Source organism: Mustela lutreola, chromosome 13 (assembly GCF_030435805.1).
Source record: "Mustela lutreola isolate mMusLut2 chromosome 13, mMusLut2.pri, whole genome shotgun sequence".
NCBI lineage: Eukaryota > Metazoa > Chordata > Mammalia > Carnivora > Mustelidae > Mustela > Mustela lutreola.
Window position 1 is genome coordinate 43,694,060 of NC_081302.1, and position 72,089 is coordinate 43,766,148.

The following is a 72,089-nucleotide window of genomic DNA, read 5'->3' on the forward strand; positions in this document are numbered from 1 at the left end:
CTCCAATGGCCAATAGTTCAGTAAATTGTGACCTAATGAAGCATCTATAAACACTGAAGAGGACAGGGTTTGTTTTTTGTTTGTTTGTTTGTTTTGTTTTTTGTTTTTTGTCCCTTTTCAGAGAGCTTTCAGAATGCACCAGGTCCCACAGAGCCAGGCCCAAGCTCCAGGAAGATAGACACCCCTTTATTCAGGACCTACCCCATCTATTTCTTCACCTGCATGTTGGTTCATGTCCTTTAATAAACTGGTAAGCATTAGTGTTTTCCTGAGTTCTAAGAGAAGCTCCAGAAAATCTACCCAGTCTCCAAACTGTAACATCTTGTTCAAAAGCACAGGTAACAGCCTATGTCTTGGGACTCGCATCTAAAGTGGGGGGCTGGGAGCAGACTTTGCAGGACTGAACTCAACTTGTGGAATCTGACACTACTGCCTGGTAGCTAGTGTCAGAAATGAGTTGAACACAGCAGGGTATCTGAGAATTGCTTCAGGTTGTATGTAGGGGATCCCACAATTCATGTTGAAATGGGGTCCAGGAAACCTAAAAAAGTACCCACCTACCAAAGGTAGGGATTCCCATAGTACTTTATTGTTGGTTCAGAACAGATTAGACATCCATCCCTCAAGTCACAAAGAGGTCTGGTGCCTCAAACTATAGGTATCACATTTGTGATTTGTTCTTTTATCCATGAAAACCTCTGTAGTTTCACCTCCTGTCTGCCAGATACTATTCCCTGTTACTGTGAAGTTTCATCTGCCCACTCTTCTCTCAATAGGACAAGGCTTTTATATCAGAACTTCTGAGTGAAGACTCCATTCTGTCTATGGTAAGATTAACCCTGGTTTTCTCTTTGGGTCACACCCAAGGGTCTTTGTTCAGTGTAACCAGCCCAACTAGCATCAGCCAGTATTTATCCATTCATTTTCAATATCCTTCTACCTAAGAGTAACTGTGACCCATTTCCTCCTTGTCTTTGTTCAGAGACTAGGCATTCTTTCTTTTTTTATTTATTTTTATTTTTTTTATTTTTTTAAAAGATTTTATTTATTTATTTAGCAGAGAGAGATCACAAGTAGTCAGAGAGGCAGGCAGAGAGAGAGGAGGAAGCAGGCTCCCTGCTGAGCAGAGAGCCCTATGCGGGGCTCCATCCCAAGGACCCTGGGATTCTGACCTGAGCCGAAGGCAGAGGCTTTAACCCACTGAGCCACCCAGGCGCCCCTCTCTTTTTAACACCAACATTTTTTGGTCCATCAAGAAGTGCTTACACTTTGGAATCTACAAAGCACCTGTTGATATTTCTCAGAAAGTTGGAGGAATCAAAACTTCAGGCACACAAAACTCTGTCTACCTTCCAGAAAGAGGAAAAAGTATGTCTCATTTTAATACAAGTATGATTGATAAAACACGTATGATTTAGAAAGTATAGCATACTATATTATCAGCTATCAGTGCTAAAAATGAATAAAATAAGCTCCTATAGTAACAAAGCCAAAACAAAATAAACTAGAATACAAATTGAGTCTCTAGTAAGTCACCCTGCTAGCCCAGATGTTGGCTCGATATTCTACTGCATACAGATAATAGGGCATATTTCATTTATTTGTTTGAAAAGTCAGTGAAAGGATGTAATTTATTAATTGGATAACATAGTTAAAGCACTTCATGTCACATGATGGTAAATGGTAGCTATCACTGCTACACAAACATAGTTTTGGCAAAAGGTTAAAGAGGCTAGAGATTAATTCTTGAGGAAAGAAGGTAAGTGATAAATTTGCAATTAAGGAACTATTTTACGAGAATAATATTTTTAAAATAATCTTTTTTGTTGTGCTAAACAATGTGGCCAATCTATTGTTACACTTATACTATATCAAAATGCATTTCAAAATTGGTATCTGAATTTAGGTATTCATGACATTTTATTATTATTTTTTAAGATTTTTATTTATTTATTTGAGAAAGAGAGAGAGAGAGAGCGAGAGCAAGAGTGGGGAGGGCAGCAGAGGGAGAAGCAGATTCCCTGCTGACTAGGGAGCCCAGTGTGGGGCTCAATCCCAGGACCTTGAGTTCATGACCTGAGCCAAAGACAAACACTTCACCAAATGAGCTACCCAGGTGCCCGTATTAGTGATTCTTTAATTCATGCTCTGTGACTTATTAATTATATACTTTTGGCAAAAATTTTTAAGCTTTTCTTAATTGTAAAATAATAATGAAAGCATATATCACAGATAGATATGATAGATAGATACACACACACACATACAGGTAGTAGTTTTTATTAGGATCTAGTTGGTTAACATATGCCAAAATGCCTTATACTATTCTTACACTGTTCCTGGGATTCAGTGAATGCTCAGAAACCATCAGCCATTTTCTGTTCCTCCATCCCCTCCTCTTCCTGCTTTTCCACCTGCCCCTTCTTTTCTTCATTAGTACTGATTCTCTCACTCTTATAGAGACTGAGTAAAATTACTGCTAGTATTATGATTACTATATTTGAAGAGGAAAAGAATGTTACCTTGTTGAATGACATTTGTTCCATGATATCAATGTATTTAATGTCAATAATAGGAACATGATTTTTATTTTGCATGTTGTGAGGTTTTCCTGTAATTTAATCAACTTCAAAAATGAAAGCCTTCCTGTACTATCATTAGAATAATAATGTTTAATATGAAGAGAGATATTTGTTGGTAATGATAGTGGTGTTAATGTTGATGGTGATGTGGTCTCTGATCATGGTGTTGATGGTGTAGTAGCTATGGGATTCAAAGGTATGGTAATGATTTTTTTGACTAAATCCCAGATTTGATTTGTAAAATGTTGATTCAGATAGAATTTTTTCATTATGCCCAATATATATATTTTTTAATTTTTAAAGTTTTTAATTCCAGTTAGTTAACACACAGCATAGTATTAGTTTCAGGTATACAATATAGTGATTTGAAGTTTCCATACATCCATCTGTGCTCATTACAGCAAGTGTACTCCTTAATCCCCATAATCTATTTTACCCACCCCCCAACCCACCTCCCTCTGGGGGCCATCCGTTTGTTTGTTCTCTATAGTTGAGAGTCTGTTTCTTGATTTGCCTCTCTCTCTTTCTTTTTTCCCTTTTGCCCATTTTCCCCCTTAAATTCAAATAGTTTTCTTCATTGCTTTAGAATTATTATATCGGTAAGAATGTTTACCATTACAATGATACTGTTCCTCATTTAACAAGTTGATGCTCCTTTCTAGACCTTGTGAATAATTAATTACAGAAAACTGAAAGACTGCACAAAATTACATAGATTTACAGCAACTGCAAATATATCATACTTTCATTTTATGTAATCTGTGAAAACTACAGCATGATGACACTAGGGGCATAGTAAGAAATTTTATCCTGAGTCCAAATGTTTTATTATGTACTAAAGGCAGTTCCTATGAGCTTATAATGTAAATAATAAGTGATGGGGTTAGAAATAGATCAGGGGGATACTGTCCCTCCAATTGGAGTATGTTTACTATAAGAAATCAGGGAGATTACAGAAATCAGCATCTCCCAGCCAGATGCACCCTGATATTTGTATCCTTTCTTCTCAGTGTAATAAACTATCATTTTTATATATTTTATATTGTAGAATCCTCAACTATCCAAGCTTTCAACCAATTCCTCTGGTTTTATTATGTGACTATTTCTTGGTTACTTTTTTTCAGGTCTCTTTACTGTTCTGCTGACACACCTTACCTGACCCTATCTTCTTGGTTCTTAAAGCAACTTTCACTAGATTCAGAACCTGGTACACACTTCAAAATCCACCTGCCTTTGTTTTTGAGACATCCTATTTGTGTGACATTTCTTTGTATCTCCAACCCACAGGTCAAATTTGCTTACTAAGTGACTTCATCTACAGGTTCTCAAAGAAATCTTGAGTTTGAGGGACCTGGCATCTTCCAGCATGGGGTACATGCTAATCCTCTCGCTTACCTTCACTGTGCTGTGAGCAGTATTGTATACAGAGTTAGACTATCATCCTTTCCACTGGGCCATATGACTCAGTAATATTCTTTCCCATGCATGAAAAAAAAATCAGCTTTCTTTAAATAGAATACATATTTCTATTCACATTTCATTGATTTCATTCTTTAATATCTCCTTTAGGAAATTCATTTTGGAACTTATCTAAGTAAACTAAAACCAATAAAATAAATCAAGGCTTTCTAGATATAACATCTACTTTCATATGATAGGCTGAAGCATATTTCTCTACATCACATTATTATCTGGGTAAGAGACATCCTGAGCATTACTACTATTCCTAATGGAAACCTTGGCATGATTATATTAAAAATTTAGAAGCAGAGGGGAAGAGTTGCTTGGTTTCATTTAGCTATACACTTTGATTAGGGGTTAGTCAAAACCCAAACCACAGTGGATCATGTCCTCTTAACCATACATATGATCTTTGTAAATTACTAAAAAGAATTTTTTTCTTAAAAGTTCTTAAATATTCCATTGGTCTAGGGAACACTATAAGTTTACAGTACTTTTAAAATGAGAGGTATAGGCCTATCTCCAGGGTCAACCAAGGATAGATATTTAGAAGTCATTCCTCTCAGTGGGTTTTGCTGTATGCTTCCTTCAAGTTTCATTTGTGATTTTTTTTTTTTTTTTTAGATTTTATTTATTTATTTGACAGAGATTACAAGTAGGCAGAGAGAGAGAGGAGGAAGCAGGCTCCCCGATGGGCAGAGAGCCCGATGCGGGACTCGATCCCAGGACCCTGAGATCATGACCTGAGCCGAAGGCAGCGGCTTAACCCACTGAGCCACCCAGGCGCCCACATTTGTGATATTTTGAATGCATTTGACAACCCAACCAACCAGATTCCTGGCTCTGTTATTTTGCCTCAGCCAGGAGAAACTCTCAGATGTTATGCTAATCTGGAGAAGACTTTAGTTCCTCTAGGCTTCTCAAAGGTAGAATTTTTCTAGAAATAGAAAACTTTCTGTTGTTAATATAACTTTCCAAACAAAAATCTTAAAATCTGGTTTTCCCAACAGAATCTCTGGGCCAAACACACCATTTTCATGCTTATATTGGCTGTTTTTTAATAGGATAATACTAAAATGTTTTTATGCAAATGACACCTCAGTCAAAAACAAACTTTTCCTTGTTAACAGCTATAAGTCCCTACAGCAAAGTTTTGGTGAACAGCTATACTAACAGAACTCTGTCATTTTTCTCTATCTTCACCAACATTAATCCCCAGCATAGTAAAAAGAAGAAAAAGAAAGAAAAGAAGTTGTGTAAAAGCTGAATTTGTTAGCAGGAACAAAACAAACAAAAACTACAAACAAGACAAAATAATTCATGTTAGCGGACATTACAGCTTAAGCCCCTTACATGTTTTATGGTGACATTTTTGCATATATATATATATATATATATATATATATATATATCTTTCAGCTTTGCTTATAGTATTGTGTTTTCAGGTTAATAACATAGACGAGTCAAAGAACACCATTAATATTCCTGAGACAATTCATCCACCAGTCTTTCAACTTCTTGCTTGTGTTACAAGCAGAGACACAAACTTTCTTTCTTCTGAACTGTCATTAGAAGGATGTTAGTAGAGAGAGTATCTGAAAGAAAGAGATTGTACTTCCTTCTGGAATAAGAGGTAGACACGCTTACTCCCAAATGTAACAGATTTGGTTTCCCTAATCTTGGCATTCTTCTACTGTAATACATGCCACTGCATGTATATGTATAAGCTGGACCATTTCAAGTCATGCTGTGGGAATTCTCACTTTGGAAACCACATCAAATGTTAATATTCTGGTCAATATTACAGGCATGTATAATGTCTCTGACCCAGCTATCTCATGTCTTCTGCCAGCATGGGGGAAACCAAGGCAAGCTAATTTGTGAGACTCTTCACTCTTCTTGACAAATATCTGAGATTTAATTTTTCTATAATTATAATGACTTACCAGGAAACAGAAATGGGCTATTGTTGACAGAAAATGGTTAGCATTTATTTTCTCTCTGTTTATTTGTGGAGCAGTTGATTTTAAACCATTTCTTAGCAGCTTTTAGTAAGCATTTTATTCTATTTTTTAAAGGATTTTGTTTGTTTGTTTGTTTGTTTATTTGACAGAGAGAGAGAGACAGTGAAAGAGGGAACAGAAGCAAGGGGACTGGGAGAGGGAGAAGCAGGCTTCCCGCTGAGCAAGAAGCCTTAAGCAGGGCTTGATCCCAGGACCCTAGGATCATGACCTGAGCCAAAGGCAGACACTTCATGACTGAGCCACCCAGGTGCCCCTTAATAAGCATTTCAAAATTGTAATAAGACTCCTACTTTTTTTTACTGCAAAAAGACTCAATCACAGATACTTGATAAGGAAGGGAAATGGAATCTATGCTTTCTTTTTACACTCTCTTTTAGTATATTTGATAGATATTATCAGTGTTAGCATCACTAATATCCACATTTCCTAACTTGTAAAAGCATGGAAGATAGGAAAAAAAACAAAGAGAGAGAGAGAGAAAGAATGATCTGGCCAAACTCCTTTTAAACATATTCACCAAATTTCTTGATGGTATTTATTAATACAAAATACAAAAATTATGGTATTTATGAATACATAAATACAAAATTTATGAATACAAAATACAAAATTACAATTTATGGATTTATGGAGCAGAGACTTATAGAAAATGTTAGTGTTAGCTGAGTAATTATCAGAGTATAATATGGATATGTTTTATGACTTAATTAGTTTTTTGTGTACATGATGTATTGTGTGCATTATTTAAAGATTTCATCTGTTATATCTGAAGCAAGACACTACTTATGTGAGGGGAAAAAGAACTACAGAGTGCAGTGGTAAAGTTTTCAATTTTTCAGTATAGAAGACGATGTTAACTATAGATTTGTCATAGATGGTTTTTATTATATTGAGGTATATCATTTAATTACTTTTAGAAGGTTAGCAAAAATTTCAGTATTTCTAAACTCCACAATTACAAGTTATCTGTGTTCTATTACTTAACCTATAAATAGAATTTACTCAAATTGACATCTCCATTCTATTTGAAACTCCTTTTTCAATGAACTTTAAGAATATCACAGTTTGGGGGCACCTATGGGTTAAGCCTCTGCCTTTGGCTCAGGTCATGATCTCAGGGTCCTGGGATAGAGCCCCACATCAGGCTCTCTGCTCCGTGAGGAGCCCTCTCTCTCTGCCTACCTCTCTGTCTACTTGTGATCTCTCTCTTTGTATCCAATAATTAAATAATTTTTTAAAAAATAATATCTTAGTTTGGGTCACCTGGGTGGATCAGTCAGTTAAATGGCTGTCTTTGGCTTATGTCATCATCTCCAGGTCCTTTTGGTCCAGCCCCACACTGAGACCTGCATCAGGCTCCCTGCTCCATGGGAAGTCTGCTCCTCCCTCTTCTGCTGCTCCCCCTGCTTGTGCTCTCTCATTCACATTCTCCCTCTCAAATAAATAAGTAAAATCTAAAAACAAAAACAAAAACAAAACAAAACCATATCACACTTTATGAATTGGCCTGCTTCCCTGGAAGTAACTTCCTCACTTACTTTTCTAATTTTTTTATTCCTTTTCCTAGAGAAAATACAGACAAAAACAATAATATAGCCATTGGAGTGGCAAAGTAATATTTACTCAATTTGAATAAAGCTGGAGTGATATGATTTTACTTTGATAAAGTGAGATATCATTAAAATTTTCCCACCTTACATAAGAATTATATTGTTTTGCTCTCCAAAGAAAACATATTCTACAGGAACTTATTTCTTTCTATTTGAAGGCCATTATCTGTTTCTCTTAGTTGATGTGAACTACTTATAAAATAGATAATGAGGAAAAGTAGGTGGCTCTGATAAGACACATGCATTTCAAACAGTAAAATACAAATCCAATGCATAAACTGGAAGCACCTTACTTAAATTTCTGGGCATGGTAAAACATTCTTTTAAAAACTGAATGACAAATCACTGAAGCTTGCAAATTCTACACTTAGAAACTGGCTATTTTTGATCTGGAATTAACATGCTTTATTTATGTGTCCTATGACCAATTCACTTAAATGGCTACCCACTTTGAATAGATCAAGAAGTGAAAGTAGTTTCTTTAACACACTCACACTGTAATACTCACACTGTAATACAAGTAGCTTTGCCACTTGGTGTTTATGAAAAAACGTGTAGGTTATTATCAAAGAGCTGTGTCTGATTTTGAAGCTTCTTGACCCACTGACAAATTTCTATGGGAAATCACAATGGATTATTTTGAACTTCTAAATAAAGCTACAAATTCTTGGGATAATATCATTTTCCCTTAAAAAAAAAAAAAGCTATTAGACAGCTACAGGACCTTTAATAATATTTAAAGCCTAGTTATAAAATATCAGGTAAGCAGCTGACTTTCAGAGATTGGATATTTATAAACAACAAGCTGTGAATTAAGAAATGCCTGGAGCCTTCATCTTGCAAAAGTCAGTGTACATGTTCACTTACAGAAAACGGTGGAGCAGATATTTATGTAAATGTGCCTATTATACCTTAAATTTTGGCTAAAATATATATTTAAAACCCCCAGAAGTTTGTTTGTAAGTTAATTGTTGAGACTTCTGAAAAGCAAATCTTTATCTGTGGTGATCAGAAATAAGCCAGCCCTGGATCTGTATAAGTAGTGGTTCATGACAAGAAACTTTATGGAAGAGGCATATCAGTAGAACCTTCAGGATAGCCCAGAATATTAGAAAAAGTTTTATTCCATATGACTATAATTCTCAAGGCCCCTTCTGTGCAGAAAATTTTCAATACTGAAGATAAATAAAATGATCCAGTCTTTGGACTTATTTAGCCTCTCCAGAGTCTATTTAATGAACTCAGCCTATGATAATACTCATGAGGTCTATTTATGAATTCAAATATAAACTACTTTGCACCAAATCTGACCATACGATCCACATTTACATCTAATAAAATAAACTTCTCTAGTAACATTAAAAAATAAAATAATTATTTTATTAAATGAGACATAATTAAATTATTAATTCATTATTAATTTATTATTTATTTATTTTATTTTAATTTTTTGTTATTATTATTTATTATCATTTAATATTTTATTAAATAAGATATAATTAAAATTCAGTAAATATTAGAGGGAAAAAGAAAATAGTATGCAAAATTTTGTGCCAAAACTAAGTGTAAAGTACAATGATATAAAAAATATAAATTGGCACAGCTAACTCAGAAAGAGTAAAACTGAATGAATCCATAACAATTAAATGAATGAACTCAATAGTTGAAACTTTCCTCTCAAAGAAACAGTCAACTTAGAGAGTTTTAAGGCAAGTTCTAACAAATACTCAAAAAAAAGATCAATGCAATTTTACCCAGTTCTCTCAGAAGTTAGAGAAGAAAGTATTCTCCAACTGATTTTATTAGGTTATGAAAACCCTGATACCAAATCCATGCAAAGATTTCTTTTTTGAAGTAGCTTTGGATTCGAGGATAAAGATTTACCATAGGAGTTGGAACAGAGTTTAGGACTAAAGGGCCAAGATTTTAATGTAGGCTCTTTTATTAACTATGTGACATTGAGCAAGTCATTTCTCTAGGTTTGTTTCCTCATTATATTACTACAAGGATGTTCACACAAATCAATATGTGATAAAGATTTTGCAGTATGCACCATTATGTGAACACAAAGTATGTATTGTAGTCATTGAAAAGAGTAAGAAAAATATGGAAACTTTTTTGACAGAAAGCAAGATGTAAAGAATAGTAAGAACTCCAAAGACCTAAAAGATAAAATTTCTCGAAGATTAAAAGATCTGTGAACTAAAAAACTTGAGATATGCTTTTGCCAAGGATTTTTAGAAGATGTAAAAGCTGTTTAAACATTAGAGACCCATTGTGAATACATTAAAAATATGGTTCCTGATATTAAAGAAAAAAAAACCTGAATAAGATTTGAAGAAGTCTGAGACTATTTCAGAGTTAAAAAAAGAAATTCTTTTAGATAAGCCAATGACAAGAAATCATTGCTCTGACTCCAGTTAGGGCACAGTTAGTCACAATTCAGTTAATTCATGGTTCTCTATATTATTCTGTTGGAAATGAAAGCCATCTCAGCAAATAGTTAGCGCTATGATAAAAACACACTGCCTTAATGGGAAAATATAAATATATACAGTTCATTTTAATACAATGCTTTATTAGAACTGGTATCTCTCAAGAAACTTCAGAAGAAAAAAAAAGGAACTTCAGAAAGAAAGTTAAAATACAAGCTGCAAACTGGTATAGAAATTTAACTGACTCTGTATATTGATTTTACCTCCAGCAAACTTTTGTAAGGCCCTTCTTATTTCTAATAATTAGTCAATAAGTTCTTTGGAATTTGCATATAGACAATTACTCCATCTATAAATAATAATAGTTCATTTTTAGATTTCCACAGACATTGTAGTATACGATGAAATGTCATATGTCAAATGCAAAATGCAGTAACTCTTCCTTTCCCTTGGAAGTCATATGTCACTATGTGGGAAAATTAATGAAATTCCTACTATATACAGCTGGTACGGAATTACACATTTCAGTCCTCAAGGGGACCTGGACTCTGCTTTATTTGATAGACTCTGGGACTAAGACTAGGTCAAGTGGGGAAACCAGAGGAGGGATAATGATTTTTCAGTGGCAGATATCATCTAAGAGGATTTAATGTTAATCTTAAACTGTGAGAAACAGTAAGAGTGTTTGATAATTTTACTGAATAAAACACCAAAATCCTAAAACACACACACACACACACAATACTTTATTTATTTTTAGAACTTTGTTTAAAGACTTTATTTATTTGAGAGAGCGATAGAGAGACAGTGAGAGAGAGCGAGCATGAGCGGGGGAGGGCAGAGAGAGAGGGAGAAGCAGACTCCTCACTAAGCAGAGAGCCAGATGTGGGACTTGACCCCAGGACCCTGGGATCATGACCTGAGCCAAAAGCAGCCACAACAGACTGAGCTATCCAGGTGCCCCAATACAAAGCTTTAAGTATGAAGAACTAAGCAAAAATTATGTATAGGGTAGAATAAGAAAAGAAAAGATCGCTGGAGTCTTATTGGCTAAGTGAGGACTAGCTTGCTGCATTCACAAACACACAAAAAGAAATTATCGTTGTTCTGAGTTGCAAACTTAATGATGAAAGTCATTGGGACCAAACTCAAGTCAAATATATTCTTTTGAATAATTAGGTTACAATATAGTATCCATCAAAGAATAATCAGAATAATCCACAGTGATTTTTTTAAATGCTATCTTAAGAACCTAGACAAATTTGGCCTATTGCTTATTTTTATATTTGTAACTAAGGTGTCTATCCATGACACTTAAGGTATAATTAATGTCCCCTAGTTCATTGCAATAGTTTAAATGCTGTGGTTTTGGAACTACTGGGAAGAGTCTATTGAAGTCCAGTTTACCTCGTTCAAGGCTTGTTCAATCCCATTCCATTATGGGAATCCTAAAATTCTAAGAAATTATTGTTGTGGCAATCAGCCTATCTTGATGCATTATCTTTGAAAAATAGTTGTGGGCAAGTGGGAAGAGTTTATCTTAGCTTTCATGTGACTGTGACTGGAATAACTGAGGTGATCTGCTTTCTCAAGGTCACACCCAGTGGAAAATCTCCAAGGCCCTTCAATTTAATTCTATTTCAGTTCCCTATTACTTCTCAAACATAATATAGTATATATCTGAGAATTAGCAAACCTGTGATCCTGTACAATATGACACCACTTGCAAGTCATGCAATATTCAGAATGGGAGAAAATAAGTTTATAGGAGTAGAATATTTGACTACTGAAAAAAAAGGTTTTCTCTAAGCTATTAAGTTGTCCCTGAGGATTTGGTAAAATCTTTGCGAAATAAGTCAATCAGAGAAAGACAAGTATTATATGATCTCACTGATATGAGGAATTTGAGAAACAAGACAGAGGATCATAGAGGAAGGGAGCGGAAAATGAAACAAGATGACACCAGACAGGGAGACAAACCATAACAGACTCTTTTTTTTTTTTTAATTTTTTTTTTTTTTTAAGATTTTTTATTCATTTGTCAGTGATAGAGGGAGAGAGAGCGAGCAAGCACAGGCAGACAGAGAGGCAGACAGAGGCAGAGGGAGAAGCAGGCTCCCTGCCGAGCAAGGAACCCGATGTGGGACTAGATCCCAGGACGCTGGGATCATGACCTGAGCTGAAGGCAGCCGCTTAACCACTGAGCCACCCAGGCGTCCCCATAACAGACTCTTAATCTCGGGGAACAAACTGAGGATTGCTAGAGGGGAGGGAGGGGGTGGCTGGGTGATGGACATTGAGGAGCGTGTGTGCTGTGAATTCTGTAAGCCTGATGAATCACAGACCTGTACCCCTGAAACAAATAATACATTATATGTTAATTAAAAAAAATCTTTGCCTGCTGCTCTGGTAGATTTGGGAATGCTGAAGCAGGACTATCTTGGCAAAAAGCAAATTATTCAAGGTCTTGTTTGTTTGGTGGCAACAGATGTCTAGGTTTGGATTGGAAGCATAAGTCCTTCGTCAGCACTTACTCTATTCAAACATAAAACCACTTCTCAAGGTTGATGAAATTGTGCCTCTGGAGTCATCCACTACTTTATGTACCCCAAATCATTTCTTCTCTTCCCTCCATAGGTATATGTATATATTTTTTTCCTTTTCTACTACTGTTTCTTTCCAGGAAAGCAAACATGACTTTCAGGGATGTCCCATTGACCTACTGCACTCAGGGAGCAAATTTTCAGAGATTTCCAGTCTCTCTGAAAATGATTTATTTTTTCCAGTCATGCCATGTGCTATAGAATAAACCATAGGATTTGTGGTATGGTAGAGTAAAGAATAGCAGTAAAATAGGCACTTCTGTGGTATGTTCTTGGAGCACTGGGAAAGAGTCCAATAGGGTGAAAATATCTGGTTTTACCATAATAATACAAATGCCCTGAGATCCATTATATAGTAAAAGAATATCTTTTTTAAAAAAGATTTTATTTATTTATTTGAGAACGAGACAGTGAGAGAGAGCATGAGAGGGGAGGTTAGAGGGAGAAGCAGACTCCCCAAGGAGCTGGAAGCCCTATGCAGGACTCGATTCTGGGACTCCAGGATCATGACCTGAGCCAAAAGCAGTTGCTTAACCAACTGAGCCATCCCAGCACCAAAAAATATGTCTTTAAAAATCTTTGAGAGATGGCAACAATTATTTTTAGGAGTAAATAAAGGGAAATTTCTTCTGTATTTCCATATTATTAATGTTAGTAAAAACAATTCTGTTATGTATGGCATAAAATTATAAAATAACAGGAGGTAACTACCTTTCTGAACTAGTGAGGTGAATTCTTGGCTTTTCCATAATGACTAATGATACTGAGCATCACTATCACTTCTTTTTCCCCATCCCGCAGCCCCTGGTGACACCAGTTCTACTCTCTGTTACTATGAATTTAACTTTTTTTTTTTTTTTTGGTTTCACATATAAGTAAGATTATGCAGTGTTTATCTTTCTGTGACTGGTTTATTTCACTTAATATAATGTCCTCAAATATCAGAATTTTGTTATTTTTAAAGACTAATATCAGAATTTTGTTATTTTTGCAAATATCAGAATTTTGTTATTTTTAAAGACTAATATTGCAAATATCAGAATTTTGTTATTTGTAAAGACTAATATTCCATTGCATATATGTATACCACACTTTGTTTTTATTTTCATTTTTTATTTGGGTGTAGTCGACATTCATATTATATTAGTTTCAGGAGTTCAACATAATGATTCAACATCTCTTTACAATAAGCTGTGCTTACCACAAATGTAGCTAACATCTGTCACCATACAATGTTATTACAATACCACTGACTATATTCCCTATGCTGAACCTTTTATTCCCCATTGACTCCTTCCATAACTGGAAGACTGTACCTCCCACTCCCCTTCACCCATTTTGTTTATCCCCTCCACCCCACTTCCCTATGGTGATCCCCAGTTTGTTCTCTGTATTTATAGGTCTGATTCTGCTTGATGTTTGTTTATTCATTTGTTTTGTTTTTTTAGATTCCACATATGAATGAAATCATACGTATAACACACTTTATCCACTCATCTGTTGGTCCCACTGGGAATAAATTTTGAAAAGATAAGACTGCAAAAAGAACTGGCAAAGGAGGGAATTCACCATACTACTTCACATAATGTGGGTTTAGAGGATGCTAGGAGAGCTCATCTTGGCCCTAGAAATAGTGCGGATCATGACATATATACCTTGTAGTTTCTTTAGCATAGGTTATCTGTGAAGGAATTACGGATATTAAAAGATGGAATAGGTTGTATGATTCTATTCCCTGGGGCCTCTGAAAGACATTTGGGTTAGGGATTCTCAGCTCCTAACTTACACAAAGGGAGAGAGATCCAGTAACATATGTTTTCTACCAACGACATTACTCAATTTATTCTTGGAACTTAATTATTAAAATCCATAATAATAGAGACTTAAATGATTTATGAGTAAAGAACAAAGAAAAAAAATCCCCTAATGAAGAGAAGACCACAGAATTAAATCATATATAAATTATTTTTGGTATTAAGAGATAAGTACGTTAGGTCAGATTGGCAAAGCATACTTAAATTATAAGAACCTAATGGATTAAGTTATTAAAAGAAATTTAAAGACAAATGGTCAAACTTCTGATTCGGATAACACATTAAAAGTAGTAACTCTACTAGTACACTTCCGTATATAAATTTAAGCCTGATCTTTCAAGAGACCTTTTAGTCGATGCAAGAAAAGAACTTTGATCTTTCCTTAAAAGTTACACAATCGATTAAATCTATGGGGCTAAAGCACATAAAAAAGAAAATCTGTTAGCAAAAAAATATATATCTAGACTCACACATTATTAATGTACTGAAGTTTTTGAGATGATCAATGAGCATCATGAAGGATGTTACGGGGAAAGAAACAACTGCTGTTGATAACTAATTAGGTAGTAGGCAGAGCACTGAGTATCCTTGCAAGAAAAAATATCTCAGAGGTAATTACTCCCATTTTCTAAATAAGGATATGGGTTAAAAATAGGAGATAAGTAGATTTCTGAAGATCATTTATTAAATTCAAACCTATGACTGTTTGAGGTCTGCTCTCATTTTCTTCTGATCAACAATAATTTCTATAAATTGATCCTTAATAAATGTAAATTTATAGAATCATAAGCCTGATAGAATTCTTCTATTCACATCAAACAATGGATTCATTAGTTCAATAAATGTCAATCTCTGGTATTGCTAGTAAGTATAAATCTAATCACTCACTGTTCTAAGGAAAATAAGGCTTGCAAGACATTTCATTTATATGAGGTTTAATGGAAAATCTTTTTTGCAGAAGAGATAATGAAAGAGCTTGAGGCTATTTTAGCAGTGAGGATTCTACATTTCAGGCTACAAAAGCTGACTTGGGCTACTGGAACACAAACGGACTCTACAAAAAGGAAATCTAGTGTTAACAGAATCTCTTGGAAGGTTGGAGAGCCGGCCTTAGAGATCACAGTCAGATCAAGGCCCAAATGAGGTCATGCTAGCATTCCCACGCAGGTAGATGACAGCCGTTAGCATCAATGGCCACACTGGTCCCATCACTGGGCCACAGCAGGAATGCATTGGCAGACGTGGGAATCAGACACCATGTTGCTGCTATTGTCATCCATTGTTGCAATGATCCTGCAGGATTTTTACCTTTTTAAACTAATATTCTCTATAGCAGATTGGCAGAGAGAAAAGTCTCTTTTCTGGTTTCAAGGAACCCAGGAACTGGGGTGTCCAGCGTGTTCCCTATACATACTTTAAAGGGCTTTAACAGTGTCACACACAATTTGATACCATTTATTTAATTCCTATTCCATTCTAAATATATCCTGGTGTTTGTTATAATTTTTATGAGAAGTATTAGAATTATTAGAATTTTTTTTAATTTTAGAATACAAAATTTAAATTTTTAAAAAAATTTTATCATCCGGCCCAAAAGTTCTTTAGGAGTATGCATTCTAGTTTTCAAATAGTTGGGATTTCTCTAACTATCATTGTTGTTATTGTTTTGTGACTGCTTTCTAAAATGACTTTCTTTGGTTGGATGAGATTTATAACATATATTTTTAAATTTTGTGAGACTTGTTCTATTACCTAATATATGGTAGTATACTAGGTAATTATTTTGTTTATGTTCTACTTGTGTATGATGGAAATACTACATTTGACTAGTGTAGAAAGCAGAATTTTATATATGCCCCTTAGATCACTGTTTTCTGTCTCATTGTCCAAATCCTTAATAATCAAACTCTTATCTCTCTTTATTCTTTACTAAAGAAAGAGGTATGTTAAAAATATTCCATAACAATTATGCAACTATTCATTTCTCTTTGGAGTTTTCTTACTGTTCCTTCAAATACTTTCAGATTAATTTACTTGACACATTCAAAGCTAATTTATTTGGAATTGTTACCATTGTTTAAGTGAATTAAAATCTTTATCAAATATGTATCATTATCTCTGATAAGCATTTGAGTATTAAAGTCTATTGATGCATTATTAGAAGCATTAAACCAAGTATTTCAGCTTTCAAAGTATTGCTTCACTGCCCAAATTCATCCTTTTGCTTGCCTTGTGAAAATGAAGAGATGCCCCTTAAACACTCACTTTTTCTTTGCCAGTTGCTACTACATTAAATTGATCAGGAGAGGGCCCTGGATAGACGTGGTTGGAGTAAAGAGTTTGCTCACTTGCCAAGCTCCTATAGCGGTGTGTGGCCATGTCCCCAGCCCCTGGCCCCTGTAGCATGCATGGCTTCTGCAGGACACAGTGGTTGGCAGCACACAGTGGCCAACTCTCCCAAGCATCTACCTTAGGCTGTTAGGTAGCAGAGTTCCTCTGATCTTTCCTCAGTCATCTAGAGGGTAAACTTCTAGCAAATTTGCCTAGTGCAGTACCACAGTGATTTCTCTGCCCTTCAAAGAGCCATGGCTATGCCCACTACAACGGTCTGGATCTCAGTCTTATGTTACAGGTTGCTTTGATGCTAGATCTTAGTCCTATGGGTAATGGATACTCCTTTTATCTGATTTTGCTATATTTTTTAGAGTTCTCCTTAATTCTTATTTCCTAATTTCCCACCACGCTGATACCCATTTATATTTAATAATTCTTGATACTAAACTTCCCTTTTTCAAATTACCATGTAATTTCTTTATTCTTGATTAGATGCAGATTGATATGCAATCTGTATTATTCAGCTAGGACTAGCATAATAAAATGTCATAGACTGGGTGGCTTAAAAAAAGGAAATTTACTTTCTCACAGTTTTGGAAGCCAGACATCTTAGATCAGGGTGCCTGTATGGTCAGATGGTGGTGAAAGCTTTCTTCCTGGTGGTCAGAAGATCGCTTTCTCATTGTGCTCTCACATGGGAGAGAGAGTTCTGGTGTTTCTTCTTCTTTTCACAAGGGCTCCAGTTGGTTCCTTTCTTTCTTTCTTTCTTTCTTTTTTTTTTTTTTTTCATCACGTCAAGTAACTACCCTTATGAGTTTATTTAACTGTACCTCCTTATAAGCTCTATCTTTATCACAGTCACATAGAAAATTTAGTCTTCAACACTATGAACTAGAGTGGGGGCAATTCAGTCCACAGCATATATTTCTTTCAATTCATATTTACCTAGTATAAAATTTTAAAATAATTTAAATTTAGAACTTTCTGTACCTACATATTTTAAGAGCTCTTATTTTATCCAGTATACCAATAGAGTTTTTTCATATTGTGTATCTTTCCATAGATATTTTGAGTTAAATGTAAATATTCATGGCAACTTTTCTGTGGGGATTCTTTTTGACCTAATTTTAAAATACATTATTCCAAAAATATTGTTATCTTCTTTTTGCCTCTTATTTAAGTACACTTCAACCTGGTACCTTTTTTAACTAAATTGTAGGGTTGGGATTTGGGACTATGTATACATAGTTTCCATTAGCCCCACATGAGCGTCTGAGTTTATTTGGGAGTCCTCCGGAGAGGATTATCAAGAGCTCAAGCATTAGTTTTTCTATGTGACGAGAAATTACTCTGGTTTAAGCAATCAGGGGGTAATTTTCAGATCCCTTTCATGGATCTGGACTTAAATCTGGAGTCTCATCTTAATAAAACCCTTCTCTTGTATCTTGTGCTTTGTACAAATAGCTCATTAAAGTCCAGATTTCAGACTTTAAGGGAGTGGCAGATACTCTTCAGAGTATTCTAATTCTACTGATTGTTGGTTCTTCCAGATTTGCATTTTTCATGAAGTTTTCAGACTTTGAGGAATTTCTTTAATTTTCTGTCAAGTCATCCATGCATTTAAAAAATGTATTTTTTGAATTTTATCCCATGTTTTAAATGTGCTATTCCAAAAGGAATTTACCTTACTGCCTTCTTCACATATTATTCATTTCTTATTTTCTTCAGGTAATCTGTATTTTATGATTTCTTTTATGTCTCTGATCTTTGGGGTTTATATCATCTAATCTTGAATTTTCCTGTACATGTCTTTTACACTTTTCCCAGTATAAACATATTTTGGATGAAGCTAGGTTGATGCATATCTAATATATTGGAGCAAATTTTTTAAACCAATATATGTATTTCAAATACTACAAGTATATCCTGCTTTAGGTATCAAATCACATCTTGTTTATATTGGTAGCCTTGGGAATCAGCACAATATCTTAAATGTTTATTGAACTTAATTGAATTTATAGAAATATTTGCTTATTTGTTTCTTCCCCAAGGCTTCATTCTGAATAACCAAAACAAAACAATGAATCTTTCATTATTGCACTTTAAAGAGTAAATTTTAAAAAGTGCATTAGGAATATAATTAAGTAAGTAGACTGATGAAAAATCATCTGTATTATTACAGTCTCTTTTCCTATGATATCTTCTGATACCTGCTTTTGAATATAAAATACTAGGAAGAAAATGGTTAATTTTTGAAATAGAATCAAAGGACATAAGTTGGAATGTGTCAGATACCTTATTCAATCCACTTTACAATTTAGTAAGTAGAGACAAAGTAGTTTGAGTGCCATTGAGCTATATTATACTGGAGTTCTGAACTATAAATATAAATATAAATATAAATATAAATATAAATATAAATATATATTTCCTGTGTTTCAGTGTCCATGATGTTTCTTTACTAATTATGTTGCATTCTTTGTTATTTTATGCTTCAAACCACATAATTACTGGGTGTTATCCAGTCCTACCAATATTCTTTTGGTGGTCAACCCATAGATAAAATGCAATAATGGTGCCGTGAAAGAAAGAAACATCTTCATTGTTTTGAGCACTTAGTCTCAGCCAGGAAGAAGTTCCTATGACATTTTTTCCATCCAATGTGGTTTTTATTTTTTCAGCTTATTTTTTTTATTATTTATTTATTTATTTGACAGAGAGAGAGAGAGATCACAAGTAGGCAGAGGGGCAGGCAGAGAGAGAGGGGGAAGCAGGCTCCCTGCTGAGCAGATAGCCCAATGTGGGGCTCAATCCCAGAACCCTGAGATCATGACCTGAGCTGAAGACAGAGGCTTTAACTCACTGAGCCACCCAGGCACCCTCAGCTTATTTTTATTATTTATTTTTAATTTCCTCACTCCTCATATTTAATGCTTGTCCTGGTCTTTATTATATCCTTAGGCCCTGCTTTATATTAACAAGGTTATTCAAATAATGCTCTTTCATCTGCCCTGGATTTTATCATATACAGGGATATCTTTATTCAGCTGCGAACTGTGAAATGAAATTTAAATTCAATAAATCCAAAAAGGAAAACCAATATCCCAATTCAGCCCATTTTCCCCCCAAATTTTTAATTTCTTTCTCTGATGAGGATACAAATTTGAAATTTTTCTTTAATGATCTCATTTCCATGATAGTTTTTATTTATAATTCATTTTTCTATAAATTTTAATTACCTATTTTTAAAAATATTATTTATTTATTTATTTTGGAGAGAGAGAGTATTATTCGGAAGAGGGGCAGAAGGAGAGAGTAAATCCCAAGCTGACTCCAAGCTGAGTGCAGAGCCAGAGACTCAGGGCTTGATCCCAGGATACTAAGCTTATGACCTGAGTGAAAATCAAGTTAGATGCTTAACTGAATGAGCCACTCAAGTGCCCTATTTTAATTTTCTATTTTTTAAAACCAGAATCCTGGTCTATTTCATACATCACAATTACAGAGGTAGTTTACTACCAGTTTGCTGGGTAGATGATAGCCTCCCACTATTAGTATAATGTTCTGGAGAACTCATATTTTCAATTTATTGTATGTTCATTGTCACACTAACAGAACCTGATTACATAACTTTTGTAGAACCTAAATATCTGTTGCTAATATCTAACGTCATTATCCATATATTTTATATGTGCTTAGAGGACAAAAAGTTACAGGTTAGAGAAAAATCTTAAACACAAAACACCTATTCAAAGAGATAAAATTATTTCTAAGTAAGAGCGTATATTGGAAAGAGTGAGATTCTCTTTCCAGAGTTAGAAAGCTAAGCATCTAGTCATATTACTTATAGTTAAATGTGGAGTTTTGCTAGTTGCAAGAAAAAAGAAAGCTATGTAAGAACTTATATAAACGTAAATGCTCTATACCAGATTTGGGTGTTTTTGTTCCTTCTATCAACAACTAGTTTACATTTAGCAGGGAATTAGCCTCTCAAGAGAATACGATTGCCTTATAAAGAATAAAAAAAAATTCTTTTTACCATGAGATTTTAGGTCTGTACTGCCTAAATAAGTGCTTCCATGCCCACTAAAATATTCTTGAATAATGTACAACTTCTACAGTTTAGGTTTCCAGACAGCATCTTTCTACTATTTCCATTACTTGTCTCAGCTTCAGGGCTTTGCCCTAAAATTAAGCTCCTCAGGAACCACAGCTTGAATTTATATTTAACTAATTGGTTCCTATTCTAGAATTGAATTGTTCATACCAAATTTGTATAATGAGATAGTCATTTCCATACTGCTTCCATTCTTATCAACATTTCAGGCAAAATCTAGCAACAAGCCTAGACTCTCACTTTTTCTCTGGACGTTCTTGTCCTACCAGGTGAATTTTGGCATGGGGATACACTAGCTAGGTCTCTAATCAAATAAATAAGTCCACAGAATGAGTCTTCCATTGGGCTTTCTGCTCAGCGGGGAGCCTGCTTCTCCCTCTCTCTCTGCCTGCCTCTCTGCCTATTTGTGATCTCACTCTCTCTGTTAAATAAATAAATAAAATATTTAAAAAGGAAACAAACAAACAGGAGGAAAGGCAGAATATGGATGAAGAGTTAGGCATTTTGGTAGATTTGGCAGGAGAGATGACAAACTAATTCTCTTCTGAAGTTGTTATTGTGTCCATTGGGAATGAGGGGGCTAGGAGAGAGATTTGGAGGTTTAAAAAGGGAAGAGAGTGTGTAAAATAACAATCCAAGAATGGGTAAAATGAATTTGTCTAAAAAGTGTGGAAGAACAGCACACAGTAAAATGATGGAGGGTCAGAAATTTGAAAGTCTAGATGAGGATCAAAATGGTTAAACTCTCAGTTCCATTGGGAGTGGTTTGTTATGTAGTATGAGGTGGTGCTAAGGGAAGAATTCTTTAAATTAAGATACTTTTGAGGTGGTATAACTATTGCCTGGATCTTTGAAAACTAGAGACCATTAAGGAATTGGCACAAAGAAATACATTTTTAAGAAGGCAAGCTGGTAACAGAGAAGCCATCTAGATCCCTGTTGCCCTCAGCACCACACCAATTAAATTGTGATTTTTCAATACTGTTAACAGGAATATACACAGAGATGAGTATGTCTTCTTCTAGTCTTACCAATCAAGGATATTCCTCTAAGTATATACAGTAAATCATGAGATTAGAAAACAAGAACAAAACCTGCATGAATTCTTTAGCAATAATATTTCAAACCTTCCCAAGAAATAAAGGCTTTGAACAGTTTTCACGATATTGATCTCAGGGTCATGGCCATCGTGCTGTGGTATGAGAAGCACATCAGGTCACATAGTCATGCCCTGTGGCTTTTTCACGGAGGCTATGATGGCAGACATCATTCTCTCTTGAGAGTACTTCAAATATGAAAATCATTAACTTTGTGTATCTGGCACATTTTATTGTGACAGGATCAATATATGATGGAGAGATTTATAATGCCCTCTCTGGGGACAGAGAGCACAAATATAGCGATTTCTTATCTTTGTCTTTAGCAAAGATATGTATGTTCAATTTAAGAAGTTTAGAATTCAAGTGATCTATCTCTTATATTTTTATGTTGTTAGTAGTCAAAAATACCTAATTTTTATGAGACATTGAGCCATTTCTTAAATATAAAGAAATCCAATAATATTATTGATGTTTTATATTCATTAGTGAAAAATTAATCGAGTCACAATTTTTTTATTATATTAGATGTATAAGGGATGTATAAGGGATATGTCTTAGTTTCTTTTGAAGTTTGCAAACTAGATTGAGGGAGAAAATAAAAACATAAAATAAGTAGACAACATGTAAGTACCACTGAGTAAGGACTGTACAATTTGAGTACAGAAACACAAAAATAAAATAAATATTATAAACAGTAAAATCCAGGTCATTGTTTATGGAGGATGAAGAATGTGAACAAAATTTGGGAAAAAAATTCATCAAATTTTAAAGACAAAAGGGACATAGGCTTTATCATTGAAGTATCAAATTCAAGTAATGGAAAAAGAGAGATTCACTGGTTAAGTGGAGAAACTCCATTTGATGAATGGCAAATATTTAAAACAAAAACAATATGTATTCTTACTTTTATTTTTCCTGCTGGACAACTGTTAACTTTGAAGTCTATCTTTCATATTAGGAAAATTTAAAAATAAAAAAAGAGAAGCTAATATCTCAGGTAATAAGAGCTAATTAATTATTGCATATCACATTAAACATTCATGTTCCCAAGGATATTGATTCATTTATATGAAAGCCCCATTTCTATATCCTATACTCAACTTATGGTTTTTGCTACTTTTCTACTATCCTAGACTCACATTCTAAACTTGAAAAATCCTTCAAAATAAGGTTTCACTAGTTTATTTCTTTAAGGAAATAAAATCAGTAATAAAATAGGAACAATAGAAATTCACATAAGCAATCAGTTGGTTAAGCCACAGTCATTTTTATCCCTTTTATTTTTTATCTCATAGGACAAAAGGATGGTAAATCAAATCCATGCCAACAAAAGCATTTAATTTCAGCAAGTAATTAAAAAAATTCCCTAGCTAATATAAAATGCTTCTTTGGGGAAGTGACTTTTCAAACTATAAGAAGAAGTAGTACTACAGGAAGGCCATAGAGATTTCTTTGCTAGTTGTAAAATAAACAGATTCTTAGAGAATGGATATGTTTTTACTCACTACTGTGCTTATAATGAAATTGAATTTAACTTCTTGTGCACTAATTGTATTAAACTCTTTACATAAAAGTGATGAAATAAGGGTGATATGGGGATTAGGCAAGCAATCGAAGGTTTGGGAGAATGATACAAAATTAATATGTCCTTGATTTTTTTTAACTCCAGTTTGTGCATTTCTTTGAAGAAAGTAAAGCAACAATAAGAAACTTTTAAATGGGGGGCACCTGGGTGGCTCAGTGGATTAAAGCCTCTGCCTTCGGCTCGGGTCATGATCCCAGGGTCCTGGGATCGAGCCCCACATCAGGCTCTCTGCTCCGCGGAGAGCCTGCTTCCTCCTTTCTCTCTCTTTGCCTGCCTCTCTGCCTACTTGTGATCTGTCTGTCAAATAAATAAATTAAAAAATCTTAAAAAAAAAAAAAAGAAAGAAACTTTTAAATGGGATTAGAGATGAAGTCAAACTGGAGTTATGATGCTTTGATATATTTATTTCAGCTTCTGTGTGGTTTTATTTTTTTTAACATTTTTTGTTTGTTTGTTCGTTTGGCTTTTGTTTTTCAATTTTGTGCAGAAAAATGCCCAAATCAAAGCTGGAAGCAAGGGACACCTGGTGGCTCAGTGGGTTAAGCCACTGCCTTCGGCTCCGGTCATGATCCCAAAGTCCTGGGATCAAGTTCTGAGTTGGGCTCCTTGCTCAGCAGGGAGCCTGCTTCTCTCTCCGCCTCTGCCTGCCTCTCTGCCTGCTTGTGTGCTCTCTCTCTCTCTCTCTTTCTCTTTGACAAATAAATACATAAAAATCTTTAAAAAAAAAAAAGCTGTAAGCAAAAATCTTCACTTAAAATGTGGTCTTGGTATAATAAAAATCTCATTCTCTAAAATCTAGTACCCTCAAAAACTGACAGGTCAAGTAATCAATCCATGACATTTGTGCTCTTTAATAAAGAAAATAACATGAACAGTTCACATCATTAGATAATCCATTTAACAAATAAATGCCACAATTCCTTTGTATTCAAATAAAATTTGCTAGATAAAATTCTAGAGTCACATGAAAAGATTGTATGATTTAGTTTCATAGGAAAATCCACTCTTTAAATCTCCTAATATTTAATATAAGTTCATAGTAAACCAACTGAGAATACCTATCATATCTAAAGGGCTGTGTCTTCTAGTTTATTATATTCTTAATAGCTATTTAAATAATTATAGATTAATATTCTAATCAGAGATAAACAAACAACCTTTAGGCACAAAGATGATCTAACTTGTTCTTTTAGGCTACCCTTCCCTGCAATAAATATTCCTTTAGGTTAATGTATTAACTATCAGTTAAAATGAAACTATCAATTGCTCAAATTAAAAAAAAAAATGTAAGATATGTTTGATGATAATTCAAGAAACCTACATAGAGTAAAGTAAAACTAGATGATATAAACTGCATGTATTTATATATTAAACTTTATTTGATTTTATTAGGCTAAAAGAGAAAGTATTTAAATTAGAGACAGTATTTTATTAGAAAGTCATAGGTTGCATTATCTGAGCATTAAAAATTGTTCTATAATAGTCAACCTGGGTGCATATACAAAATTGAAAAATAATTTCATAAGATATTTATACATGTTGAATTTCCTTTTATGCTCCTTTTAAAATGGGAATGCCTAACACATTTCTTTCAATTTGATCCTTCATATTCTAATCATATATTTTAATTTTCCATCTGTCTTTATAATATGCTATACATATGAGCAAAAATGTGACAAATACACAAAAGTTTCCTTTTAATGGTTTTATAAACTTCTAATATCTCCAACAGAAATATGAAAAAAGTTTTTATATATGGCTTTTTTGTAAATGGAATTTTATTATTTGAGCCCTCGCTACATTGAAAATGTAGCTGATTCACATTTCTAATCATTGCTTCATCAGTAAAAGTAGTAAAGGATCATATAAAACAAAAAGAAATTAGTTTAGCCTCCCATTTTAATTAGTCACACCTATCTTATTAGGTATTTAAACCTTGATAACCTAGATTCAGAATTATTAAGATTAAGGTATAATTAGCTATTCAAATCAATTGTGTCATTCAATTCTATTAATTCTGTTGCTAAAATTTATCACATAATTAATCCTAATATTATTCATTATAACCCACAATTAACAGTCTATAGATGGAAACTGATATAATTCTGAAAAAATACTGCACCAGCATTTTTACTATCACATTTGCATTGATTGCCTACTCTTCCTATGAATAATAATAGAAATAAGTTTAACTTAAACCTAGTACATTAGGTATTAGCAGTTTCTAGAGGTTTTTTTCCAATTTTTTTAAGAATTGTATACAGCTTAGTAGATGGTTTTAGTTAAATAACTGTTTTAAGAACAATATGTTATTTGGCTGTCTTTTTCTGTCAACATGATGGACGAGAGTATTCTTAATATAAAATATCTCAAAACAAGCATATTTCCCAATAAAATAAGTTAACAATATAAATTAAATTAAAGGTAGGCAAGGCACAAATAAATCATAGGTTGCATTGATTTTTATTTCATGAAAAGCAAACCTTTCATAGCATTTGTTTTTATTATTAATTAGCATTGGTTGGAAACTAAACTCAGAAAAACATTTTAACATTTCTTGAATGGAAAGACATTTTTTTAAAAAATTCAAAACAAATGTCACTTTAAATCTATACTGCTAAACACAAGCAGGTCTTTGCTTTGCTTTGCATTTCATAGTCTACTAACTTTCCATTTTTCCTAGCTACTATTTCTTATATTCTCTTTTATCAAGTCAGGTACTACTCTTTCTTATTCTCTTTTACCTGTTGAGCTGTCCTCTTGTTTCCCTGAGAACATAGATCATAAAAGAACTCCTACAGGCTCCTGCCAACACATTTATCCACCCACCCACATTTGGATGATATATTTTGCCTTACTACCTGCCACTGTGGATGAACTATATCTATGTTCCTAATTAATATCTATGTCCCTTTTCTTATGAATAGATTCCTTCCCCTCAGGAACGTCATTTCATCATTTGTCTTTTCTCTCTGGGATCAACATTTTTCCCCCTCTCTACTATGTCAGTCTCATTAGCAGCATTAAATTTGTGATTTCCTGGGGCGCCTGGGTGGCTCAGTGGGTTAAGTCGCTGCGCTCGGCTCAGGTCATGATCTTGGGGTCCTGAGATCGAGTCCCGCATCGGGCTCTCTGCTCAGCAGGGAGCCTGCCTCCCTCTCTCTCTTTCTCTGCCTGCCTCTCCATCTACTTGTGATTTCTCTCTGTCAAATAAATAAATAAAATCTTAAAAGAAAAATTTGTGATTTCCCCAAACTTAAAAGAATAAAATGATAAAAAGTCATACTCTCTTTAACCTACCTCTCTCCTGCTTCTGCTCCACTATTTTTCTCCTTTATAGCTCCAATTTCTCTCTTGAATGTAACATAGTCAAGCTCCTCACCACTTCTCTCCTGACATCCGTATGTTCAAACACCCTATGTCTTCATAATCACGAGTTACTGTCAGCTGCAATTGACATAGTTGATCACTCTCATACTCTTTAAATAGCTGTGTTTATTGACTTTGAGGACACCACACTGTCTCAAAATTCCTTCTTCCTAACTGGATACTCCTTTTCAGTCACTTTTGTTAGCTCTTCATAGTCTAATATGAAAATATTGGAGGGTTCCAGAACTTGACCTTTGGATCAGTTTTCTTTCTTTATATTCTCACATATTATCCATTTTTTTAAAGTATAATTTTTTATTTTTTATAAACATAAATTATTATCCCCAGGGGTACAGGTCTGTGAATCACCAGGTTTACACACTTCACAGCACTCACCAAAGCACATACCCCCCACAATGTCCATAATCCCATCCTCTTCTCCCAAACCCCCTCCCCCCAGCAACCCTCAGTTTGTTTTGTGAGATTAAGAGTCACTTATGGTTTGTCTCCCTCCCAATCCCATTTTCCTTCATTGATTCTTCTCGTACCCACTTAAGCCCCCATGTTGCATCAACACTTCCTCATATCAGGGAGATCATATGATAGTTGTCTTTCTCCGCTTGACTTATTTCACTAAGCATGATACGCTCTAGTTCCATCCATGTTGTTGCAAATGGCAAGATTTCATTTCTTTTGATGGCTGCATAGTATTCCATTGTGTATATATACCACATCTTCTTGATCCATTCATCTGTTGATGGACATCTAGGTTCTTTCCACAGTTTGGCTATTGTGGACATTGCTGCTATAAACATTCGGGTGCACGTGCCCCTTTGGATCACTATGTTTGTATCTTTAGGGTAAATACCCAATAGTGCAATTGCTGGGTCATAGGGCAGTTCTATTTTCAACATTTTGAGGAACCTCCATACTGTTTTCCAGAGAGGTTGCACCAGCTTGCATTCCCACCAACAGTGTAGGAGGGTTTCCCTTTCTCCGCATCCTCGCCAGCATCTGTCATTTCCTGACTTGTTGATTTTAGCCATTCTGACTGGTGTGAGGTGATATCGCACTGTGGTTTTGATTGGTATTTCCCTGATGCCAAGTGATATGGAGCACTTTTTCGTGTGTCTGTTGGCCATCTGGATGTCTTCTTTGCAGAAATGTCTGTTCATGTCCTCTGCCCATTTCTTGATTGGATTATTTGTTCTTTGGGTGTTGAGTTTGCTAAGTTCTTTATAGATTCTGTACACTAGTCCTTTATCTGATATGTCGTTTGCAAATATCTTCTCCCATTCTGTCAGTTGTCTTTTGATTTTGTTAACTGTTTCCTTTGCTGTGCAAAAGCTTTTGATCTTGATGAAATCCCAATAGTTCATTTTTGCCCTTGCTTCCCTTGCCTTTGGCGTTGTTCCTAGGAAGATGTTGCTGCGGCTGAGGTCGAAGAAGTTGCTGCCTGTGTTTTCCTCAAGGATTTTGATGGATTCCTTTCGCACATTGAGGTCCTTCATCCATTTTGAGTCTATTTTCATGTGTGGTGTAAGGAAATGGTCCAATTTCATTTTTCTGCATGTGGCTGTCCAATTTTCCCAGCACCATTTATTGAAGAGGCTGTCTTTTTTCCATTGGACATTCTTTCCTGCTTTGTCGAAGATTAGTTGACCATAGAGTTGAGGGTCTATTTCTGGGCTCTCTATTCTGTTCCATTGATCTATGTGTCTGTTTTTGTGCCAGTACCATGCTGTCTTGATGATGACAGCTTTGTAATAGAGCTTGAAGTCCAGAATTGTGATGCCACCAACGTTGGCTTTCTTTTTCAATATCCCTTTGGCTATTCGAGGTCTGTTCTGGTTCCATATAAATTTTAGAATTATTTGCTCCATTTCTTTGAAAAAGATGGATGGTACTTTGATAGGAATTGCATTAAATATGTAGATTGCTTTAGGTAGCATAGACATTTTCACAATATTTGTTCTTCCAATCCAGGAGCATGGAACATTTTTCCATTTCTTTGTGTCTTCCTCAATTTCTTTCATGAGTACTTTATAGTTTTCTGAGTATAGATTCTGTGTCTCTTTGGTTAGGTTTATTCCTAGGTATCTTATGGTTTTGGGTGCAATTGTAAATGGGATTGACTCCTTAATTTCCCTTTCTTCTGTCAGCATCCCTTCCTGATCAAAACTCTTCAAAGTGTAGGGATAGAGGGCACATACCTCAATATCATCAAAGCCATCTATGAAAAACCCACCGCAAATATCATTCTCAATGGAGAAAAACTGAAAGCCTTTCCGCTAAGGTCAGGAACACGGCAGGGATGTCCATTATCACCACTGCTATTCAACATAGTACTAGAGGTCCTAGCCTCAGCATTCAGACAACAAAAGGAAATTAAAGGCATCCAAATCGGCAAAGAAGAAGTCAAATTATCACTCTTCGCAGATGATATGATACTATATGTGGAAAACCCAAAAGACTCCACTCCAAAACTGCTAGAACTTATACAGGAATTCAGTAAAGTGTCAGGATATAAAATCAATGCACAGAAATCAGTTGCATTTCTCTTCACATATTATCCATTTTTAAAGTCATTTTAAACATCATCTATACTTGATTTCTTCAACATTTATATTTTCTGCATTTTATACTTCTTTGAACAACAAAGTACATTTCTGACATTTCAATTTGGAAGTCCAATAGATATATCAAGAAATTATCATGTTTATTGAAGTAAATTTTACTTACAATAAGATTCATAGTTAATGTGATTAATTTGATAAGTTGAGTCATATAATATGCATGCACACACACACACATATATATAAACCATCTCCAAAATTATGATATCTATTACTCTTTTTCATCACAACCCTTATAATACTTGCATGCCATCTTTTCTCTTTCTCATACCTTACTCCCCAGCCCTGGTCCCAAAGTCACGATTAATCTGTTTTCTGCTACTATTGATTAATTTATATTTTCTATAATTTGAGATAAATATATTTACACAGCATGTATTTTATTTTGACTGGCTTCCTTCATTCAGGATGATTATTCTGAGATTCGTGTATGTTGTTGTATGCATCAGTAGTTCATTAATTTTTATTGTTAGGTAACATTCCATTATATGGAAATATCATGATTTGTTTATCCATTTACTTGTTTATGCACTTTTGTCACCCTCCTACCCTGTTTTGGGTTATTACAGACTATGTTTCTATGAATATTTGAATACAATTATTTTTTAAGATTGCTTAACCAACCGAACCACCCAGGTGCCCCCAAAATGCCTGCATTTCGAAACACAGAATTAATAGGAGGAAAAGACAGGCCACATGTTGGGAGAGAATATTTTCAAATCACATATCAGAAAAACTTCAATTCAGAATCCATAAAATCACTTTTGTAACACAATAGAAAGGACGCAAATATCTCAACAGCAAAGTGGGCAAAAGATTTGAACAGATACTTCAGTGGAAAAGCATGGCAAATAACCAGATGTATAGATTCTTAACTTTACCGGACATCTGCAAAATGCAAATTATATCCATAATTATATACCATTACTAATTGAATGACTATAATTTAAAAACACTGATGATTCCAGTTATTGTTAAAGATATGGAAAAACAGGAATCTGTTGGTAAATCTGTTGTGCAAAGGTTGTGTAAATATTTACACTTCTATCAGTAGTTACACTATACAGTAGTTATACAGTAGTTACACTATTGATAGAAGTGTAAATATTTATACAACCTTTTTTTAATATGTCCAAGAACAAACCATAGTATTTTGTCCCAAACCTTTCCCTCTAGTATCCCTTTTGATTTTGGTTAATGAAAATCCATTTTTCCATGACTTGGAGCAATAATAGTGATAAACTTCTCAACTCATTTCTTTCAATTCCTGTAGTCTAATGCAACTACAAACCAAGTTGTCTTTACCTTCAGTATATAGTAGGATCTGATTACCACTTATTACTTCCCACTTATAATGTGGGCCAAATCACTCTAGTCTCTTATCCGTAGTATTCTGTCCTAGTTTGTACTCATTTCATGAGTCAAAATAATCTTATTCATATATATTAAATCATTGATATTCTTTGCTAGTAACCAGTAATAGCTTTTAATTTCACTCAGAATAAACAAATAATGTATTCTAATGGGCTATAAGACTCTAGCTGGTCTCCTCCCTCGTGTCTATGAAATAATATCCTGCAATCCTCCTTGCTCACACAGTTCCAGCCATACTGACTTCTTTGCAAATCTTTAAGATCACCTTCCTTAGGAACTTTCTGTTTTCTATTTCTTCTAACTAAATCCTATGTACAAAGTTATGCAAATGTCAGCATTGTTTGTCCTTCACAATGTGTCTTTAAATATTTCTGTGAGGCCTCCTTGACTCTTTAATTTTTAAAATTACTTTCTAGTCTTTCCTTCCCAATTTTAATTTTATCCATTTCCCTAACTGCCAAATAAATGCAGTGCACTTAAAACATGTTTCTTATTAGGGTCTATCCTCTTACACTAGAATGCAAACTTTGGGAAAACAGGATTTTTGTCTATTTTGTTCACTGGTAAATTCTTAACACTTACAAAAAATATATAACATCCACTTAAAACACATTTATGTATGTTAAATAAATTTCTTTCTAATATTAATATTTTTGTAATTTCTGCTGATTTTAAGGCTATCATTACCTTCAGATGTGTAATTTTATAGATAATTATTTCTTCTATTGTTTTACATCACATTGAAGGGTTATGTTATATATATAAAGTGCCCTTTTGTTTTTCTGTTAGAAAACATTTTTAGCATATAGAATTGTATCAAGAGTAATGTTGCAACTATCCATATGTACAATATCCAGAATGAACAAGGATAACTTAAGATTTGTTTTTAATTTATATACTTCTAATTTAATGCTACTTATATCTCAAAAAGGATGTAACTATCTATTACCAAGTTTCTCCTGAAGGATTGTCTTTAGGATTCCAAGAGGTAACACCTATAGGAAATCTGCCTGCCCCAGTCAAATACTGCAACTCCACATTTTCATGTGTTATGTAAGATTATGGTATTCATAACATCAAGGCTAATTAAACTATTCATTTTCACCTTTATATATTTTAAGACCTTACTTTAAAACTTAGAAACTATTTTGAAACTATGTTCTGATGGTTAATTTAGAAACTGCTAACACATGGATTGGCTATGGAAATTATAAAACAAGGTATACACTGAAAAATGAAGTCAGGATCATGGCTGGCTTATAGAAATTTTAAATAGTCAAGTGTCCAAATACAGATTTCCACTTTATTTCTCAAATTATGGAAATTCCCCTTTACATTAAATTTTGCTAGTTAAAAAATAATGCTTCCATGATTCAAATAAACATTATTTTTTAACACAATCTCCTTTTGGTAAGATTTCTGTAATGTTACACATATTGAAATATATTTATGAAGATGTGTGAAGTAGTTACAGTATCTGATGCAAAAAAGAAGGGTTAATTTTCACTCAAAATAGGATTTAAAAAAGTAATTGTTAATGTTTCATGGACACTTATTCAACCATACTTCTTCATCCATTCTTATAAAAATAATGTTTTTACCTGTGTAGTTTATATTAACTCCTTGGTTCTGTAGCTTGATATTGTAAGGCAAAATAATATATATTTATCCTCTTTTGGGTTTGTCTATCCATACTTGAAAGTTATCAATAAGTGAAATCTAATCAATAATATCTGAAGTTAGTATAGTATCTACATTTATTCTCAGTAAATCTATAAACTCCTTTTGCATGCACAAATTTGGATATATTGAAGTATAATATGTGACTGAAACAATGATAAAGTACATTATCTCAATTAAATAGCATTATAAACTTATAAAATAGAGTGGATTAAAAGTAATTTCCTTACCTTTTAAGTTAGTACAATATTGCTTATTTCTGAATAGGTAAACAAAATATATGTCTCACATTCCTGTTGTTATCAAAATATTTGACAAGTTAGCCAATATACTTATACTTACATGACTCAAATTACTTTATAACTAAAAGTCTTTTATAATTTAATTAATTTATAATTATGATGACATTAAGATGTGAAATAGACAGAAAACTAATGAGAAAAATTTACTTTCCTATCATGGCAAATTTTTAGCATATATCCCACTTAAAAAGGAAGACCAAAATATTATCATATTAAAAAAATGATTACATCTTATTTTAAGTAATAGGACTAGAATAAGCCATTGCTTTATTTTGATTTATTTTACTGTGTAGAAATTAATAAATTGGATATGGGTAAAAAACACCAAAATTCCAAATACTGCTAAAGGAAATATTTTTAAATGCTATATTTGAAGTAATAATAAAACAAATGACTCGTGATTAGAAGATACTTTGTGGTAGTTCTCAGCTTAGAAGTTACTCTGTCACTTACACCTGAAACTAATATAACACTGTATGTTAACTAACTAGAATTAAAATAAAAACTTTTTTAAAAATTACCTTATTACTGCCAAAAAGCCAGTGCTAATATATAAAATCTTGCCCATCATCACCATTATCACAAAACAGAGAAGGCAATTTGGAGTAAGTAGTTGTAGCCGATATTTTACTAATTGGAGAAGAATTACAAATCCTTTATTCCAGAATTTGCACCAAACTGTCTAGATAATTTCAGAAAGATAACATAGCCAGAGCAAAATAAATTTGGCCAAGACTTTGTACTTCAAAAACTGAATTTGCTGAAATTATAGGGACACTACAAATGTTGTAGTATAACTGCCTGAAAAATGTTATCCCGTGTGGATTAATAGGGCAGAGGAAAAAAATTAAAATAACCAAAGTAGGAGATTTAGACTTAAAGCATCTTTTATTTATTCATCATATACATTATAAATATAAATTTGTAGAAGTTTAATGTATTTATTTATAAAGTATTATTAGGATATGAATTATATATCACATATCATATACATAATTATAATAACTAGAAATATCTATGTTATAGTTACTACAGAAACAGAAAACTGATAATTCCCCCAAATGATATTGGATAGCTCTGTACTGGATTTCAGATCTAGGTATCAAATTCATTTTGGACAGTAAGACCATAATGGTCCAGCCACTCAAACTTAGTTTTTCCACAACTGGAATCATTTCCTAGGCCTGCAATAAGCAAACTTTTCTCTGTAAAAGGCCAGATGGTAAATATTTTTTACTTTGCAGGCCAAATGGTCTCTCGGATGTTGTAGTGCAGACATAATGACAAACAACGTATAAATGACTGGCTGTGTTCCAATAAAAACTTTATTAATAAAAACTGGTGTCAGTCTGGATTTGGTCCACAGGCCACAGTTTGCCAACTCCTGTCTTAGAGAGATAATTCAGCAAAGTGGAAAACTAACTAACCTCCTGTAATAGTAGAAAATTTAAATATCTTTAGCAGGGATTTGCCCAACCCCTTGTTCCCATTCCTCCTCACTTCCGTCTCTTTCCATCACTCTCATGTGACTCCATTATGCTTGTCTACTGTGTTTCTTATGTGTGTACCCAACCGAACTGTGGCTTTCATGTTGCATTTATCTTTCTACTATCCCATCTACCCAGTATCTGTTTACATGTACAGAGTTTATCCCTTTACAATCTAAACTATGCACTCATCTCTCCATCCCCCTGGTGAAGTTCTGGGATATATTTAATAAGTGAATCATTACAACATCATAGTACTTTCTATATTCTCCATCCTTTCTATTCCCATTGTTATACCCTTTACTTTCATGTGAAGAATCTAATCTCTTGAATCTTATTTTTAAAACCTTCATAATTTGAAATCTGTCCCGTGTCAATTTTAGAAGTTAGGTTCACATAACACTCATAGAAGGTTATTCTATACTACTTGCAGTATTCATAAAAGATTCTTTCCTACACCCCAGTATTTGTTCCTTTCTTCCATTCCATATTCTTCTAAGAATCTCTGTATCAATTTTCTTTAGAATCTGGACAACAGTCATGCATCTTTTAATATAATAAAGACCTCCAGGAAGTTTATACACATTTGATGACTGAGACCCATATTGTGAATATGGGTATGTGTTAAAAAAAAATCTAAGTTGAATAGTGCAATGTTTGTTTGATTCAAAAAATTGATCAGTTTCACTTTGAAGTATTCTTTCATGGAGTTGTAAGGATTGATTACATGAATGAGAGATGCTAAGTGACGACTGATGTCAAGAATAAATGGATAGACAGCAAAGCATCTGACATAACTATCAGAAGGAAGTAAATTCTTAAAATCACTAATTAAAGCAGACATATATAAATCAATCCATAAGACATAATAGAATATTTCAAATCATACTGAAGGTATCTTTCAATATCATACTGAAGATTGTATATAATGCTTTGCTTTTTTTTCTCTTGGTATTTGGTTTGTGAATTCGGATTCATGGAGTGAACTAATGCCTTCCTACCTGGTCTTAGTTATATCCCAACTGGACTTAGTTATATGACACAATGATTTATTCAATCTTCTGATGATTCCCTCATTGATCTCATTATGAACCTATGTTGCAAAGCTCATGAAAAGAGTATTTTCAGGGAGTCTTTGAGGATTAAAGTTTGATTAGATATTCACACCACTAGGAAATTTATTTTGTTTGCATTCACCTTGCTTTTGTGATATTATCAAGAAATAACACAGGATCCTAACAGAAATAGGGTAATATTTGTCTTTAAATTATTAAGAAAACATTCAAAAAACAAGGATATCCATTTTTAGTTTTATAAATAACATATAGATTTGAGAAATCAAACACTGAGATGGAAAAACATGAATTGAATAAAGTATTTGTCATTCTTGTTCATTTATGAGGTTCACAACACAGGATAATTTCTTTTCATAAATAAGGGAGAAAACTACAGCATAAATGGCTACACTATACAGATACAAATTCAAAATAGGTATTTTGTTCTCTTTGGTTAAAAAAACTACATGTAATAGATAAGTGAGCAAATCACAAATTGACTCAAGACATAAATTAATCAGCCAATATCTATATACTGTTAATAGGGTCCAGAAGTAATGTTTCAAAATACAAATACATGTAAACCCAGGAAATTACATAATTTATAGCATCAACTACTTTCTTTCCCTCTATATTTGTTCTTCCCTTCAATCATAGTAGAATAAACCTAAATTTTTAGATATGTATAACATAGCATAAAGAACTTATATGTTACTTCCCTTGCTACTTGCTGTTGTTGTAACTCAAGTCTGTCCAATGAGAAATAAGCATACATGTCATGTGGTTGTTTTGGTAGCCTTGTAATTAACTTGCACTCAATTATCCTTTTTTTTCTTAAATCTTATCATCGCCATTATTGTTGCTCTCCTCCTCCTCCTCTCTCTCTCTTTCACTTTGTTTTCCTCTTCTACTTCACTTTCCTTTTTTCACAAGATTTTAAGGGAAACAATAATGAAAATCCATCATGACACAAAAAAGTAATATTTTGAGATCCTTGGTAACTACACAGTGTACCTGATTGAAAAACATCATTATAAAACATCAGCTTAATTTTCACAGGTTTATTGGCCAGTTGGATACTTTCTTTAGGAAAATATTATGTAAGTAAGTTGGTTTTAATTTCCCTCAGGTATTTTTCCTTTGTAGTTTTTATATTAATTAATACAACTTATATATTTTTTATTGTATTAATTAATAATTTATGTTTTGCAGTATCTTCTTTCCATCTGTGTCATGTCATATTTTGTGTTGCCTTTTGAGAAAGGAAAGTCATTACTTTTAATGTAGTTGGTTTATCAGTCTTTTTGTTTGTGATTTTTGTATCTTGTTAAATATACCTTTTTCTCCCTGAATGCAAAATTATGGATATCTCCTAGTTTATATTCTATAGCTTTTACAGTTTCACACTTTACAATTTAGAACACAAATCTAAACACCTTACATCTAAATGCCTTATAGCTCCTAATAAATTTCTGTAAATTCTTTTGGCTTTTTTCCATATACATTTTTATCATCTGATTATAATTATTTACCCTCTACTTAACTCTTTCAAAATTTTTTTGCCCTTACTATACTGATTAGGACTCAAGTGCAATGTTGAATACTGTTAGTGATTGTGGGGATCCTTCTTTTATTCCTCATATATTTTTTTAATATCTTAAAAAATTGTTTCATTTGGATTTTTTATTTGTTCTTTGTGAAAAGATTGGACACAACAGCCTAGTCTGTCATTGTGAAAGCAAATATTAGGCCTCTGTTATCTTCTAGTTTCCCCTTCAGCATTACAACTTTTCATAGAACAGGTACCGTATGGACCGATCTTTTCCTATTCAACCTGAACCTGGTTCTATTTAAAATCATTTTTTTATTTTGGTTCTATATAAAATCATTTTTATGATAAAATATAATAGTAGTTATAGATGGACAGATATCAAATATGTGTTATCTGCTCACAGAGTTATTAGGGGGCTTGTGGGAAATACACAAACTTTTAAGATTCCTTTACTGATTTGGAAGATTCTCAAAGTCATGCAAGTATCCCAAATTATAGAATTAAGGATTGATAGTCTTAAAAAGAGATAGACTTTTTTCTTAAAGATGTTACTTACTTATTTGACAGAGAGAGACACAGTGAGAGAGGGAACACAAGCAGGGGAAGTGGGAGAGGTAGAAGCAGGCTCCCCACTGAGGACGGAGCTCCATGCAGGGCTCATTCCCAGGACCCTGGGATCATGACCAGAACCTAAGGCAGATGCCTAAGGACTGAGCCACCCAGATGCCCCAATTAAGGATTGATAGTCTTAAAAGAGAGAGATTTCTTTTAAAAAAAAAAAAGATTTTATTTATTTATTTGACAGACAGAGATCACAAGGAGGCAGGAAGGCAGGCAGAGAGAGAGGGAAGAAGGCAAAGAAGGCTCCTGCTGAGCAGAGAGCCTGATGTGGGGCTTGATCCCATGACCCTGGGATCATGACCTGAGCTGAAGGCAGAGACTTTAACCCACTGAGCCACCCAGGCACCCCAAGAAAGAGATTTCTTAATACTTTTTTTAGCAGTCATGTTAAAATATGATTAACAACTAGTATCATAGCATAACAAATCATTTTAACAGATATTTTTGAGATTTAATGTGATATTTTTAAAAATTATCTATAGTAAAATATTTACCCATTCACCAATATGCTGAACTAATTCAAATAGTAAAAAAGCAATACTTGCAGAGAAGTAATATTTTTCCTGTTAAGACACTAAAGGGGTCCCTGGGTGGTTCAGTGCTTAAGCCTCTGCCTTCGGCTCAGGTCATGATCCCAGGGTCCTGGGATCGAGCCCCACATCAGGCTCTCTGCTCAGGGGAGAGCTTCCCCCTCTCTCTCTGCCTGCCTCTCTGCCTACTTGTGATCTCTTTCTTCCTGTCAAATCAATCAATAAATAAAATCTTGAAAAAAAAAAAGACACAAAAAAATCAAGATGAGTGGCTCAGTTGGTTAAGCATCTGACTCTTGATTTCAGCTAAGGTCATGATCTCAGGTTTGTGAGATCAAGCCCCATGTCCAGCTTTGCCACTGGACGTGGAGTCTGCTTAAAGATTCTCTCCTCACCTTCCCCTTCTCACCCCTTCCCCCTCAGAAAAAAAGGGAAAATAATAAAGATGGATACACAAAGTTGAGCATCTTCCTCTCCTATAACTGCATATGCACTGCAAGTTTATACATTTTGAGTAAGAAAAAAAGATTGGTTTTGATCAGACAGAGAAGGCATGTTCATATATTCTTTTAGTGTTCTAGAAAAGCTTATTTCATTTTCAAGATTTTTTTTGATATATTTATTTTTTTTTTATTTTTTATTTCTTTTCAGAGTAACAGTATTCATTGTTTTTGCACCACACCCAGTGCGCCATGCAATCCGTGCCCTCTCCAATACCCATCACCTAGTTCCCCCAATCTCCCACCCCCCACTGCTTCAAAACCCTGAGATTGTTTTTCAGAGTCCATAGTCTCTCATGGTTCACCTCCCCTTCCAATTTTTAAGATTTTGAAATCTTTATTCTAGTAAAAAAAACTATCTATAGCTAATTTGCCATTGAATTTGATGGTTTTTAGAAATTCTGTCTTCAGAGGATAGAAAGCTTAAAACAAGTAAGTAAATTTTAGATAGATTTGACTAGTTAGATCTGTTGCCATAAAGAGGAGTGAAAAGGAATTGACAGAAAAGACAAAAAGTAAGTAATTTATGTATGTTTCTTTTAAATTTTGAAAAAAAACAAGTAACTTAAAAATATATGTGCAAAGACACACAAATGAAAATTCTATGTTCAGTATATATCAAGTGTATATTAACAAAGACTGAAAAATATATATTTGCACTTTCAGTCCCACCCATCTTTAATATTATAACATAAAGTGCAAATTAATGGTTAATATGTTCCTGAAGTTATTTGCATTGTGTAACTACTACTCTATACTTAGAGTTATTTAGTGCAAAATTATAAATGTAAATTAGCAATCAAAAAGTTACCACCAAGTGAACTGTGTGTTGTATAACTTTCCCTGGAAGATTTTGCTTATTATTTGTTTCAAAGAAGATAATCCAATAAAATTTTTATGATAAGTCACGTGACTATTATAAAATCATAGAGAGGAATATGGAAATTTGCCAAAAGTTTCTGGTATAGAAAGTGCAAACTTCAATGTTTATAGTATATTGCCCCATAATATTTAATTCAAATGTAATCTGAAGTTTAAAATTATTAGACACTGTATCAAAGAAGTTTTGGAGGGGTAAGGATGGGAGTTTGGAATGGATGGGAAGCCTTTTGGTGGGTATTAAGGAGGGCACATATTGCATGGAGCACTGGGTGTGGTCAATAAATAATGAATCTTGGAACACTGAAAAAATAAAATTAAATTTTAAAAAAAGAAAAGAAAAAGTAATTATGGAAATTCTGTAGTGAGAACATAATAGAATCTATTCTGTTTATTTTAATTGGTAAGAGCAATACAGATAGACTGTAAAAAACTGGAAATACAAATAAATTAAGAAACTACAAAAGGTAGTTACCCATGGTCCTATAAGACAGATAACATGGTTAATATTTTATATATATGTTTATGAATATTTCATATATATATGAGTAAGATATTATATGTGGATATAGATTTAAGTATATATGTGTGTGTGTATATATACATACACACACTTGCATACATATTTGTACATTTTTATATATTATTTAGATATCATAAATGTATTTCCAAGTCTTAAAGTGTCCTTTTGCCACATCACTTTAATGGCTGTATAGTATTTCATTTATGAATGCATGATTTTTCTTTATAAAAAATATCTATTTCCCAAATGTAAAAAGCAAGCACAATTCCAAAAATGTCAGGTATGGACTATTTTAGAAGAGCAGGGCATGGAATATAAGGTCAACTTGATTTAGATCCCAGCTTTGTTTTTCCTAGTGCATTTCATCAATTCTAAGAATCACATTTTTTCTATTACTCTGAATTTAAGATATAGCTGACAATTGCTATCACCAAGGAACTTTTTAACTCCTGCAGTGTATATTACAATTTATATAAATACTGATACCAGGTCTGGTGCAGAATTATGGATAGCTTGTTAAGAAACAGTGTGCTCACTGTCCTCCACTCTGGAGGACAGGAAATGATACCATATGATAAAACACAGATTTTAAAAACTCTGAATTAAAAGTATCTTGAAAGATATAGTTACTAAATGTAAAGGATATTTTAGGTCTACTCTGAACAGTTTATGTAATTTTGTATGTACTTTTGGTTTTTTAGAGTCACAAGTGATATATGATAGAAATCTATTCTAAATGACTCAGTTTTTCGGTAAATATTTAATGACAAGTGTTAGAAAAGCATTGTGAAATAGCTTGACAATATTGCTTTCCCTAGCGATATATAAAATGATGGTTCATCTAATAATCAGCAGTGTCTCAGATTTAATGAATCTTAGATAATTGTATATTTTATCTATCTAAATAAAGGGTTGACCAAGTGACACATGTCAGGATTATTTAATCAGCTTCTTTTGATCAAGGAGACAGAACTTTTGCCCTCCAGAGATTTACATTTCACTGAGAATTTTCATTTCATTCTCATTAACCTTAAAAATGCCCTCATTCTTATTCTTACAACTGAAACTACACAAACACACATACACGCACACTTATACACAGGGACACACCCATACATATATCTCTTATATTTATACTCTTTTGTATCTAATACCTCTGTTCCTCCTATCTTGTTTACTCATCAAATCACCCAAACCTAAGATATAAATTCAGTGTTTTCATGTAAATGATCTCATTTAGTTCACTAGTGACTATGTACTATATTTGGGGAACAATTGTCAATCCTCATCTTGGTCTCTCAATAACAATTGAGTCTGTTCGTTTGTTTGTTTTTTCCATTTTATTTCTTTTCAATGTTCCAAAATTCATGGTTTATACACCACACCCAGTGCACCATGCAATATGTGCCCTCCATAATACCCACCACCAGGCTCATCCAAACCCCTACCTACTCCCCTCCAAAACCCTCAGTTTGTTTCTCAGAATCCAGAGTCTCTCATGGTTTGTCTCCCCCTCCAATTTCCCCCAACTCACTTTTCCTTTCCATCTCCCAAAGTCCTCCGTGTTATTCCTTATGTCCCACAAGTAAGTGAAACCATATGGTAATTGACTCTGCTTGACTTAGTTTGTTGGTCCTTGTGAGTTTCGGAACAGAAAGTCTTATTATATATTTATTTTAGTTTTTCAGACACTTTTTATTCTTTTCTTGCATCTCTTGGGTACATATCTCAATCATAGTTAAGGAGGGTTTTTTTTTTTTTCCTGCCTTCCATGTTGGTGTCCCATACAGCTGTCTTCAGCTCTACTGTCTACTCATCTTACATTGTCTTCATCACACTTTTCTATATGCTTCAGTAGTCCCACAGAAGGAGGGTTCATAGACCTGCATTTTCTGCAATCTAAGATACTCAACAATTTTCTATACAACTAATTCTAGAGGACTCAAGAGCCTCTTCAGTTACCTTCCTTTCTATATCTACTTTTGCTTCAATATTCTTAGAATAATACTGTCCTTTGCCCTGGGCAAGAGTGGCTACCTACCCAGATCTCATGCTTTAGAGATCCCTTTCAGGAAAACACACGCAAAAATTTATAGATTACCACTTGGGCACCTCTGCCAGTTGGCAGATTGCTAGTACAGATCTGGTGCAGGGAAACCTGTGATCCTAAATATTCTGTTTTGTGATTAACATGATCAGGGCTCCAAATGTTTCTCTACATTTTTTTCCCTCTGCACTTAAGGTGGATGTGACACTGTCAATATAGGATGCTTCTTCAGGATGCCATGAGGACTTCTGTTCAGACAGGAGAAACCTACACTGTTCCTGCACCAAGCTCAAATAAACGAATGTCTAGACTTTTACCCTAATCCCTTGTGCTTCTTAAAATTTCTGATTTAATTTTGCCGGTTTTATTTTCCTTAAATGGAATTTTTATAAATGGAACTACATATAGTTTTTCTTTTCACTCTTCTTTCATTCAAGTTTAGTGGATTCCTAATACTCCTCAAAATGGCTTCTTACACTAGTTGTTTATTTATTTTCATTGTTAAGATTGCTTGCTAAATTGTTTTTTCCTTGCTTGTTTTATGAAGGGCTGAGAGTAGTGTAAAAATCTCCTGCTTTATGAATCTATTTCTCCTTGTAGTTTTGTTGCTTCATACATTTTGAGATCATATTACTGGATGTATGAAAATTTAAGGTCTCTATATTTTTCTAGAAATTGTAAACTTTTTGTTAGTATGAAGTCTTTCTAGCTATTACTTGCTTTAGGCTTCGTTGTCTGATTGCAATATAGACACAGCACCTCCTTTCCTTTCGTCACTTTTGTAAAGCCTTTCTTTTTCCCATTATTCAAAGGTAAAATTTCTCTATATCTTTTGTGCATCATTTACAATGAGAAATAAGCTTTCTAAATCCAAATTTAGATTATCCAAATCCAAATAGCTATCATCTTTTAAACAGATAATTTAATCCATTTATGCTTAATGTCATTTCAGATATGTTTGATCCACGCCTATCTAAATCTATCTAAATATACCTTTTTATGTGCTTTATAATTGTCCTTTTGTTTAAGTTCTTTTTTTCCTTTAAAAAAAAAAGTTTGGGTTCTTTTGGAATTGCATGTTTACATTTATTCTCTCATTTTATTACTTTACTTCTATTAGTTTATAAGTTATGTATTGTTTCCAGATTTTTACTGGTTGTCATAAAACAGGGTTCAGTGAGCTATTCTGGCCCATTGTAAACCAAACCCACCATGCCTATCATTTACGTATTGTCTTTGATTGTTTTTGCACTACTATGGTAGAGCTGAGTGGTTGTGAAAAGAACTGTGTAGCCCACAAAGACAAAAATATTTACTGTCTTTCCCTTCATAGAAAAAGTGTGCCTATTTTTGCCATAAAAAATAAACTATCAAATTCTAATATGACTGCTTTTCCACACAAGACAGTTACAGGGTTCAGACATAGCCACTTGCCCAAAACAACTAAAATGTCAGACAAAACAGATGAAAAAATAGTTTTTAAGGCACTGAACATCAGGCAAGAAAAGATGAGAAATAAATGCAATGAGCCCTGTGCTGTGGTGATTTAATGTCTGGACAGAATTTACAGATTATGAAGGATAGAGGGTAAACTCAGACAAAGACTAGATTTCAAAAATATTTTTTCAACAGGTCTTTTCACTGCTGCCTCTACTAACTCCCCAATTACTAATCATGCCTCTACTTCCACTATAGCCCCTCAATGCAAACTTTTTAAAGGCAACTTTTAAATTCCCTAGTGGTTTTCTCAAAAGTTGGTCGGTTTAGTCTTCCTGTTGTTTATTGTTGTTTTTGTCAGTCCTGAAAACCGTATTCCCATCTTTTTAATTTCTCCTGGGTTGATCTTGTTGTGAGTAAGACTCAACCTGTCTGTGTGAATGATCTTAGAATAACTTGGACCCCTTTCCACTTTCTTATTTATTTCTGATATAACCTTCTCAGTTCTCTCACTTTTTTTTTAAAGATTTTATTTATTTGACAGAGAGATATCACAAGTAGACAGAGAGGCAGGCAGAGAGAGAGAGAGAGAGAGAGAGAGAGGAGGAAGCTGGCTCCCTGCCTAGCAGAAAGCCCGATGTGGGGCTCGATCCCAGAACCCTGAGATTATGACCTGAGCTGAAGGCAGAGGCTTAACCCACTGAGCCACCCAGGCGCCCCTTCTCAGTTCTCTCTTAATTCAGCTCTTGACATGACTATGGCAATGTCTTAGGACTCTTCCTTGTCTTTAGTACATCACTTCATTATCATCCTTGCTACCCGTGTGCTCTATCTAGTACAAAGTTTAATTAATCATGACCATCTTCCTGCTCAAAAATTTTTAAGAAAAATCCATATACTAAAATAAAAAAAATTTAAAAATCTATATACTATGGGATGAATAATTTATTTGTACGGAAAACTAATCCTATCATGATCTTTTAGGGTCTAGACCACTCTTATGAGAGGACGGCTACAATCATCAAACTAAAACTGACCTGAATGTATTCTGAAGATGTTTTTACCATTTTTAATGCTTATAACCTACAAAGAAACACAAATACTCAAAACACTATAATGTAAAATCATCGCCTAATGACTAATTTAATTATCAACATGAACTGAATCTCTAGTTTACAACACTTATGTATACTAAACACATGAATAATAAATTTCATTGTCCTAATAATACCCACTAATTTAGGCAATTGTTCATTAGAATAGCTCTATTTACTCAGTCCAATATATAAGGTTTTACTATATAAGTACAAAACTATAATATGTCCCTGTTATAATTACATGATTTTAAAGCTATTTTCTAAACACATAAAAGAGATGGCTAAAGCATCAATTCATCACACTTATTTTTAACTATGAAATTAAATTTTATGGAAAATAATAATTTAACAAAAATATGTTTTCTCCTTTGCACTTGAGTTTATGAACTGTCTTATGATATTAACCTTAAAAAAGAGTCTTGTTACCGATGAAAGAGAAATGATAATACTTGATATAGAAGTTGAAAATCAGTTATATATATGAGAATAAAATATCCATATTTGTATAAAAAGCATTTTTTCCTATAACTTTAGTCCAAACATTGTCAAAGGGATAAAAATGTGTTTTTCTAAAATGGACACAGAAAGGTCACATATATTTTTTTATATAATTAAATAAAAGGATTTGTCAAATCCTGAAATTTTAGTTAAACCAATAGAGAAAGCACAAATTTACTGTTAGTTTGTCTTTGGTCTGTTTCTATCTGGATCTTTCAGCTGTGTCAGAAAGAGTGCATGAAATCAGCCATTATATAACTTAAATTAGGTTTTCTGGAGAATATTAAGGAATGAAAGGATACATTTAAAGTCTATACTATGAAGACATTTTTTCATTTGTTGTAGTGTTTCTTTATGATGCTAAAAAAACATTTAAGCAAGTAAATAAACAAAATATCCAATACATTTGAAAAATCCTTTAAGTAACTGTTAGGTGCATTTTAAAATACATTTACTATGATATTGTTTTCTTCCTCTTTTTTTTAAAGATTTTATTTATTTATTTGACAGAGAGAAAGAGCACAAGCAAGGGGAGTGGCAGGCAGAGGGAGAGGGAGAAGCAGGCTCCTTGTAGAACAGAGACGCAGATGGAGGGCTCCATCCCAGGACCTTGGATCATGACCTGAGCCACCTAGACACCCCTAAGGTATTTTCTTCTGATACTGCAATTTGAATATAGGATTTTTGATATCTGCCTATTTTTTTCATATTTTGCATTTTCTTCCTTATATTTTAATCCCAGTAAAGCCACCAATTTGCAATCACTACTTCCCAAAGTACCCCTAAAATGGCTCTTAATTTTGAAGAGATTCTTTCAAATTAACAAATATACTTAAAATTATATTATTTGAGTTAACTGAAATAATAGGAAATTTAAAAAAAAAAGGAGATTGAAGTAATAAACATATTACCAAATTATGGATCATGATCTCAGGGGTTGTGAGACCAAGCCCTGCATTTGGGCTCCGTCCTCAGCAGGGAGTCTGCTTGGGGTTCTCTCTCCTAGTTCCTCTGCCCCTCCCCACACTCTCTAAACTAAATAAATAAACCTCTTAAAGAAAAGGAGACAGAAAACAGGGAAGTGCTCAAGAAAGATAAGATTAAAACAGATAAAGCAGACAATTACAGGACTCAGTGAAAAATATGTATCAGGGGCACCTGGGTGGCTCAGTGGGTTAAGCCACTCTCAGGTCATGATCTCAGGATGCTGGGATCTAGTCCCGCATGGGGCTCTCTGCTCAGCAGGGAGCCTGCTTCCCTCTCTCTCTCTCTGCCTGCCTCTCTGTCTACTGTGATCTCTCTCTCTGTCAAATAAATAAAAAAATATATATATGCACCATTGTTAATTTAAACTTTGTTCAGCTGTTACCTGCTCACTCAAGCTGTCATTGTCCACTCCTGGAGGTGTACATTGCTCACTATATGGCTAGTTTCATGCTAATCATTGTATGCCCAGTACCTACCTGAATTCTTTTCTTTCCAGGTAAACTCCACCACTTCCCTGTTTCCTTATCTCTTTTCAACACTATTTCAAAATAAGCAAAAAGAACATCTTTTGTGTAAGTCAAGTGAAATAATTATAATCAAAAGACTTATTATAGCATGTGTTTTTATTATGAACTATATAGTTTAAATTCTAAATTTAGAAAGATTGTCAATGAATTGATGGTTTAAATTTGTATTATATATACTGGCTTAATTTATCCCTGAAAATATGTTAGGCATAAAAATAGTTCAAAACTAATAAAATATAGAATTAGAATTTAGATATTACTTCTAATGGAAATGACTTTATTTATATGAGTGTTCTATGACCGAGTGAATATGCTTGGTGAAATACTCAAGGAGAGGTGAAATGATCAAAATCACACATTTAGACAGTGTCAGGGTAGAGAAAGGAAGCTACATTTTCTTATTCTTAACAATTATTCTTGAAGTACCTAACACTCTTTTTGCCTATGTTCTAGACCACAATTACTATCTTTAGTAGTTTACAACAATGTTTGTTCCAAATGCCACATCCCGTGTATTGGTAGTTTTCATGACTAAACAGGAAAAGAACAGGATCAAGAAGGGAACAGAAAGCATAGTAGAATATTATCCTTCTTCTCCTGATTTCTCTGTACCTAGGTGTTGAGATTAAAAGAAGTATCACTCCAACACCATTTTGCTTTATCACCTCTTTGTGCCAGCCCCCGTGAACTACTTCTGATAATTTCCTCGTTGAATAACAGCCTTATAATATGGCAATCTTGACCCAGAGCTTGTCTTGTTTAGGTTCTTAAGTATCCAAAGTAGTTTTGGTTGGACACACAACAGGTAACAGAGCCTCAAGATCCTGTAAGTGTTGTCAGTGGGAAGGGGAAAAGAACTGACATTTAAGAAGTATCTATGGATTTTTCATGATCATGCTATCTACTACCATTGATTCATCCCTTGAATTCCAACAGTCCTCCAAGGAGAACTACTATGATTTTCAATGTTAAGGGAGGAACAAGGCATTAAAGGAATAAGGCAGTGATCTTCTTACTTAAGACTACAGTGTTTATTGACTAGGTATTCTTATTTCTCTTCTTCATTGTTAATTTGCTACAAACCTAATGCTCTTAGTATTATACCATTAGGGATGCTTGCTAATAAAAAGAATTATGAAGAAACTTGAGCCTTTTGCCATGGGGCAAATAAGTCAGAAATGAAATAATTCTAGTTAATGAGGAGTAAAGAAGTAGAAGTTTATATTTTATTTCATTCCAATTAGCATTAGTTTTATGTATGAAGGTGTGATATGATGACAATAAAGATATGATGAGAGTAGATATTAAGAAAACCAATAATATGAGAACTTTAACAAGCTTTACAATAATCTATGAATCCCAAAGTTAAAAGAATATAAGGAACTGGGCACCTGGGTGGCTAAGTGGATTAAGCGTCTGCCTTCAGCTCAGGTCATGATCTTGGGCTCTTGGGATTAAGCACCACATCGGGCTCTCTGCTCAGCAAGGAGCCCGTTTTCCCCTCTCTCTTCCTGCTTCTCTGCCTACTTTTGAAGTCTCTCTCTGTTGAGTAGATAAATAAAACCTTTAAAAAAAAAAAAAGAATATAAGGAATTATTTGAACTGCAAAAAGTGAGAATGTGGCATAGGTGTGGCATACTTTGATCAATAAAAACATAATCTTTGATTTAAAGAAATTGTTACATTGGTAATGACCATTTAACTGTACTGGATACAGAAGAGAATCTGAGGCAGTTTACAAAGAAATTAAAAATGATCAGACAGGACCAGATAAGATAGGAAACTAGAAACTTGCCATAGCCAGTTTTGACTTAGGATTTTTTGTTGTTGTTGTTGTGTTTTGTTTTTGTTTTTAAAGATTTTATTTATTTACTTGACAGACAAAGATCACAAGGTGGCAGAGAGGCACAGAGAGAGAGAGAGAAAGGAGGAAGCAGGTTCCCTGCTGAGCACAGAGCCTGATGTGGGTCTCCATCCCAGGACCCTGAAATCATGACCTGAGCCAAAGGCAGAGTCTTTAACCTGCTGAGCCACCCAGGCACCCCTTGGCTTAGGGTTTTATCTGTACCTTACTTACTAAGAAATAGTGAAAGTTTAAAACAGATAAAATAAGAGATTGCCATTTTAGTGCATGAGGATGTGCATGTTTATATAAGAAAGTGAGTCTACCTGTTATAAGGTATTAGGGTTTTTTGCTGTTGTTGCTGTTGTTTTATAATAATCTTAAAGTTACAGGCATTTGTAAAGTTACAGGCATTTTTTACCTCCCCAGAAGGAAATGCTTGAATTTATCTCCACAGAAGGTTACTATATTGTTAAGAAAATCAAAAGATATGCCCCCAAAAGCAATGAAAGTATAATCTAAAAAGGTGTTCTGTCAGAGGCAAGAAATAAAAGAAACATGATCAAACAAGCTGGTAAATTCTGGAAGATTTCTGTCAAATATATATTTATCTATGTTAACTAAAAAATGATGAACAGTTCATTTCATGAGATGATTTCTGTCATTTATAATTAATATTTTAATTACATTCTAGAATTCCCATGTTAAGGCAAAAAAATCTCATTATTTCTTAGAAAACATATTGGATCAATTCACTCTAAATAGCACTTTTGTGCTATTATGCTGATTCCTCATTTGGTTAGACTTTATTGTAGAGCAAAGAAGCAGCACCCTTTACAGGGCTGTTAAAACCAAATGTGTATGCATGTTAATATTTTAAACTTCATTTTATAAATAACAGCAAGTATAATAATAAAGGCATCACATGTCTGTTCAATGTTTATTGCTTGTCTCCTGTCTTGCTTTGAGCCTGTTCTTAAGAGGAGGTGATAAAACGTTCTGTAGTGTTCATGGACTGAAACCTGATTCCCTGATTGCAACCCCTGACTACACTATGCACCAGTATTTCAAAATTATTCCAAAGCCAAGTTAAAACAAGGAGGTAGTAATAGTAACAAAACCTTTAACACATTCATTTTAGGTCACTTTTGTACTTTTGTTTCTAAAACAAGAGTAAAAACAGTATGAGTCTAATTAGAAGTAGTTTCACATTATGACTAAAATTTTTATTAAGCCCAAGTAGTGCACCATTTCCAATTAATGAAACTAATTTTGAATGTCAGACTAATGAAGATTTAATGAGAGCAAAAAAAGGTTCTAAAATAATACTTGACTATAATTAATGTCATGTTTACCATTTTATAGTACGATTATATTTAAAAATTCAAAACATTTGTATTTCACCTTATAACTAGAGATATATTAAAAAGCTTTTCCACTTAGTATCAGTGTATAATCTTTCTAGTACCTTTTATTTCTAGTATTGACCACACTAAGTATATTAAAATCATAAAAGCACATTCAATTAATAACAATGATCTTTAAAGTCGTTTTTAGTTAGGGATGTTGATCAGACAGTACATAGTTCTAATGCTGTAGAATAGTGCTTGGTGATTCGAATATTAGTTTACTAGAGATCTAAGCATATCTCATTTTCCAGCCTTTTTATAACTTATCAGGCATAATATATACATACACACACACACACACACATATATTTTAAAGGATAACTTATCAGGCATAATATATATACACACACACACACATATATATATATATACACACACACACACACACACACATATATATTTTAAAGGATTTTGTTTACTTATTGACAGAGAGTGAGCAAGCGAGAGAGCACAAGCAGAGGGAGTAGCAGACAGAGAGAGAGGGGAAGCAAGCAGCCTCCCTGTTGAGCAGAGAGACCAATATGGGGCTCGATCCCAGCGTCCTGGGATCATGGCCCTAGCCAAAGGCAGGCGCTTAAGGAACTGAGTCACACAGGTGCCCCTATCAGGCTTATGTTACAGAAGCCTGGACAAATTGTGTGGACAATTCTTTTAGAGACCCTTCCATGTGATGAATGTGTGAATGTGAGGAAAAGGTTGAAAGTATAGAATAGATAAGTACTATTCTAGTATCAGGCCAATGAAGGATAAAAGAAAAAATGAAGACATTTCAATATTAATGAAACAGTCCATTTTGGGAAGAGAAAGTCCTATTGAATATTCATTTCAAGAGATATAAATGTCCAGGGTTGCAAGAGCAGAACACATTTCTCACAATTCTTGTTGGCAATTCAGAATTTAAATTAGGGATTGAATATCATTCTCAAAGTCCAGGAACATTAAATGATAAAGCATACTGGCATTAAAGGAGATGGAGTACAGAAAAACCTGGGTTAAAATAAGAACATCCTAAGGTATCTGAGTTCATATCTATACAATGTGGTTTATAATAATATTTAAATCTGAGAGATCTTATGAGGATTATGAAAGTAGTAAAACAAATAGTAACTTTGGAATTCAAAACATTATTATTTATTTATTTATTGTTCATTTCAGACTTGAGAGACATCTTTAGATGTTTGACTCTAGCTTTATAATTTTAAGGAAGAAGCTGAGGCTTACTCATAGTAACAAAACCAAAGTGATTTACTGTATTTTATAATTGGGATATGGCCGTTACTTTCAATAAGGATTTCATATTTTTAAAATCTTTTTAAATTTGTTATTAATTTATGTTAAAATTATTTTATTCAAAATACTGAAGGTATTATCACTATTTAACATTTTCCTGAATACACAAATAAACTGTGAAAAAATGTCATGCAGTTATAAGTAATGAGAGAGCTTCATTGGTTCTATCCCATCTAACAAACTGCTACATAAGTCAAATTTTTAAAAGATCTGAAATGATATTTCTAAAATGACCCTGATGTGTTTATAGCCATTATAAGCAATTCTTCCTTTTACTCAGTTAATCTAATGACTAAACTTCTTTTATCTTTTATCACAAAAATTAGAGTCCTAGCAGACTGAACAATCTTCTCTTTCAAATCTCTTTAAGTTAAATTTAAAAAGTTTGAATACATTTTTTCCATGAAAAAGGAACAAAGGTTTCTGTCCAGCATCATTTTCTGTTAAAAGTTAAAGTAATTAGAGTTTCAATTTATCAAAATGTCATTCCCAAAATAGAAAAGGTTATGTGGTTTAATTATATTCATGTTATTTCACCATAAGATTTTATTTTTCATCTATTAATTTATAGGCCAATAGTAAAGCCAGTGAAATGAACATAACTATACTGAGTTCTCCAATATTACATCAAAACTGGCCTACACAATGAGCACAGAATTCTTAAAGGTTAATCACACTCTTCTAAGATTACAAATTCTGAACTTTAGTAGTCTGTTAATTAAAAAGAACAGTTTGTCATTGGTAGAATGTTTTCATTATGGCATACAAATGTGAAAATACAGAGACATAAAATCCATGTTTGGGAACAGATGATATGTACTCAGTAAGCTTCTTCTAGGTAAAAGAGACACATCATCATAAGAAACTTCAAAAAGAATTTTGGAAAGTTCCCTGGGCTTAAATTTAAATATTTTAAGTATTTTTTTTTTTTTTTAAAGATTTATTTATTTATTTAACAGAGAGAGATCACAAGTAGGCAGAGAGGCAGGCAGAGAGAGAGAGGAGGAAGCAGGCTCCCTGCTGAGGAGAGAGCCCGATTAATTATATATGAAATTGTTTCAAAATGCCAAAGGATGGGCTAATGCCGCACACACATACAAAAGTAACATTTGGAGTAATATTTAGCTGCATCCAATATTAACAGATCAAGTAGATGTTATAACTAAACTACTTCTACAAAAGTGGTGGCATTTTTTTTTTCTTCAAATCTTGAAGGCACTCCCCATCTGCTCATGTATCCACTTACTAAAAGTTTTAGTCTAGTTACATTGTTTCATAAAACCCCATGAAAACATCATATTTCCCAGTCTTTTAGTTCAATTAAACATGGATGTGAAACTAATCATAGTTATTTAGCTATTTTGGAGAGCAGAATGTGAAGCAATTCCTCAAAAACCTTTTTGAAGTCTTCCAGATTGGCAAATGACTCCTCTTGTATAGATGCGATACAAAATGTGATTAACATGTGCAAAGAACATTGATAAAAGTGACAGAAATCTGATTACATGTCTTGATATAAGCATTATGGGATTTGAAATAAATCATTCATTAATCCATCCAGTTATTTGTTGCACAAATATGTTTTAAATGTCTCACGCCTCATGTCATTTTATTGTCTGGACAGTAGCAATAGCAATACCTAATTTATACAGTTGGTTTGAGCGAAATTGGGTTATACATGTGTGACTGTATGTCCTAATTCCTCAGTATCCCTTATTTAAACATGGATCTTCTGATTTGTGAATGTGGACACTGGATAAAATTTAAAAAGGAAACACAATAAACAATCTAAAAACATATTTCAAATATCAAGTCCATATATATATATGTTTTTCAGATTGTAGTATAGATGGAGTGTAGACTACACTTTAAATGGACCAATGCTTTTTCAACACTTTTTCAGTAATCAGTGCTAACTCATTCTGAGTCTTTAATACCAGAGTTTGAATTGATTTTTATAATGACAAAGTACTTCATAAACACAAAGACCACTTCACACCACCAGAAGTAAATGTGTCTACTCAACTGGGTAAAATTTAGGAATGGACAAGAAGGTTTGATGAAGAAATCTGTGTTAACATTAAGAGTTCTTTTCTAGCTAAGAAAGTGATTTAAAAAATATACTCAGAAAGCCTGCAACTGTAAATTAAATAGGAAACTTTGAAGACATTTGGCACAGACATTTCTTAGGAGAAACCATCTTGGATTAACTTTGAGTTAGTGAGAGATGCAAAGAGTGCTACAGGTTAGATTAGATCAGTAAAAAAGTTTAATTCATCATCATCCAGAGAAAAATTACAAGACTAGCTCTTAAAGCCTTATTAGTGCTCGAGGTTACAATTTCCTTCTCTTTTCTTTAACCCAGACATGCAAAATTGCCCTCTCTTCAACATGAATCAAAATTAAGTACACACAGATGTGCCACTTGGTATTTCCTAGTTGGTAATACTTAGTGGAGAAAGAATTTTGTACCTTTTTTGAATCATAAAAGGAAGTAATCATCTGGCACTAATTGAAACAAAGTCTCCACTACAGAGAAAATAAAAATGAACTTGTTTTTCTGTTAGAGTTTACTATTTACACTGCTCCTTATATCAGCAAAAACACACACCTCACACCTGCTGCTTTTCCTCCTTTTTCCTGTTGAACCTCTACCTAATTAACAGCCATTAAGATTCACACCTGTAGGGGTTTTAGCCTTTGCCTACTGCTCTGAGTTATGGTTTTTAGCCCTTCAGTTTACCTATAATACATGAGTGATCACTTTCCCTAACAGGCTCAGTCTTTGAAAGAAAGCCGTTCTCAGTATTTGCTTGCCTGCAAAGTCACTCTTGAATTCGCCACAGCTGGGGACTCTCAGAGGCAATTGTTTTTTCTGGAATAAGACATGAACAGGTGGTACTCCCACCTGCTGCACGTCTTTGAATGTTTGTTGGCTTCGAACAGTTCTTGGACCTGATATTTGAAATGTTCGCTTGCATTAGAAGCAGCCGAGGAAGAGAAAACAGGCCATGGCCTTTTTTGTTACTAATGGTCTCATTACAGACATTCTCTGGTTGGTAATTGCTGGCATATTGAAATAAATGGGTGCATTGCTTTCTGGACTGGGTATGGGTGGAAATAAGCCAAACAGATTGTTACATAGCCTGGCTACTTTATTTTAAGCATTAAGGAAGATTTAGACAATCAAACTGAGTGACTTATTTTCCCCTTGGGAAAGTTTGCAAAGGTCTATTTGTAACTGGCAATAGAAACATTTCTGGACAGACAAGTAGTTGTGATTTTCACTGCGATTTCTTCTACACAGAAGAAAGCACTTAGGTGCTATCTAATTTGGCATATGTCCTGTTCTCTTAGTTTATTTAGCGTTTTGGTATTTCTATTCTCTAGTGGAGTGGGACAAATTGACTCAAAAACTGCTAGAGCTACTCACGTTGAAGGCTTTATGGACAAAGTAAACTATTATGGTCTATCCAGTCATAATTACAACCTGCAAATATGTTGAGGCTATTTTTGTTCCAAGCAAAATTGAAAACATACTGTTAAGCATGGTTGTTTCTATTCTCCAACTGTCCTTTCTCTTTAATGGTTTCCAATGAACTACAGCAGAAATAATACAGAGTAGCTTTGATTCAACATACCTAAAGTGCTCTTTATGTATTTGCAGAGTAAGGCAAAAAAGCATATTTTATTTATGATTGTTTACCTATTTCATGTCCATATAAGGTAGATGTAGATAGATGTGGGTATAGACATAGAAAAAATAGATATATTCAAATTGTATATACAATACATTTAGTATATATAATCATTGATTTAAAAATGTATGAAGTGACAATCCCCCTGCAGGACTCTAAGTGACTTCCCTCGTTTAGACTCTGAACCAATTTTCCTTGAAATATTTTCCAGGATACTTGGCATTTAAAAGGCATCCAGTAAATGCCAAACCCCACTCTTTCTGATTTACTCTTCTAAAATATGTGCCATTGCCTGTTAAATATTGCCCCTCTAAGACTTATTAACAGTCTAGGTAACGGTATAATTATCCTATTTTTCATACAAGGAAATCAAGGTGCATGGTTTATGCCTGAGGCTATATAATAGGTTAAGTGGCAGACTTGGAGTTTAACAACCAACCCCTCTGCCTCTTAGTGTCATGAATCTTCCAGGACATTCTTGCATCCCAAACCTGACAGGGGTTCTTAACATTTCTGCAGACACTGGGGTACATGGGCATATTTTTACAAGAAATGTTCAACATTTTAAAAAGTTGAAATTGTAACTAGGTAAAGTTTGCCTAAAAAATTATGATATTGGAGAGAGAGGTAGCAAAGGATATGGAACTGATATGTTTGGGAAATAGAGAATAAAGTTAGTTTCTCATAAGTTAAGAATGATATTGGGTCAGAAGACAAGGAAAGTAACATAAGAAAACATAAGAAAGGATTTGGTTAATTGAGGCTTGAAGATGAAAACTGGAAAACTGGGAATATTTTTTTGAATTTCCTTTCAATATAACACATTCCCTGGTTTTCTTTTTGTTCTCTCTCAGTTCCTTTCTCTCTCTCAGTTACTTTCTTAGCCTCCACTGCCTCTTCCTCCCCGGCCACATATTTATTTATCTTTTTTTTTTTTTTTTTCCCATTTCCCAGACCCAGTCTTTGTCCTCTGTTTTCACTCTATAGTCTTTTCCTACATGATATATTTCAATAATTATATTATGACTTGTAGGTTACATTTAAAAACACTGTAACTAAGATTTTCAGTCTGGGATCAGTGGTCACTTTCGAAATAATACAATTCGATAAACTGAACAGAACTTCAATACAAACCATTTTCCTTTTTCTTTTTTACTCTACAAAAAATAGTTTTTTTTTATTCAAGATTTTCATACACTGCACATATTCCCGAATATCTCCTCAGAAAACAAAACTGATAATTTCACTCTCTGCTTAAATTCTTTCAGTTGCGTCCCATTGTTGTGGAATGAATTGGAAAGTCTAGCTGTGACCCACAAGGTCCTGTGTGACCTGTCCTCTCTTTGCAATGATAACTTCATCTCATGACGTTCTTCCATTCTTGCTTTACTTTGCTTCCATACCTGACACATGTCCCTTTTATCTTCTGTCTCTTCACCTTTGTACATGATATTTATATAAATAAAGCTGTTACTTTTACAAATGTGTTTATAACCTGAGTAAAGGTAAATAAAAATGTCTCAGGCTGCTGTCTAAAGTTATTTTCCTCCTGCTTTTCTTCACTTAATCATCTTTTTTCTCAGATTCCAGCTTACACATTAACTTCTTGTAGAAGCCTCTAAGGACCCTCAGATTGGCTTTATGGCCTTCTTATGTGTTCTCAGTACAGCTTTCCTTTCCTTTCTCAGCATTTTGTCTAGTTGTGATTGTTGGGGAACAATTCTCCATGGAGTTTTGTTTACATCTTGTATCTGTTTTTGTCCTGGACTGTCTTTTCAAGGATGTTTGCATATCAAACAGCCTTCAAAGATAAATTGTGTCTCTCACTAGACCAGAGGAAAGATAGATTTCCTTACCAATATAATTAAGATACTATCTCTCTTTGTCTTATGGCTAAGATGGGGCAGATTAACTAGCTGCCCCAATATAAAATTGAGGCCTCCTCAGCATAGATAAGTATTAAAAACCTTATGTTAAGAGAAAGAAGCCAGTCACAAAGAACATACACAGTATAATTTCACTGATAGAATATATAGAACAGAAAAATCTACAGAGACAGAGAGTAGATTAGTTGTTGCCAAGGTTGGTGGGAAGGGGACGGATAAATGGAGAGTACCTAATGATAGGTATGAATTAATATTTTGCATGATGAAAATATTCTAAAATTGATTGTGGCATTGATTTCACGAAACTGAATATACCAACACACACACACACACACACACACACACACACATTAAAAAAAAAAAAAAGTTCCCACTTAATAGGAGAATTGTTTGGTATATAAATCATACCTCAAAACTGTCTTTCTGTTTTGTTTTGTTTTAAAAATACATTTATTAAAATGATTATTCACCATGACCAAGGGGGACTTATTCCTGGGCTGCAAGGGTGGTTCAACATCCTCAAATCAATCGGTGTGATACACTACATCAATAAATGAAAGGACATGAACCAGATGATCCTCTCAATAGATGCAGAAAAAGCATTCAACAAAGTACAGTATCCTTTCTTGACTCAAACTCTTCTTAGTGTGGAGATAGAGGGAACACACTTCAATATCATAAAAGCCATATAAAGAGCAAATATCTTTCTCAGTGGGGAAAAACTGAGAGCTTTTCCCCTAAGGTCAGGAACATGGCAGGGATTTCCACTATCATCACTGTTCAACACAGTGCTACAAGTCCTAGCCTCAGCAATCAGACAACAAAGAAAAATAAAAGGCATCCAAATCCGCAAATAAGTCAAACTCTCACTCTTCACAGATGATACTGTATGTGGAAAACCCAAAAGCCTCCACCCCAAAATGCTAGAACCCATACAGGAATTCAGCAAAGTGGCAGGATATAAAATCAATGCACAGAAATCAGTTGCATTTCAATATACCAACAATGAGACAGAAGAAAAAGAAATTAAGGAGTTGATCCCATTTACAGTTTCACCCATAACCATAAGATACCTAGGAATAAACCTACCAAAGAGGCAAAGGATCTGCACTCAGAAAACTATAGAACACTCATGAAGGGATTGAGGAGGATACAAAGAAATGGAAAAACGTTCCATGCTCATGGTTTGGAAGAACAAATATTGTTAAAATATCTATGTTACCTAGAGCAATCTACACACTCAAAGCAATTCCTATCAAAATACCATCAACTTTTTTCACAGAACTGGAACAAATAATCCGAAAATTTGTATGGAATAAGAAAAGACCCTGAATAGCCAAAGGAATGTTGAAAAAGAAAACCAAAGCTGGTGGCATCACATTTTGGACTTCAAGCTATATTACAAAGCTGTAATTAACAAAATAATGTGATATTGGCAAAAACCAGACACATAAATCAATGGAACAGAATAGAGAACCCAGAAACAGACCCTCAAATCTGTGGTCAGCTAATCTTTGACAAAGCAGGAAGTAATGTCCAATGGAAAAAAGACAGTCTCTTTAACAAATGGTGTTGGGAAGATTGGACAACCACACGCAGAAGAGTGAAACTGGACCATTCGCTTTCACCATACACAAAAGTAGACTCAAAATGGATGAAAGACCTCAATGTGAGACAGCAATCCATCAAAATCCTTATGGAGAACATAGGCAGCAATCTCTGTGACCTCAGGCACAACAACTTCTTGCTAGACACATCTCTAAAGGCAAGGAAAACAAAGGCAAAAATGAACTATTGGGACTTCATTCAAATAACAAGCTTTTACACAGCAAAGGAAACAGCAAAAGCAAAAACAACTGACAGAATGGAAGAAGATATTTACAAACAACATATCAGATAAAGGGATAATATCCAAAATCTATAAAGAACTTATCAAGCTCAATACCTAAAGAACAAATAATCTAATTAAGAAATGGGCAGAAGGCATGAACAGACATTTCTGCAAGAAGACATAAATGGCCAACAGACACATGAAAACATGCTCGACATCATTCAGTATTAGGGAAATAGAAATGGAAACCACAATGAGATACCACTTCACAATGGTCAGAATGGCTAAAATTAGCAGGTCCAGAAAGGACAGATCTTGGGGAGGATGCAGAGAAAGGGGAACCCTCTACTGCTGTTGGTGGGAATGCAAGCTAGTGCAGCCATTCTGGAAAACAGTATGGAAGTTCCTCAAAAAGTTGAAGATAAATTGTGACCCAACAATTGTACTATTTATGGTATCCACCCCAAAGATAAAAATGTGGTGATCTGAAGGGGCACCTGTACTCCAAGCTTATGGCAGCAATGTCCTCAATAGCCAAACTATGGAAAGAGCCCAGATGTCCATTAACAGATGAATGAATAAGAAGATGTTGTATGTATATATACACATAATGGAATACTACTCAGCCATCAAATATGAAATCTTGCCACTTGCAACAATGTGGATGGAACTGGAAGGTATTCTGCTAAGTGAAATAAGTCAATCAGAAAAAGATAATTATCATATGATCTCACTCACATGTGCAATTTAAGAAACAAAACAGAGGATCATAGGGGAAGGGAGGGAAAAGTGAAACAAGACAAAATCAGTGAGGGATACAAACCATAAGAGACTCTTAATCATAGTAAATAAACTGAGGGTTGTAGGAGGGGCAGGGGTGATGGTGGGGCCCTCGAGGAGGGCACTGATTGAATGAGCAGTGGGTATTATATGAGACTGATGAATCACTGAACTCTACTTCTGAAACTAATAATGTACTATATGTAAATTAATTGAATTTAAATTATACACACACACACACACATACACACACAGAGAGAGAGAGAGAGAGAGAGAGAGAGCAATTAAGATACAAACTTGCATAGAAACAGTAAATGTCTATTGTTTAAACTAAAAAACAAAACAAGAGAATTGAGATGGAAGTGGCACCTGGGTGGCTCAGGTCACGATCTCAGGGTTATGAGATTGAGCCCTTCGTGGGGCTCTGTGCACTAGAGATTCTTTCCCAGTCCTTTCCTCCCACCCCCTACCTCCACTCATGCACATGCAGTTGCTCTCTCTCTAAAATAAAATAAATAAATAAAATTTTCACAAAAACAAAAAGAAAACAATGAATTTATGATCTGAATAATGGTCAAGAAATAAAAATATTCAGGGCCTTTTAACTCAGAGTTACTCAGCTATATACAAACCTACTCTATGGGTTGCATCCATGTGGGCCCACATTAACACTGACCCAGTAAGACTTGAGGGACAGGACGAATGGATATAAACAGAAAGTTCCTGCTGCCTACATTCCTGTGAACAATAGGAATTTTCCTCTAACACAGGAGTCTCATGCCTCCTGTGAGAATTCAGGAAATTGTGGCAGGGTAAGTTGTTAGCTTGCATGTAGACTATTATCTCACTCAGAGCCTTCATATTTTTTGGCATCCATAATGTAAATCAAATTGGTATATATTTATCTTCTCTTTTCTATCTCATTTAATTCCCTAACCCTATCCTCACAGAATGAGTGGCAAAGAGCAGGCACAACAAATACTTGCTGACCTACTGACTGATGTAACGTAAATAAGTGAGAAGAAAAGAAATAAAATTACAGAAGATGAGGGAAAGCTGACATTTTGATAGGTTTACCAAAGAATTCTAAAAAGGACCCGATTTTTCTTCTATGAAAGCTCAAAAGAACCCTTTTTTCATCTGTAACACCATAGCACATACTTAAATAAAAAACAAACCTGTTTTACTTAACGATGCAGAACCCCCATTAGTACTGTATTATTTAATAAAATTTTTTCCGAATATTAAATATATGTTATTATTTTACATTATTCTTTATTACTTTTTCCCCCTTTAGGGTGCCATATAATCTTTGTAGTTTATAAATTGTAAAGTCAATAGTGTGGGATTTTATCTGTAGATGATTTCATTAAAAAGGTGATAGAATTGACCTGTGCCTTTCAGCATCTTGATTCAACACAGGAAGGAGGCAACATCACAGAGAGTGAAGAATTAAGGTCAATTTAGGGGTGCCCAGGTGGGTCAGTCAGCTAAGCGACCAGCTCTTGGTTTCTGCCCTGGTCATGATCTCAGGGTCCTAGGATCATGCCCAGTCCCCAGGCTCCCCACTCAGCAGGGAATCTGCTTGTCTCCCTCTCTCTCTTCTCCTTCTCCCTGCTCAAACTCTTTCCCTCTAAGGTAAATAAATAAATCTTAAAAGAAAATAAAAAAAGAATTAATTCCAATTTAGCCTAAATTAATTTCAGTTTAGGAAAAAGTCCAATAATAGAAGAGATTTGTGAGAGAAAGTACTATTAAATTATTGCTTACTTGCTGGATTTCAGTGAAAGCTTCTGTTTGTACGTAAAGCCCTTGCTTTCTTATCTGCTCACATATACTAATAATTTATAAAAGCAAAAACAAAAAAGGAAGAAAAATAATTTCAAAGTGCCAAATGTAACTGAATGACTCTGGCAAAGTCAAACTCTGCTGTTTCTGAAGGTACATTTTCTCCCACTCTGCCACTTTGCTGATTTTTCCAGTGACATTATGGGACTGTGGGATTAAAAAAATACCTCAGAAGATAAGCTTTATCTTCTTGCTCACTACCAAGTTCAGCTACAGAGAATGTCTATGAATGACTTCTAATGATCTTTTCCCCCACTGCTTCTCCTCCTACTAAAACTGTGAGAGACACAAGCCCCACTGTCAGTCGAGGGTAAGGAATTGAGTCACTCTCTGTGTTGCAGCTTAGAGAAGCTGGTTTCCATGCAAACTTAAAATGATATCTATCCAGATACTCGCAATTATTAGTGGAAAACTCAAGACTGCCATTGCGGTTTCATAATGAGAAGGAAGATGACAGTGTGTGATCCGACTAAAGAATCAAAAGTGAGAGAATGCCATCACCTAATTAACCATTCTGAAGTGGAAATTAATGGTCTTGGTAACTAGGAATAAAAATGATCTGAGAGAAAAATATGTACCATGTTTTTGATACTGAGTTATTCAAAGAGATATGTAAAATTTTATTATTCTAATGCTTGGCAATAAGTAATCATAAAATTAAGAAAAACATTTCTATTCTAAATTCAAATTCATTTCCAATAGAATGGAAATGGAAAACACTATAATGAATCAAAAAATCATTTAATTTAAAAATCATCTGCTTAAATATAACCGCTTTTGTTATGTTAATAACATATGCATTTGCTTAGTTACTCATTTATTTATTAAAAAAAATTTTTTTTTTTCATTTCATAACCTTTACCTGGAGCTTTCCATGTAATCGTTGCTAAGGAAGTTACTTCACTTGGATACATTTCACTTCATTTATCTGTGCAAGAAGAAACGTATCTATCCTTAATTGTGAGAAATTAACCATACTTACAGTTTCTTTTTTAATAGTTATTTTTGTCAAATCTGTCTGTGTATATTCTATTCCAAATGTTTTAACTCTTGAAAAAAATCACTGTTTTTTCCTTAAACTATTGTTATCATTGCCAAATCAAAAAGTAAAACAATTTTGTACTGAGTTTAATGTTTTTATTCAAGGGAAAAACAATCCATGGATTGTGAGAGTACAGTGTTTCAGAGGCAACGGAGCATTCCTTTCGGAGGGATTTTGGGCAAGAGAGAGATTTGTATAGTGTTAGAAGCAGCAGTGCAGACACAGGGCATGATTGTTTGGGGTTGGGTAATCTGACCTTGCATAGAAAGATCAAGGAACAAGGAGATAAGTCTAGAGTCTCCGAGTTGGCTTGGCATTTGGGATTGGCTGACTGGAAATACTCCTTTTCTAGTGAAGCTCAGCATTTATAGGAACATGAAATTCAGTTTGCTGACATGGCACCCCGTGCTGGAAGGCCCCATCTGGGCCTAGAAATTTATTTCAAGACCATAAATAAGGATATAATCCACATGAGGAAAATTGGCCTTGCCTTTGCTTTGAAACTGGCTTTGGCATAGAATCACATTAAAAAACATCCCAGTTCAATAATTTAAGTAATTGCAAAAGCATTTAAGTTTATCAAAGGCTCTCAGAAATGCAAAAGGAGGATTGTATTTATAACACAAGCAAAATCCTTTTAAAACTGTTGTTCTCAATATCTCTTTCCTCCCTCCATCCCTCCTGTGTCTATGTGTCTCAGACATGTGGAAGCTAGAGTCAGCCTTAAATCTCTCTGCTGTTTCAAAACTTGCTAAAACTCTCCAAAATTCAGATTGCTTTTTTTTTTTTCCCCATTGCTACTCCAACCAGTCCTTTCTTTCCTCTACCTCCAACCTGTACCTTCCTGGATATAGGATCTTCTATTATACTTTTCTTAAATAGTGTCTTGACTTTCTTAGGCATATCAGTTTTGACTTAATCACCCTTCACCATCTCTACTTCAGTCGTAACCTTCATCTGAACATTCTTGCGCAGGGCCATGTTGGTAAAAGTCAGAGGGAGGAAGTCTGTGAATAAACCAGATGTTGTTACCACCTTACCTGCTACATAGTAATAGCAAATAGTAATACAATATTTTGTTTGCTGTTTTTGTTGTCACAATTTTTTTATTTCACAAAAGTACCTTTCATAGTAACTAGTGAGAAATAGAACATTCTGAAAGCAAGAAATTGTATGTACACATTTGTCAGTTCCCATGTATCGTAAAAATGAGCATGGCATACGTACCAAATTAACTGGAAAGTATATTTAAATATACTTTCTTTTTGTGGCAACAGATGTTAGGAAATAATAAAATAAGAGAAAATAAAACCATGTGGCAATATATACATCATAAATGGGGCTTCCCATCACCAAGGAAGGAAATGTGATAAAACAATTTTAACATCTATGGATCAAGTAACTTTTAACATAAATTAATGACCATTAATCATTTCTAAGGTTTTATTTGTAATTTTATCAGAGTATTCTGGACTAAGCATTCTGAGTAGTGTTCATTCCTTTGTTCATGTGATAGCATTGACTGTGTATTCACCATTGGCCAGGCACTGTATTGTGAACGGTATACACAGTAGCAAACAGGTATCGATGAAGGCCCTGTTTTCAAAAAGTTTCATTATGCTTGAAAAACTTGGAAACATCTTCTAGGCTGGCAAATCACTTGTAAACAGTAGAGATACTTAGGTCACCATGAAGATTTATCAGCCTGAAGGAAGGAACTCTGTCATGGAGCAGCGCCAGCAAAGAAAGGACTGTTAGTAAGAATGCCATCAATAATAGCAATAGTTCATACATACTGAGGAATTACAAAGCAGCAAACATGCTTCTGGGGTATTTAACTTTATTAAATTAACTAAATTAATCTTCAGAAGTTAACTAAGTTAACTTAGTTAACTAACCTAACTTCTAAGAAGTTAGGTACAATTATTATCCCGTATTTGTATGTAAAAATTCTAGAACTTAAATAACCTGCGATTCACTTGTTCATAAAAACTGGTAATAAGAATAGCAAGTAATCTGTGAGGCCTGAATTTGAACCCAGATGGTCTGCTTTGGAGTGTTCGTCTGCCCACCATTGGCTCCTATCCCTTAAATAAAAGACATCAAGGCATAGACAAAACATTATAACAAAATAGAAGAAAGGAGAAGAAATAGGACACATTTGTATTTTGCAATATAGCTTATTATCAATGAGAGCAGAATGGTGACAAAGAATCTGATAATACCAAATGGAGGAATTAGAGGCAGAATATAGACTACACTTTCTAGAACATCAAGGATGAAGGAAAAAAATAGGAAAGATGTTATCTTGTATAGAAAATACACCAAAAAGAATACATTGTCTTATTTTAGTACGGAAAGATTATTTATATATAGAACATGTTCTTTGTTTAAACTATGAGTACCCTATAAGAGTGGGGGTACAGAGAGAGTGAAACTGTACAGACTACAGTTAATATATACTAAGTTGAATCACAGGAAGTGGATGATACTTGATTTTTGTCCTACAAAAATATTGCTCTCATCAGGTTCAACCTAAGAGTAAATATTGCAGTTAAGTAGCGATACTAGGTCCCAGAAGAAATATTAGATAGGTTTTAGCATTATGAAGGAGGAGGAAAAAGATTTCTCAAAGAAAGATGAAAGAACAAAAAATTTAGTGAAAACATAGTAATGTTTTGAGTACATTTTAGTTTAAAAATCACATTTTTTTTTTCAAAGAAGGAGAGGGACAGGGTCCTCTGTTGAAAGTCGTAACTCAGTGAGACAAGCTATGTGGCTTGTGTGTGTGGCTATGAAGAATGCTAAAGGAATCTTCTAGGGGTGAATAAATGAATGGGGAAGCAGGGCTGAGGAAAACCTGAGTATGGTTTAGTAAAATTTAATATAGCCAATATCAGAGTTATATGAAATTTTCTAGAATTGCTGAGCATTCTAGAAATAGGAGACAAAATGACAGATAATTTGACCTTTTCGTCAAAGACCTATAAGCCTATTAGGTAAGTCACCATAATGTTGAATTCCTAATTATATATAAAATTCTGTTTCAACAATGATAATAGCTATCACTTACTGATAGGTATGTGGGAGGTTTTGTTTGTATTTAGCCTAATCAGTAAGTCACTTCCAGTTTTGCCTCTCTCTTATCCATTTCTACATAGCAGTTAGACTAAGTCAGATCAAGAGACTTTCCTACTTAAAATACTCTCTCTCCTTTTTCATTTCTTTCTTTCTGTCCTCCCTCAACCAGACAAGACAGACTTCTTCTAGATTTTCAAAGCCCTTGGCTGCCCCATTGCTCAACATATATTGAATTTTATGCAGATCCCACTTTTCTTACCACTCCTGGGAAGCTGGCTCTGTCTTGTCTCTTCTCTTAAGGTTTGGATATCCTTGCTTCATAGAGGCAATCTTTAACCACATGGTTCAATGAAGATTATTTTCTTTCCTGCTGTTCAGTGGGCCTCATTTATTTCCTTATAGAATGTATTATAATTTATTTATTTTTAAAGACTTATTTTTTCATTTGTGAGAGAAAGAGGGAGAACAAAAGCACAAGTGCCGGGGGAGGGGCAGAAGAGAAAATCTCAAGCACATTCAGCTCTGACACATTCAGAGCTCGACATGGGGCTCCATCTCAGCACCCTGACATCATGACCTGAGCCAAACTCAACCAACTGCACCATCCAGGCACCCCTATTATAATTTATAGTTATATGTTTATTAGCATAATTACCCGTCTATTGTTTCTTCCCCCTCCATTCTGTTTGCTCCTTAGGAGAAAGCACCTTGCCTCTTTCATTCATCACTACTTACCCAGGATGCATTATGCTTACATAATATTAGACACTCATATATGAGTTACCAAAGGCTAGCATTTAAACATATAACAATCATGCTGAAGATCAGTATAAGTAGTCCCACTTTACAGAAAACAAAATTGAGGTAAAAAGATGTTAAGTAACTTGTCCAAAGTCATATCACTAGCACATGTCAAAGCCAAGTTCCTAAACCAAACCAGCCTTATTAAAAAGTCCCGGCTCTAAACCATAACCTAGTACATTTATTCTAATGTAAAAAAAAAAAAAATCATTTTGGAAGCTGAATAGCCTACACAGTCAATGGATTCTTCCCTTAAAATTCTGGTCCATGGAATAATTCTGCATTTTGTTATGTGTTAGTCTTACCAGAACATCTAAGTTTCCGCATATCTCAGCAAAAGTCTTTGCATCTCTTAGATATGTGGATATTATGAGTTAACCAACCTGAATCTAATCAGCTTGGAAATAAGTGTGCATATGTGTGAGTTGTTTTATGTGCATGTACATATATTTTTTCTGGACTTACAATCCTGAAAACAAAACACAGGACCATTATGAGAGAATCTAGATAACACCATACTACATGGTTTTCCTAGTAAATGGTCAGCTGGCCTTTTTGTGTTGACACCTCTAATTTTACAAATTATTTATTCAGATTTCAATAAATAATGATAAAGATTTGAATCTTTAAAATAAAATTTACCATTCACATGCATTACTTTTATATAATTTTTATCTGTAAAAAAGTATATTCAACTTCTAGAATCTGCCATGGTGAAATTATCTCAAGCTTTGAGATTCATTCATCTATCTTTTGAGACTTGTATATCTCTTAACATCAGGTAGCTAATGAGCTTTGGGCAATATAGGCAATAATGCTTTTTCCCTTAATACCTACATCACATTGTACAGGAATTTTAATTATAAGTAAAAGGCTTCTGTTTATGGATGTCACTAATATGAGTCATTACAAAGAGTGGAGTAAGAAATGCTTTATTCCTTATAAATAGCAATCTATTCCATAGTAGTTTTACTCAATAATAAAGAAATCTTACAACATTGTTTTCAAAAGTGATTCAAGACATCTAAATGGGACAGCCAGGACAAAATTTGTACAAATCAATAAAACTCCCTCCGCATCATGTAGAATTCTTAATTTAACAAGTGTTCACTTGTACTGTCATAATGTAAAACTATAGCTTAGAGGATAAAGTGGTGAGTTGTTTGAGTAAATCTTAGAAAAGGGCAAATTTATCCAACACTGTCTAGAAAAATAAGCAATACATACAATCTGTAAGACCATGAATAAACTATATAAAAGAATTCCAAATAAAGAGTCAAAGATAGTTACAGAATCCCTGTTTTTTCTGGAGTAGCTCCTCCTCTGCTTCCTTCACTGACAATTTTAGTTTCTCATTTTAATGCTATTATAATATAAAATTCATGCTTTCTTGGATTTTCTCTATTTCTCTCTTACTACATCAAACAAGAAAGATCTATTTTGGTTGCTCTGAAGCTATGACCCTTGGAACTCCCAAGGATTCAAAATTGATTTTTCACCCAAAATATTGCTCTGAGCCCAACTTCTAAACTGTTTTTCTTTTGTTTCTGGTCTTAATTAGTTAAAATATCTCTTTTTAATTATTATTTGTTTGTACTCATTTATTGGTCAATCATTGAATGAATGTGCCTTTCCATATCTTGGCTGTTGTTTCTAATTATATTGGTTTACCAGATAGAGGAATTTACCCTTTGGGAAGTCTCTTCCCTCTAGGTGAGAAAAGCTTAAAGTACAATGTACTTGAATATACTGGATTTAAATTAATAATAATACCCCACAAGGTCCTACTCTCCCATTTCAACACTTGATCTTTTTACTTTTATTTTAATGGCTTTGAAAATCTGTTGTCCACTTTTTTTTAATAATTTTTTATTTTTTATAAACATATATTTTTATCCCCAGGGGTACAGGTCTGTGAATCACCAGGTTTACACACTTCACAGCACTCACCAAAGCACATACCCTCCCCAATGTCCATAATCCCACCCCCTTCTCCCAAACCCCCTCCCCCCAGCAACCCTCAGTTTGTTTTGTGAGATTAAGAGTCACTTATGGTTTGTCTCCCTCCCTAATTTATGCTGTATGTAGCCTTCAGAGAGGGTTAAATGAGATTTAGAGAATCACTCTGTATTTACATGGAAATATTGTCCTAATTTTCAAATCTCTTCTGGATGAAATTAGGCACATATTGTTATTTTACTATATATTTTGCTAAAGCAGATCTCTGAACTTAATCTTTATTTATAATCTATTGCAGTTCTTAAAATGATTTCCAATTTTAGCTATCTATTTTTAAAGTCACCCTAAAGGAAATATTAGTAAACTATTTTATAGTTTTGCAAATAATTTTTTAAAATTCCATTTTAATTCATGTTAGTTAAATTTAAGGATGAATATAAGTTAAAGCACTGTGTTCAGAACTGAGAAGGTAAAAATATAACTAATACCCTACCTTCACAGTCAATCAGTTAAGCAAATGTGTACCTACTTGTCCATAAGGCAGACATTTGATATATGATATATAAATATATATTGTTGTTGGAACATGAAAGAAAAAAAGATCAGCTCTTATTTGGGACATAAATTACACATGGTTTTAAAATAAGTACTTTGGATTATCGAATTAGCCTTCTGAGAAGCACTAAACTTTTATAATTTTAAAGCAAATTTAAAAAGATGTATCCATTGTACTTATATTCTCTAAAGACCATTTAATACATTTGAATTACTAGTATTCTAATCCTTACAGATAAGCTTTCAATTGCTAGTATTAGTCACTTTAAATTAATAATAAGAAAAGGAAAAAATAAACATTAGGGAAGACAATGGATTCTAGTTGTAAACTAAAGCAATTCAATGAAGATAACTTGTTAGCAACTCATTTAACCTGAGCCCTGCTTAAACAATTGTTAAAGCAATATGAAGTTTACAGGAATATAAATATACTCATTCATGCAGAACAGCAAATGTCGAAGGAAAAGGCTAATAGTTTCATAAGCAACTTTAACAGGAACACTATATAATAAATGTCATGAGGCCTGACAGTTCTAATCAGTTGGTAGGTAACCTTCAAACTTGCAAGGACAGATTTGAAAATGAGGATCTTATGTTCTGCTAGCTATTATGAAGCAATCATCTGAGAGTTTACAGAAATACCTGATTTAAATACTTAGTAGAATCACTCAGAAGGTGAAAAATTAAATTCACAAACTGTTTAATTATTTATCTTGTTATATAGCAAGTTTATATATACTAAAACTCTCACAGTCCAATTACCATTCTCACAACCTTTAACAACAAAAAGAAACTACCTTTCAAAGGAGAAAAATAGTGCTGGGTACTAGAGACTAGCTACTTTAACTTAAATGGGGAAATGTACTGTATGTTATCATCCAAGGGGCAATTTGCAAACCCTCTGAGGATCACAAAGTGCTGGGTTATAAATAGTATGACTTGAGTTACAAATCATTGTCAAACCAAACATATTTCCTACTATGACAGAATAATGGACTTGATTCCTTCAATCTACAATAAGTGAAATGAAGCTTGACCTCAGGAAGTCTTTTAACTCTGTCCCACATGGCATACTCATCAACAAGCTAGGAAAATATGGGTTAGGTCATGTAGTTGTTGACTTGATGTAAAAGTTGTTGGAGTGTGGTACTCAAAAGGAGTTATTGATGGTTCATGGTTGACCAGGAGGTATGGAATGAAGTAAAGAAAGTAGTTGGTCATTGTTTGAACAAGTTGTTTTGTGTCAGATGAGATTTCTAAGTCTGAAATAATTTCTAGTCTTACAGATGATAGGTAACATGGTGTATTTGCCAACTTCTCATTGTATATCCAACTAGGAAAATGACTTAATTTAGGGACTATCATGTAGAATAACATATATTCAAATACATATTCAGTGTGTGTGTGTGTGTGTGTGTGTGTATGCACTTATAAATATATAATATTTATTCAAATATATATTCAGTATATATATGATGTATTTACATTTATGCAATGGTTTATAATAAATATGATATATACATGAACTTTATATATATATGTGTGTGTGTGTGTCTGTGTGTGTGTGTGCGTGCGTATATATGTATTAAATAATGCCCCAAACAATTCAAGTACATGGTAAAGTCTGATAGCACTTCATGAAAGATACAAAGTGATAGCCAGATGTTGGGTAGCATTTTGGGTTTCATTAAAATCAAATTTTTTAAATTTTATTAAAAATAAAGCCATAACTTTCCCAAACAGAATTGAATTTAATTAATTCTAAACCCAGTTAAACTCACTCTAACTTTTAAAACTTTATACTATTGGGAGTGCCTACTATTAGTGGCTCAGTTGGTTAGGCATCCAATTCTTTTTTTTTTTTTTTGAAGATTTTATTTATGTATTGGACAGACAGAGATCACAAGTAGGCAGAGAGACAAGCAGAGCGAGGTGGAAGTAGGCTCCCCACTGAGCAGAGAGCCCGATGTGGGGCTCTATCCCAGGACCCTGGGATCATGACCTGAGCCGAAGGCAGAGGCTTTAACTCACTGAGCCAACCAGGTGCCCGAGGCATCCAATTCTTGATCTCATCTAAGGTCTTGATCTCAGAGTCATGAGCTTGAGCCCTGTGTTGGGCACCATGCTTATCATGGAGACTACTGAAAAAACAAACAAAAACAAAGAAACAAGTTTCTTAACCACTCCAAACCTAAACTTATGTAAGTGGCATAAATACAGCTAACTCCATAATTGTATTGATAGGAGAATTGAAGAATTAATAATAGTAGCTGTTTCTATCAAGTGCTCACTGGATGAGAGGCATTCAGGGAGACTCAGTCCCTGCAACAGATCTCTGCAACACATCATAATATTATATCTGTTTACAGATGGGAAAATCAACATAGACTTTATAGGAACTTGCTCAGACATAACTCATAAATAGTTGAACTAGGTTTTGCTATTAACCCCATATTCTTCTATCAGTTAGATATTTGTACATATCCAAAATACAGACAAAGAAAATCAATAGTTAAGTATGCTATAGTCAATAATCGTAATAACTATTAATGTTATCTGGTTCTATTCATCTAACATCTCCCATACAGCATCTAGACTTAGAGGCTTTTTTTCCTAGCAATATTTAATGCTGGTGAGACATGAGAAGCTCAAGCCACTCAGTAGGAGCTTTTGATCAAGCTAGAAAGTAGTCATAGGGGATTTATAACTTTGAGAATAAATTTGATGAAAAAGAAGACATCAATGTAGAAAATAATATACATTCTATTTTGGAGGCATGAAAAATAAATATCCATCTTTAGAAATGATAATTGTGTTCATACAATTGTGAAGAGAAATATCATAAAAATCAATGTATTTTTAATTTAAGGACAAGTTTCAGAGTCACAGTTTATGCAGCATAGCCATCATCTACGGTGACACAGGCACATGATTTCTAAGTATTTAATTGGCTCTTTCTTCAGGTTTTCTTTTTCTTTTTTATTGCCTTCTTTTCTCATTTAAGTTGAAGCTGAATAAATTGGTATTGTTAAAAGGAGACCACAGTCCCCAAATGGAGTCACTTGTGCTAAACTCATGTCATCAAACCAAGACTTAATACTAACCTAACTGCAGTTTCAGCTTTCCTTGGAAATGTATTCTTAACCAGTCAATCTGGGATTACCTGGTCAGTGCTAGTGAGGTAATTTGCCTGATAGATCCTCTGCCTTCCTTTAACAGAAGGTGACTTTATGTGAAACAATGTACTCCAAGTGAGTAACTTCCTTTTTCTGCCCACTTCTGCCTATAAAAGTCTTCCAT